The sequence below is a fragment of the Aricia agestis genome, chromosome 16, assembly GCF_905147365.1.
Source record: "Aricia agestis chromosome 16, ilAriAges1.1, whole genome shotgun sequence".
NCBI lineage: Eukaryota > Metazoa > Arthropoda > Insecta > Lepidoptera > Lycaenidae > Aricia > Aricia agestis.
Genome location: NC_056421.1, coordinates 254,620 through 326,708, shown reverse-complemented (window position 1 = coordinate 326,708; position 72,089 = coordinate 254,620). Strand labels below are relative to the sequence as shown.

General features: G+C 37.2%; 4 protein-coding genes across 5 annotated transcripts; all 4 read left to right on the top strand.

Annotated features, from left to right (window-relative positions):
* The first annotated feature begins 6,392 nt into the window (after nt 1-6,392).
* Nucleotides 6,393-6,884, top strand: LOC121734988 (thyrotroph embryonic factor-like). Its single transcript, XM_042125656.1, has one exon. It carries the CDS (start codon nt 6,393-6,395, stop codon nt 6,882-6,884), a length of 492 nt encoding a protein of 163 aa, XP_041981590.1.
* Nucleotides 6,885-29,675: 22,791 nt separating this feature from the next.
* On the top strand, nt 29,676-44,042 carry LOC121734698 (protein Smaug). 2 transcript variants are annotated; one of them, XM_042125298.1, is made up of 7 exons: nt 29,676-30,164; nt 38,161-38,358; nt 38,674-39,317; nt 39,476-39,700; nt 40,105-40,184; nt 41,069-41,199; nt 42,752-44,042. In XM_042125298.1, exons 1-7 carry the CDS (start codon nt 29,917-29,919, stop codon nt 42,942-42,944), a joined length of 1,719 nt encoding a protein of 572 aa, XP_041981232.1. In that variant the 5' UTR covers nt 29,676-29,916; the 3' UTR covers nt 42,945-44,042. The 2 variants fall into 2 exon arrangements, with proteins under 2 accessions (XP_041981232.1, XP_041981231.1); XM_042125297.1 differs by having other exon boundaries at nt 29,676-30,169; nt 38,163-38,358.
* A 2,786-nt stretch (nt 44,043-46,828) lies between these two features.
* Nucleotides 46,829-48,331, top strand: LOC121734708 (zinc finger protein OZF-like). The gene has a single exon (XM_042125307.1). The coding sequence runs from the start codon at nt 46,893-46,895 to the stop codon at nt 48,303-48,305; it is 1,413 nt and encodes a 470-aa protein (XP_041981241.1). The 5' UTR covers nt 46,829-46,892; the 3' UTR covers nt 48,306-48,331.
* Nucleotides 48,332-51,911: 3,580 nt separating this feature from the next.
* LOC121734745 lies at nt 51,912-64,617 on the top strand. The gene is made up of 2 exons (XM_042125350.1): nt 51,912-52,040; nt 62,078-64,617. The coding sequence occupies exons 1-2, from the start codon at nt 52,032-52,034 to the stop codon at nt 62,924-62,926; spliced, it is 858 nt and encodes a 285-aa protein (XP_041981284.1). The 5' UTR covers nt 51,912-52,031; the 3' UTR covers nt 62,927-64,617.
* Nucleotides 64,618-72,089: the final 7,472 nt, after the last annotated feature.

Genomic DNA, 72,089 nt, shown 5'->3' with positions numbered 1-72,089 from the left:
GTTTAGTAGCGACTATAGTGTATGGATAGGTACCTCATACCTTAATATATTTACGAAACTAGGCTAGACGTACGTTTTGTAATATATTATGGACTTGTTTATATCTAAATATTTTTAATTTACCTCGATATCTCGAGGTAAATTAAAAATATTTGTCCCGCTCTATTTTATATATTTCTTTTCTCTGTAATTTAACTTTTTATCTCTATAGAGCTGACGCCGAATAAGCAAAACTTCTTCTTATGTATTTTGTAGCGACTAAATCCGTAAGTGCTCAAAACTATGAACAATTTTCGTGTTAACTTGAAATACTAACCCCCATTATTTAGTAACTAGATGTCGCCCGCAACTCCGTTGCGCCATTCATTTATCGCGCAGAAACCTTATTTAAGGATAAAAAGTATCCTATATCTTTTCCTGGGACTTAAATTGTCTCCATACCAAACAGAAAAATTGGTTCAGCGGTTTGGGCCTGAAGATGTAGGTTTGTCTGTCTGTCTAGACTCTAGAGTCTAGAGTAACAAATAATAGTAGACAAACGAATAGACGCTTTGCTGTAATATTAGTATGGATCTGTGATAACTGATTATATTCCTTCGTGAATGACCATCCATCTATGACTAATTTAATTCGTAAGTTGTTCACATTACGAAGCCAAAATACATAGACCACTATAATAGACATTAGAGACCACTATTATTTCGTAATGATCCGGTTTCTCAAAAAGTTTTGGTATATTGTAAAATTACAATATTTCAAGAGTTTTACAAACAAACAAGGCCCTAAATGTTTTTGGCTAAATTCTTGAGCACTAACCGCGATTAAGTTTCAAGAATTTTTTGAGAAATTATGCGAAGTTGCTTAGCACAGATATTCCTCGGAGTTCGAGCCCATATAATCATTTTCTTCGAATATGTTCAAACTCCAATATCAAATCCTATTTTCATAGTGTCCCCGGGAGGTCACTCCGTATGCAACATTCACGAGAACCAAAACACAGACAATTACAAAAAAAAGGATTAAAATTGACAACTTTCTTGGACCATAACAATACAATATTGTGTGCCACTTATAAACTTTATTGATATGGGAATAAGGTCGAAAATACGCATACTTCTGAGCAGCTTAAAACAGCAGGAGCTTTCAATGAAGGCTTAAATGCTAAGCCTGTTGTAACAATTACGGGATTATAAGCCGTATTATTAATATTTCATATTTTACTGAGAATGTTGTTGATTGTGCATTTCGGACTTCGGAGAATGTCAGCCAAACATGAATATTAAAATGCTTTATTGTTCAAATTTTAATGCTACTTAACAATATTTTAGTACCTAACTACATTAACTGACTACATTGCTACAATTTCCATGACTTCATATTATATTTAAATGCGAAATAAAATCCCGCATCGAATATTTTTCCGCAGTAAAAAGTTATCTACGTCCTAACGTTACTTAGAACAGTAATCGCCAAACCAATTTCAAACCAATTTAACGGAATCAGTTACATCCTCTAATCAAATATAATGAATATCTCGATCGTATTTAAAGAGGATATTATGACAAAGCAAAGTGATACATAGTATTTTAAAAAGATAAAACCGACTTCAAATTTTATACGTGGGAGAGCCATGCTTCGGCACGAATGGGCCGGCTCGACCGGAGAAATACCACGTTCTCACAGAAAACCGGCGTGAAACAGCGCTAGCGCTGTGTTTCGCCGAGTGAGTGAGTTTACCGGAGGCCCAATCCCCTACCCTATTCCCTTCCCTACCCTCCCCTATTCCCTTCCCATCCCTACCCTCCCCTATTACCCTATTCCCTCTTAAAAGGTCGGCAACGCACCTGCAGCTCTTCTGATGCTGCGAGTGTCCATGGGCGACGGAAGTTGCTTTCCATCAGGTGACCCGTTTGCTCGTTTGCCCCCTTATTTCATTAAAAAAAAATCCTCTAATCAAATATAATGAATATCTCGATCGTATTTAAAGAGGATATTATGACAAAGCAAAGTGATAAATAGTATTTTAAAAAGATAAAACCGACTTCAAATTGTACGTAAATGAGAATTAAACTTCCCTATCTCCAAAACTACTGAACCGATTTGATGAAACTTGCACTATTCTCTAAGTTGAATAATACCTACTACAACAAAAAAGAATTTTACTTAAACCGGACTTATAGTTTCGGAGATATGTGAACACAAACATAGAAATATACATACATACATACTTTTGTATGTATGTATTAAAGTATCACCGCTGAAAGAATTAAATTTTGACCATTGTATTGATAAATTCATGACGTTCGCGTTTCTCAAGGCAAGCTGGCAAAAAAGTAAAATATTTCAGAACTTTCAAATCTTTTTCTATTATAGTGAGTGTGGCAAAGAGTTTAAGAGTACTTACATAATTATTAATTAATTGTTTAATACATAATTCCAAAGTATGAAAAAGTTTTACATAATACAGGCGCGGTCGCAGTCTGAAATTTTGGGGCGGGTCACTCACTAGTCACTAGTCACTACACTAATATATTTTTTTTATCTGCGCCCCCGGACGGTTCCGGGTTGACAGCTGTCTAATGGTCGCACGCATTGGTGGTTAGGGGATAGCTAGAAATTTCATTTTATTATTTGGCAAGATTTTGATATTTTCAATTTGACCTTAGATTTGGGGGGGTGGGGTCATGTCCCCTGTGACCCCCACCTTTGGACCGCGCCTGACATAATATCAACCTTTTTTGCCCATAGGGCGTGCCGAGTGCCGACTAAAAGTTGCACAAAAGGCGCGATACCAACCAAAAAAGCTGAAGCTTTATTTACTTTTTACGAGGGCTTTTTTTGTGCCGACAATAGACGGGTTTGTGTAGTATACTGCCCAGCCTCTACAAATAAATTTTTACTGCTATTATGTACAAATCAGTACGATGGAATTAAGCACATATTAAGTTATCTATTCTTGTATTTGATATACTTAATATTATATTTAGTGCCATATCTTAGAGTTCATAAAAAAATATGCGTTTCCGCTGTTTTCATGAGTTTAGATGATTTTTTAACTGTTATCAGGTCCCTGATTCTTGTATTTTAATTGATCTCAATTTTACTGGTATATCTACTATTCTGATTCATTTACCCGTTGTAAATGATTTAATCTCTAGAACAGTTATTAATAGGTATTTCTGAAATAAATAATCCGTATCTGAGCAAAACTATGGGTGGTGGTGCCCCACTGTGTTTTCAATTTGTCCCATATCTTGTCCGGAGTACGCGCCAGGGGATTAAACATTTCGCAAGAAACGCAACAATTAATGAATGCGCTTCTCAACCCTTTCAGAACCTCCCGAGGGAGACGGGAGTTGGAACGTTAAAGTTACATTTAAAAAATGTAGTCTGAGGAGATAATTTTTAACGTTACGCGTTTCACCTTTATAAAATTGATATAAACTATGCATTTACCTAAGTAAATGTTTACGACATACAAAAGATATTTAAAGTACTTATAACGAAACTAGAGGTTGTTTAATAAAACGGATCACCTGATGAGAAGACTGTATATTGCATAACTTTAATTCAAGTTACTATTTAACATTTAGTACTAGGTACAGCTAAATTGTAGTAGATGGTTGCAAACTGTCTTATTATACTTTACTAGGCAAATGAGTATTGAATTCGTACAATTATAGGAGCCAGACTGTCTAAGGCACTCCTTTGATAAGTTGTTTGTATAATTTATCGTGGGTGCCCAGGTACCATGAGTAGATATAGCATTTCAAATCTGCCCACTTTGAAATAAATGTAGTAAAGAATTGTAAATTGTTAAATTTGTTAACTGGAAGACTTCCTATAGTGCTAACTATAGGAAGTCTTCCAGTTAAAACAACTTAAAACATTGATGTACCTATTATAAACTTTTTTTAAATGTTTGTTGATTTTTTATTTTAAGGCAATATTATAAGACCAGAGTCTTACTTCATTAAAGTTACTTTATTCAACCTTTCCTAAAAGTTATCTAATGTATATGTTTCTCTGAAATTTAAAGAATTTTTAAGACTCCATTTCCTTCTGTTTAACTCCCGGTAAACAAGTTAAGCTTCTTCCAACCGAGGCTTATGCTTTTATTTTTGCTTCTAATCTTCTTAACTAAACCTCGTTCAAGCGAAAACTGAGACACCGTTAGTTCTATTGTCGGAAGAACCACCCACCTTACTTTATTCAAATTCTGGGGAAACTGTCGCCATTTTGTGACAATGGTTGCATAATCCCCATCCATCCGCAGTACCTGGAGACCCGCGTGTGCTCGTCGTAAAACAATCAAACACACAATCGCACAATACCCGCCTACTGGGTTTATTTTATGAGTTGTAAAACTTAGATTTTATGGTTCGTTCTAAATATCTAATGAGGTAATTAATTTTAGGCTCCTGGTTCTTGAAATATATTTGGGAAAAGTATGAACATCAAATTCTACAAAAAAATCTACTTTTGATTTTGAGGCTAAATCAGACAAGAATATTTTTATGTTTAGATCGTATTAGCAAAATAAACATTATATTATGTTTGTCTATGGAAAAACATTTGTTTTGGGAGAATCAAACTAAACTTAAATCTGAATTCTAGATTATACAATTATTGCTTACATTAAAAGTTTCATTTTCAATAGCTGCTGGAAACTAGACTAAGCGAGTTTTTGGACGTAAGTATAATGTTGGATGGAGTAGCAGGAGATCGGTTATCTTGGCGTTCATTGAGAGAGGCCTATGTCCAGCAGTGGACGACTATAGGCTGATATGATGATGATGTTGATAAAATGTAAACTACAGACAATTAAAGACTATTTAAAAAATTACTTATAATATACTCTTGATTTCCAATTTTGACAAACTTACTTAACAAGTTATAAGTAAATAATTTAATAATTATAATTTGAAAGTCAACCTGGAGTCGGGTTAGATTGTCCTACCAATATTATAAAGGCGAAAGTTTGTTTGTGGATGTGTGGATGTGTGGATGTATGGATGTTTGTTACTCTTTCACGTAAAAACTACTGAACGGATTTTAATGAAACTTTACAATAATATAGCTTATATATCGGAATAACACATAGGCTACAATTTTAACCGACTTTCAAAATGGGGGAGGTGTTATGTTCGTTTTCTTTTGTTCAACGATTACTCCGCCGTTTGTTAACCGATTTTCAAAATTTTTCCTTTGATATATAGTGTATAATCCCAATTTGGGTATTATATTCACAAAAGTGGTGATCTGGTGAAGGTTGCATAAGTAATCGAGGGAACTCCTCAAAATGTATATGGAAACATGTGGTGACTTCGGTTTCGTGAGAAGTATTCTAAGCATATGTTACCAACAAGTAAGATTTTGCACCGAGCTATACCTGGTATACCGTGGTTCGGAAGGTGCTGAGCGAACTCCTGATTCTTTATAGATACAAGTTTGGGAGTTTCGGCGTTGTTTTAAGAACGGAAAGCATATGCTACTATGCAAATTACATTTATCATCATCATCACTACCATATTATACCATACATCGTCCCATGGTTATGACTTATGAGCCTATAATGACCCTGTTATTGGTACTTTTAATAGTCTTTTAGATCGAGACTCGAGTTTGTCAAACGATAATTGAAAAAAATCTATACTTAATATTATAAACCTGAAGAGTATGTTTGCTTGAACGCGCTAATCTCAGGAACTACTGGTCCAATTACTTATTAATAACTCCGAACTTATTTCAGTGTTAGATAGCTAATTTATCGAGTAAGACTATAGACTATAATATATTATCACGCTAAGACTAGTACGACCGAAGAAACTCATGAAAATGTGGAAAAAACGGGGGAAATATTAGAAATTACGAACTACTGGAGCAATTTTTATGGCAATATTTGGCACAGATATAGAGTAAACTAAGTGTAGGGACATAAGAGCTATTTTTATGGGAAAATGTACAGTTTCCGTAAAATTCCTAATTTACTCGGGCGAAGCCGCGCGGGACATCTAGTATAAGTATAAATTTTCATAAAGTTGATAGAAACAAGAAATGAAATTCTTAAAAATTATTCTAATATACATCGAACAAACAATATTACATTATCCATGATTTATTACCCCGTACCCCGTTATGGCTACCTGCTCCCTGCCCACCCTTCCCGTAAGCCCCGCCCATTTTTAGAAGGGTTGGGGACACTGCCCCGTCTATACTGTACCGTTGTCACCACATTTACAGTTCACCTTGCGAACCGTCAACAAGTTGCTCAACTTTCAAGCATAAAGTATCGAGGTCCGTTTGATTGACTGGCATCATAAGTTATCAACAATCTTTCGCGATTTAAATAGTGTCGAAGTTCAGTGGTTTGAGCTAGTGCAACTAACGAGATGTTTCTGTGGACCCCGTACGCTGAGCAGCCCCTGGACTTGAGCAAGGCGAAGGGTTCCTTCTCCCCGCCGGTCTACCAGCCCTACGAGGAACTCCGAGTCAAGAAGGAGTTCCAACCGGCTTCCCCGCCGCAGCTGTCCCCACCCAGCTCCGTCAACCTCGATACCGGGTTCATCACTGAGGATCCGGAGTATCAGGAGTTCGAGAGAGATGCTCTACAATCTATGGCCCAGAATAACGGCGGATCCCTGGTCAATAACAACCCCAGGATGAGACGAGAGATCCACTCCATGCAGGCGGCGGACGAGGAGTACAGACAGCAGAGACAGAGGAACAATATGGCGGCGAAAAGAAGCCGAGACAGAAGGAAAATCAGGGAGGTGAGACTCGCGATCCAGGTCGCGTATCTCACGAAGAAGATCAGAGAGATCAAAGAGAGACTGGCAGAGAGAAGCGGCCAGGAGCCCTACTGTAGGTACGGATCGATTTGAAAGCCAGGAGTGACGCTTGTGGCAATATCTGGCGCGGAAGGCTGAAGGTGGATTGGGAGAGGAGGAGTCCCGAATGACGTGTGAGAATCTACTGTCAAATCGGAAAGTAGCTTAGTTTTACTTGCAGTGACTGTATAGTTTGGAGAGATAAACTATGTAATAGTTTTTATGTTCTATTAAATTAATAAAAGTAAAAAAATTGTGTATGTTATCATAATATTTTCTTGGCTATTGCATATTTTTTTCCAATTAATTGTAAAGTAATGTAACATGTACTTTACAATTAATTGATATTATGATATTATTAATTTTTGTAAATACATCATATAAATTAAATAATTTATGAGATATTGTATTTTTATTTCACTTGAGTAGTAATAAATCTGTTGCATTTAAATAATGATTGAATTTGATACAGTTTTAATAATATTTTTCCTCATCCCATCATCATTTTCCAGTAGAATTTATGTAGTAAGAACTTAGATAATACAAATTTAAATTCTAATTTCATTATTTTATGTTACTGCTGGTTTTTTATTGTGCACTTTGAGGTCATAAAACTACCCTGTGTCCCTTCGCGGACAAAGCATAACCGTGCCAAAATTTGTCTCAACCGATATAACAGTGAAGTGAAAAGCAGCCAGACGGACAGATAAGCTTTCGCATAAATAGGTTAATATTAATATTAGGTACTCATAAACTGAAATTCCTAATTACTTTATAGTTTATCCTACTGATAAAGTGAAATTCCTAATTCCTTGGTACGGCCGTAGCACGCCGTAGTTTCGTAGCCGGGGCGTAGCGGCGTAGGCCGTAGCAGAGTCTACGTTGTAGCGACTCAATAATGATTATTTACAGTGCTCCCAAAGTGATAATGCGCATAGAAATTTTCGTAATTTTTCGGCAACGGTCGTATTTCCCGAGCGTCGGAAAACGTCGCTGCAAGCGCTGTTTTAAACTTAACTTTAAAAATAACACCGCTTTGCGGCGACGTAGAGGCGCCTGACTTCCCGGTGAGTTAGCGACAGCGGCCAGCCACCGGCTATATGATATTTACTTCTATTTCCTTTGAACAAGGTGCAAAATGCAAGTTTCATAGATTCGGGTGTTTTCGTGATTACGACAATTATTGTTTGTGCGTTTTAAGATGATATCCAGGGTGACACTTCTCATATTCCTTGCTACGGGTTTTTAAAAAAAAAACAAAAAAAATCAAAATGTAATAAATTATATTCCATCTACAAAAACAAATGTTTCCTAAAATTGTAAATGAATAAACATGAAAAGTTGCTAAATGCTCACTTATTAATATAAAATTATAAATTTTAACTGTGAAAATTATTGTTACGAAAATATTTGGCAACTCAAGCCGGGGGTCGCGGGTTCGAATCCCGCCGATGGAACAAAAAGATTTTCAATGTTCCTGGGTCATGGATGTGTATTAAATATGTGTATCTTAAGAGGATTCCACACCGCCCTTTTTTCCATACAAACGTTGTCCCCTGTTTCCTCCCTGGATAATGCTAGTAGAGTTATAATTTTTTTCCTGAATATCTACGGCTACTAATACAATGTCCCTATGTTTTCTTTTTTTTCATAATTTAATTATTAAATAAGATATGAACGTTCAAAAACCCAAAAAAATGGCCAGATTTTCCACTGTGTTCAAACGTCCAGAAAACAGATTTGGCTAGATTATACAAAAAAAAACAAAACATAGGAACACAGCTCAAGCCTTTTTTTAATCTTTAATGAAAAAAATACTTAAATCGGTTAAGTTTTGGAGAAGGAATCAGGGGACAACGAATCGTTGATTTTCTGGATTTTCTGCAGTTGTCTCTATCGCGTTCTGCGGTATAGGCTTGACGTAAGGGAGACAGCTATAGATATTACACGTACTTTTTTTTCATTTCTCTAGCCGCTGTTGTATCCTCTTAATATATATATATTTCTTGTGTGCGTGTGTATGTGACTGAACTCCTCCTAAACGACTGGACCAATTTTGATGAAATTTTTTGTGTGTGTTCGTGGAGATTCGAGAATGGTTTAGATTTACAGTTTGGTCTACTGGAAAATGTTTGTCAATTAATTTCTTATTTATAAGGAGTTGTTGATTTTGGAATGTTTTACATTAGATCCGGCGGACGGCGCTATCATCGCATTCAATATTATTCTATTTCAATTTTAGTTTGTCCTGACAGATGGTGCTACGATTAATTTGAAAAAAATTTTGTTATTCAATTCATGTGCTGATTAAAATATTAAATAAATAACACATAGGCTACAATTTTAACCGACTTTCAAAATGGGGGAGGTGTTATGTTCGTTTTCTTATATTCAACGATTACTCCGCCGTTTTTTAACCGATTTTCAAAATTTTTCTTTTGGTATATAGGGTATCATCCCAATTTGGTATTATATTCAGAAAAGTGGTGATCTGATGAAGGATCCATAAGTAATCGAGGGAACTCCTCAAAACTTATAGGGAAACATATGGTGACTTCGGTTTCGTGAGAAGTATTCTAAGCATATGCTACCAACAAGTAAGATTTTGCACCGAGATATACCTGGTATACCGTGGTTCGGAAGGTGCTGAGAGAATTCCTGATTCTTTATAGATACAAGTTTGGGAGTTTCGGCGTTGTTTTAAGAACAGAAAGCATATGCTACTATGCAAATTACATTCTTCATCATCATCATCATCATCATCACTACCATATTATACCATTTCATAGTCTTTTAGATCGAGACTCGAGTTTGTCAAGCGATAATTAAAAAAAATCTATATCTACCTAATATTATAAACCTGAAGAGTATGTTTGCTTGAACGCGTCAATCTCAGAAACTACAGGTCCGATTTAAAAACTTATCTCAGTGTTAGATAGATCATTTATCGAGGAAGACTCATCATTTATCGAGAAGGTTATATTATATTATATTATTACTCTAAGACTAATAAGTACGACAGAAGAAACTTAGGAAAATGTGGGAAAAACGGGGGAAATATTTTTTATGGGAAAATGTACCTACGGATTCTGTAAAATTCTAATTTACGCGGGCGAAGCCGCGCGGGCCATCTAGTGATACAATAAAAATCTTAAACATATGTATAGTATAAATAAAAGTATTAAATATATTTCCGTTGTCTGGTACCTGTAACACAAGTCCTTCAGGTACTTAAAACGGGGCCAGACTGACGTGGTGTGAAGCGTCCATAGATATTATTATTATTATTATAATATTATAATTTCGATTGCAATTCCTTTAGGAAGTAATTCGATATTTTTAAATTATCGATTAATTTTCTTAGGTAACTTGCCTACTATTGTCAATTATAATGTGTCACCCATATCATCTTTTAACGCACAAACTATAGACAAGATTTCCATGCGCATTAATAATATTTGGGAGTACTGTACGTCATTTTTTCACATAAGTACTTAATTATTTTATTATTTCCGTAGTAAAATGATGTTAATTACTATGAATAATTTAAATACACTAATCAGTAATCACGTTTAATTTTAATCGAATATTAATTATTAATCCTTTTTTCGAGACGCGCGGGAACATCTTTCGACTGATGAGATATTCTACTCTAAATTATTATATAAAGTTTTGTTCTTTAATGAATCAGATCTTATTTCTCACAATTAAATCTTAATCAACAGCTGGTACTTATCAAAGTGGTACTTAATACTTAAATCAACGAAATAAAATGTTTTAGTCAAAACCACTTATATTGTAAGAAAGCTAGAAACTGAAGTCTAAATAACCCTGTCATTGTATTCCATATTCCCATGGGATCAGATGAGGACGAATTGGCATTAGAATGATATTGTATAAGTTGTCAATGTCTGCCGGAACCCTTTGGCCGGACAATTGCGGACCACAGGGCGAGCGGCCAACGTACAATATGGCGGTGGACGAGCCGGCCAACATGCAAGATGGCGCGGACGCTCGCTCGGCCGGGCCGCGACAATCGCGCGTCCGATTATGACGTCTGTGTGAGCACTAATTGTGCTGTCCGCGGCCGCCGTGACATATGCTGCAATGTCCATTAACCATCGCTAAACTCTCAAAAGGATCAGAAAAACAGTTATTATATCCGGGACGGATTACGCCGCCCGTGCGCTTGGGCAGACATTTTTATGACAATTTGAATTTCGAGTTTTACTTTTTTTAAAAGGGCCTTTCCACACGACGTATTTTTTGCGCACTGATGACGCGCGTTTCTGATGCGCTCGTCTTCTGCGTGTTTTCATCGCGTCTTGGCAGATATAAAGCTTAAAAAATATATGTGTCGGCTTCCTTCCGTTTGCTGAGCGTTCAACTTGCGTTTGTATCGATACGAACGCGTAAAAAACGTCCTGTGGACGGGCCCTAAGTGCTCCTACACAAAACTGCGAATTCGCATCGCATCACATCGTAATGTCATTTTTTGTATGAGTTTTGTCGCAGATATTTGCGATGCGATGTGAATTTGCAGTTTTGTCTAGGAACCCTTAGTGTTCTAACGGCAGCAAACTTTAATTAAAGTTCCCTCAGTTGCATTTGCAGCTTCATAGATAGCCCCTCAAATTGAGAAGGGTTGCTGCCTCACTGGCCAACCCTAAAACTTCCTTCTTATAACCTAACTTGCCTACAAACATGCAACATTCTGTAGTTTTTCCCCGAAAATATATTATCATTATTTATAAGACTAGATAGTTGTAATTACCTAATACAAAAGCATTATCATTAATAATAGGTTACAAGGTATTTCGTAACTTAAATTTTTTGTTAGTATTATCTTCGATGTCCGAGTACTACGAAAGAGTCTTGGCACTTATCGGAGATAAGGCAGGTAACAGTAAACAACACTCGGTTTACCGTTAAACACATATTTAAATAGTTTAAATATGAGGAGTTACCTTCCTAATATTTCGCGACAATATTGACTCAAGCGGTTTTACAGTTTTTGTTTAGACTCGTGAACGTGTTATTCAACACTTTATGTGTTAAATAACGGTGTATTTTTATTAAGTTTTTAGTGAAATTGCATTCTTGAATTCGAACAACCAATTATATAAATCTAAAAGTATATAGTATTTGAGAATTACAATTTTTTTAAAGAATTACATTAGAAGATATATGTAATTGATTGTACCGTTGGTTCTTGGTGGAAATGCATGTTGAACACTAATAAAACAATATTTGCGTGCACTTTTTCCACTATATTAAGAAATTATTAACAAATTACTTGATACCTGAAGATGATTAATTTCGAAACCGGTCGTGTAATTTGTTAATAATTTCTTAATATAGTGGAAAAAGTGCACGCAAATATTGTTTTATTAGTGTTTACATTAGAAGAGCCATGTCACGAAGCCACTAAAGGCTCTGTTTCCCGCCGTTTTTTTTAATATGATTGTATTCGTATTTTAAGTAGCTTTTCAATTTCAACAGTTAAGTTGGTAAACGTAGCAGTACAAAACTTTATAGTTTTGCGCATAAAACATATTAAGTATTATTATTTTCCGAACACCATGTATAAGACCAATAAACTCAGTACATACTCGTACGTGTTGAGAGGGTTTCTGCTAGGGCGGCACCCTCGCGCAACCCTCGTGAGTCGTGACGCTCCCTGCAGATGCAACTGACAACTTCAGCACTATCAACCCCTTACTCATTACTCCTTACTCCAATTTAACTCTCTAAATACTAAGCCAATCATAATTTCGAATAAAAACTCAAGAAATTATACTATGTATTAAGTTGCTATAGACTGTACTCACTCTGCGCTGAGTGCTGATTACGACATATTTTACAGAATAGTAAGACTACATACAGATAGTCCAATTTGGTGACGCTTGTAACAAAAATTCATTACCAAAAATTTCAAAACTTTTATGAAAAATTGTTCAACTAATAATGGCTTACCTTGAATAAATTATTATGTTTGCTACAGGTTCATATAGTAAAATCTTTGTTGTTATGTAAGTACATATTATTATGTACGTACATAAGTGGTAAGGGTCCCGTGTATTGTATTGCACAAGGGTGCGACTGGGCGCGGCTTGCGCAAGGGCAGCTGACTACGGAGTACAGACCAATCACAGTACACAATACACTACTTGTTTCAAACCCACTATACCAGAGGTTCCCAATCTTTTTCAGCCTGCGGTGCGGTTACACGTAACAATATTTTGTCACGGCGCCTTACTTTACCTATTACAAAAAGGTACATCAATAAACACATTTAATGATTGTAGTTTGGTTAAACAGGTAGAAAGGAACAAATATTTAATCATCTACATGATTTACATAATGATTTATATTATAATTTTATTTTATAATATTTGTGGTTTGGATTAAATGACCAGGGCGCCGCGGAGCACAGTTTGGGAACCCCTGCACTATACACCTACGTAATGCCATATTATAATTATTGTGCAACGAGTACATTAAACAGTTGATGAAATTGTAAAGCAAGAAACATACTTTATTGGCTCTACATATTATGCGAATATTGCTACAGCTGATAATGTAAAGACGACTCAGAAGGTGTACAATCAATTTCATTACTAAAAGCGAGTGTGTACAAACTTTTCACGGCCGTGTATGTGTAAGAATATAGCAGTTACGTTATTTCCTATAAAAAATGTTCAAGACAAAACAATAATATTGTGGTATTAGGTTTGCGGCTCATTGCGGATTACGTCGTGGTCAACATCTGCCGGGGTAATCTAACAATATAATAATATCTCCAATAACAACATGAGTTTCGTCTTAACGGTCCCGTAATATGAGACCATTGTTTTTTGACAGCATCAATATTCTAGCGATTGATGCAAGAGGCAGCAATCACCATTGAAAGCCCCTGTGCCTTTGCTATCATTGGAGGGCTACGCCATAACGCCCATAACAATATAAAAAAAAGATAAAACTGAAAAGGGTATTGTTTTGGGGGTGGAGTTTGTGGTGGTTTGGTTTGGTTCTTTGGTTGTTCTGATGGTTTAGTTTATGGTTAACACACGCGTGGTTGGTAGATTTAAAAGATGCAAAACGGGTTAAATTATTTATTCACTATTTACTACACGAGTTTCACTGGTCAATTATATTATGGTTTAATTATGGTAAATGGTAATGGTTACGAGCTGTCAAGGCAGCGACTCGGACGGGTGGGCCGATTGGTTGACAACTCGGCAACTACTCGACAACTGCGCTCGCAATATGCGAAAGCGATTATTATAATATAAAAATGCTGATCTGTTCGATGTACCTCGAACATACTCCCGCGCCTGAGATGAAAGGAAAGTAAACGTTAAAGCTTAGACAACTCGTAAACCATAATCTTACATTATAAGCAGTTACATAACAAGGTAACTGCTAACATACAAGAAAAATAAAACAAAAGTTAAAAGTACAATGGTAAAAAATAATAAATTGTAAAAAATATTAGAAATGGTAAAAAATATTTAAAAAAAAAAGGTAAAATAACAGAAGTATTTAAGTAATTTAAAACTAAAACAATGCACAAAGATTATGCAAAAAAGCCTAATGATAAAAACAACAAAAGTTTGAGCATTAATATTATGCACAATGATTATGGAAAAATCTAAACTAAAGAGTCCTCAAAACTAACTCGCTTTTTACGAATTGGTGACGTTTGCATGTCCCTTTTGCCCGCACTAGCACTTGGACACCGTCTAGCAAAATGCTGTAATCGCACTCCAACACTACTATCACTTTCATAAGATTTTAAATCATCAACATTAAGTTGACGGAACACTTCACTGTACACTGGGCCTGGTAGCACTGGTGGTGACGGACTAGTGCCCGTTTGATGACTCGAACCCTCCTCGCGGCGACGGGAAGGCGCGACAGCCGCCTGCGCACAACACCGGCGGCGTCTCCAACACCAGACCACGGTGGCAACTAGTGCTATGGTCAGCAGCACATAGCTGGTAGAGTAGTGATGAATGTCGTGCGACGATATGTCATCGACTTCCGCTTTGCTCATCTTTAAGTCTTTGATTTGGTCTCCGAGAATGGTCAGGGACGTATTGAGTTGCTGGTTATCTGGTGAATCCTGAGCATCCGATACTTTCAAGTTCACGATATGGTTAATTTGGTCCAACTCTGGTATGGTAATAACTGGTGAATATCTCAGCTGATTAGATTGTTGTCGCAGGGAATACAGTGTAAAATCTTTTCCCTTAACGATGCAATTCTGAGCCATGCTAATGACCCCGGAGTGACTCAGCTGTTTGACGGTAACCCGATCGTCACATATGATTTTAATTCTGTTCGAGGTACATCGAACAGATCAGCATTTTTATATTATAATAATCGCTTTCGCATATTGCGAGCGCAGTTGTCGAGTAGTTGCCGAGTTGTCAACCAATCGGCCCACCCGTCCGAGTCGCTGCCTTGACAGCTCGTAACCATTACCATTTACCATAATTAAACCATAATATAATTGACCAGTGAAACTCGTGTAGTAAATAGTGAATAAATAATTTAACCCGTTTTGCATCTTTTAAATCTACCAACCACGCGTGTGTTAACCATAAACTAAACCATCAGAACAACCAAAGAACCAAACCAAACCACCACAAACTCCACCCCCAAAACAATACCCTTTTCATGGTCCTTCGAGTAGAGTTAGGTTCGGGACGCGATTTACTGGACCATTAGGTATTTCGTGTTTTCGGGAACTAATAAAAAACCAGTGACCAGTGACCATAAGTGACCTGTACATCAGATCGGGTGCCGGTGAGAGTACTGCAGTACCTGTGTAAGGAGATACTCAGGTGAGATCGAACCATATTTTATTTTCTATTAGTTTGACTGACCAAAAACAGCTATCGAAATGGAGAAGTTGTACGCTAACCAAATTGAATTAAGTGAATATCTATCTAAATTTTTGACTAACTTTAAGAAAGATGGAGCTGAGCGAAAAACCATTGATTATTGTAAACGAAAGTTGAACACGTTAGAAGAGTATTGGGTGGAGTTTGAGCGTAACCATAGGAAGCTCTCGGAGTATGCTATTCTTGACCATGTGTATTTTACCAGTAATTGTTTCGAAACAACGGAGGAAATTTATTTAACCACCAAGGATTTGATAAACAAAACCCTTGACCAGTTGGTAGGCAGACAGAAAGTAGGTAGGGCGCAACAGCAGGTTCTTCAAGGGGGACGTACTCCAACCGCACCAGAAAGGAGTCAACCAGGCACATCCTCTTCTGAAGTTGCATATCGGTCATCAGGCGGCTTCAGCAAGCTGGATGAATTAATTAAGAAACAAACCATTAATTTTAAGGCGTTTATGCATACAGTTGGGGCGATAGAGGTAGAACGATTAGAGAATAGGTGGGAGTTTGAAGACACTCTAAAGTCTCTTCAGGCTCGGTGGGCTACCATAGACAGTTTACATTGGCAGATCGAGGGAGAATGTGATGAGGAAGACGGGTGGTACCAGACGGAGTTTAGTAGACATGAGAAAATTTATTTAGATTTAAAGAAAACCATAAATACTAAAATGTGGTCGGTATCCCATCGAGAAAAATCGACGCCACAAATGGATATCCCAGTATTCAGTGGCAATTACCACCATTGGGTCTCTTTCAAAGATCTTTTCAGTGAGGCCATCCACAAAAATCCTTCTTTGAGTAGCGCGCAGAAGATGCAGTTTTTAAAGAGTAGGGTGACGGGAGATGCCGAGCGACTCATACACCATCTTCAGATCAGCTCGGATAACTATGAAGTATGTTGGGATATACTAAACCATCGGTACGGCAATACGAGACTAATATTTACGTCTCACATCAACACCTTGCTAGGCTTGCCCAATATACAACACCAATCCTCAGCCATGATTAAAAAATTACATGATGTCACCAAAGAGAGTTTACACGCTATACAAAATTTAGGAGTAGATATCACCACATGGGACCCACTTCTGGTACATCTGTTAGGTCAAAAATTAGATAGTGAGTCTTTTTCCGAATATATAGAGTCCATAAAGAATCCTCGAGAGCTACCGATTTTAAAAGATTTTTTGTCGTTTTTAGAGTGCAAATTTACAGCCTTGGAAGCTTCTCGTCGTAAACAAGAGCCTTTAGGCCAACCAAAATTAAATACTTCATATAATCCTCCGCGTCATAATTTATCATCGAACTATAAAAAACCATTTAACTCAAACAATAACCATAGTTCATTAACCAGATACAATGCAAGTAACATGAAACCGAACCTGAATACTTGCCACGCGTCGCGAACAATAACCTGCATATTGTGTAATGCTGACCACGGATTATGGCAATGCAATAATTTTCTGCAAATGACCAGCGAACAAAAATTGAAAACAATTAACCAGTATAACTTATGTTGCAACTGCCTTACGAACCATAATAATAAAGTCTGTTTTTCGAGTAAACGATGCCGCAAGTGTCTAGGTGCTCATAATACTTTAATGCATGAGGCGTTCGTAAAACCGAAACCTTTTGTCATGTCACCAAGAGGAAATAGGTATGCCAATAAATTACCTTCTACCGAGCACGTTCCAACTTCTAGCCACGTGTCCGGGGATGATATATCAGAGATTTTACTTGCTACAGCCGTCGTCCGTGTCATAGGGGTGGACGGTTCACAACATACCATGAGAGCTTTGATCGATCAAGGCTCTCAAATTTCTTTAGTAAATGAGCATACAGCTCAAACTTTAGGTCTTAAGAGAAATCAATGTAGGGGTAAAATATTTGGAGTAGGAGAAAAGGAAAACCAGTGTAAGGGGACGATGGATATTGAGGTTCAATCTATGTATAGTGACTTTTCCGTGAAAACGAAAGTTTTTATAATGAATAATTTAGTTAAAAGCTTACCAAATAAAACCTTTTCTAAACCATTGTGGTCACACATAAATAATATTAATTTAGCGGATCCTAAGTTTAATGAGAGTCGACCAATAGATTTACTGTTAGGAGCGGATTTATATAGTAGGATTATTTTAGGAGGTATATTGAGAGGGGATAGCGATGACCAGCCTATAGCCCAGCAGACGCAGTTCGGGTGGCTGCTCTGTGGGTCTATGACACCATATTATTCGTGTAATATCGTCATACATGACACTGATGACTTACGTAGGTTTTGGGAGACAGAGGATATTAACCAGCCAGCAGAGATGTCGATTGAAGATAATGAGTGTTTAAAATATTTTTTGTCGACTACCAAAAGACTCGAGGGCGGAAGGTATGAGGTTAGGTTACCATTTAAACCAGAGGCCAAAAACCAGTTGGGTGCTACGAAACCAACAGCTCTGGCGCAATTTTGTGGTTTGGAAAGGAAGCTGGAGAACAATAGTGAGCTTAAAGTTAAATACCAGCAATTTATGAGAGAATATTTAGATTTAAACCATATGATTATTGCCCCCTCCGCTTCCGCACTTGACTGTTATTTACCTCATCATGCCGTCACCAAAGTAGGGACCAAAGCAGATAAGTTTAGGGTTGTTTTTAACGCTTCCGCGAAGTCATCAACGGGTGTAACACTTAACGATATTATGTATACCGGGCCTAAATTGCATCAGGACTTACAACAATTAATTTTAAAATGGAGACAGTATCCGTATGCTTACACAGCGGATATCGAAAAAATGTTCCGACAGATTATAGTACATAAAGATGACCAAGCTTATCAAAAAATTGTATGGCGCGTTTCCCCGGATTTACCAATTCAGTCATTTCAATTAACTACTGTAACTTACGGTACTAAACCAGCTCCGTTTCTCGCTATGATGTGTTTGAAACAGTTAGCAAAGGACGAGCAGCATAATTTTCCCGAAGCAACTAAAGCACTAGAAAATAACTTTTACTGTGACGATTATTGTGGAGGTAGTTTTTCGATAGAGGAGGCGTTGTCACTTAAGTCTAATTTAATTAAGTTACTCAAATCAGGTGGTTTTAATTTGCGTAAATGGATGTCGAATGAACCACGGTTGTTGTTAGATAAGTTAGAGACAGGAGATACCAGTCAACATACGTTTGAATTTAAACAACCAGAATCTGCTAAAACTTTAGGCCTAGGTTGGGACCCTCATAAAGACCATTTTGTATTTTCAAAGTTACAATTTGATTTGGGGCCGAAAACCAAAAGATCATTGTTGTCAGATATATCAAAATTGTTTGATCCCTTAGGGTGGCTTACACCATTAAGTACTAGTTTAAAATTATTATTTAGAGATGTATATTTATCAAAAATCGAGTGGGATGAGCCTTTACCAGAACTAATAAAATCTAAATGGGAAACTCTGAGGGATGATTTAAATACCATTAATACTATTGAGACAAAAAGATGGCTAGGAATAGAAAAAAGGGGTCAGACTATCCAACTGCATGGCTTTTGTGACGCGTCGGATAAGGCCTATGCATGCGTGATATATTGTAGGATTAACCATAATAACCAAAACCATATTACTTTAGTCGCGGCTAAGAGTAGGCTCGCATCCGTATGTAAAACCATATCCACACCCCGGTTAGAGTTAATGGGTGCTGTCTTGTTGTCAAATTTACTTAAAAAGGCCTTAGAATGTTTACCAGATTATAATGTTCAAGTATACTGCTGGATTGACTCTACAGCAGTCCTAGGTTGGTTGCAAGGCGACCCAGCCCGGTGGAAGCCGTTTGTGGCTAATCGTGTTAAATTAATTACAGCTATAGTACCATCGACCAATTGGCATTACGTAAAAACTAAGGAAAATGCAGCAGATTGTGCTAGTCGTGGTTTGACAACAAAACAGCTGATCAATCATGAGCTATGGTGGCGGGGTCCGTCGTGGCTGTCATCATTTAATAAGGATAATACCAATAAAAATATTACTTATGAAACTAACTTAGAATTAAAGACCTCATTTTTAAAGCAAGCTAATGTAGTAATTATAAACCAAAATAATGAAACTATATCTAATATAATAACTTACTTATTAAATAAATTTAGTTCTATAAATAAAATAATACGTATATTATCGTGGATATTAAGAATTCCTACTTACAGGAAATCGGTTCATCAACCCTATCTCACGTTACATGAGTTACGTCGCGCGAAAACGCTGATCGTCAAATGTGTGCAACAATCGGTATTTAGTGACGACATAGAATATTTAAATAAATACAGTAAAGTGCACTGTAAAAGTAAACTTTTAAATTTGAACCCTATTATTGACGAAAATGGTATTTTACGCGTAGGAGGTAGGTTACGTAACGCACAAATCAACCAAAATATGAAGTATCCCATTATTCTTCCCCATAACCATCGTTTAACCACTTTATTAATTCAAGAGGCCCACCAGTTAACTTTTCACGGTGGAGCCAGGCTTACGCTAGCACACTTAAGGCTTAATTACTGGATAATAGGTGGATATAGGGCAACCAAACAGTGTACCAGACAGTGCGTTACATGTAGGAAACGGGAACCATTGAAACAATGTCAACTTATGGGAGATTTACCTGAGGCGAGAGTGAATCCCGAATATGCTTTTTACCATTGTGGCTTAGATTATACGGGGTTCGTAGATGTGAAGGCCAGTAGAGGGCGAGGAATAAAAACCTATAAGGGTTACATAGCTATATTTATTTGTATGGTGACCAAGGCAGTTCATATAGAAATTGTCTCCGACCTGACCAGTTCAGCTTTCTTAGCGGCTCTTCAACGAATGTCGGCCAGAAGAGGTAGCCCACGCCATCTATACAGCGATAACGGAACCAATTTCGTCGGCGCTAATAGGATGTTACAGGAGGAGTTCGAGCATCTTTTACAAATATACAACAGCAGTAACTTCTTGTCTGACATCGCTGAAATGGGCATCGAATGGCATTTTATAGCGCCTTCCTGGCCAAATGCTGGTGGCCTTTGGGAGAGAGCCGTCCGAAGTCTCAAATACCCTTTACAAAAACCGACTTCAAAATTGTACGTAATAATTGAGAATTAAATCACTACTTATCTCACAAACTAATGAACCAATTTCGATGAAACTTGCAAGGTGAACGAGACCTATACTAGTGCAATAAAAAAATAAAATAAGTACTTAAACCTGTAGTTCCAAAGATGTTGTGCAAACACAAACATAAAAAATACATACCTACATAATATTATACACTTTTGAAATTTAGCACATTTGTTCAGACGACTAACAGAAATCAGAGTATATTACGAGGACCGTTCTGCAAATATTACATACATAATATACGGGTCGAAGACTGATGCAAGAGGCACTATGGAGAGCCCCTGCAGCCTTTGCTATCAGCACCAAATCCGTACCATTGGAGGGCTACGCTTCGGGTCGAAAAGGGCTCATGACGTGACATAAGATGATATTAAGACACACAGCGCAGTAATTGGTTACGTTACTGCCTTTGCTTTGTATTTTGCTTTGTATTGTATGTCCTGGGTTCTTTTTATTATATTATTTTCTTTTATTACTAAAACACCATACCTGTGTCCCAGCTTTTATTAACGAAACGAATAAAGTATGCGGTGGGAGTGGTGATTGGTGGGACAACGAGACAACATAGAACGAGAAACTGTGATGGATGGCACAAGGTGTGTGGGATTGCAAAATGAGAATATTGCTGTTGAAATACAGTTAAACTTGTGTATAATACATGCCCAGTTTTTGTTGGTAAATTGGTCCCTTGATTGACTCGCTCACTCACTCACAGGTTTTTCTAATAAAAGCGCTTAGATAGAAAAACGAGAACTTAGAATTACTGACGATCTCTTTTTTCTATATACATGGCTTTACTAAGTACAGAAAGTGTGCTATAGTTTTGCGTCTGCCCATAACTTCCGTTTGAAAAACCGAAAACGTGATGAAATTGTATGAAATCATTGATCACTCACATCTGCAAGACTTATTCGTTTTCAACTAATGTAATGGTTCGACCATTGTATAGCTAATGGTCAGTGACTAACAAGAACCGCTAATAGTGGTCGCGAGTGTTGACTAATATGCTGGATATTATCATTAGTCATAGCTGCATCTTTTCCAGCGGACGACAATGGACATCGGACAGTTTCCCGTGTGCCATTTTGCAATGTGCCATTTTAGTCACTGGACACTCTCAAGGGATTGAATATGCATCTGCGTGTGGTGTGGTCTAAGGCACGAGGGTTTGTGAGTTTAATGCTGGTGCCTGGTAGAACGTGGGAATATAATGTTTTCGTAGGTTCGGGCTTTTTAAGGTTTCCTGTGTAAAGTTATTTCTATAATAACTAATATTTATTATCTTAAATACAAACGGCCTTATGAATATGCTCCAAGACCTAGATTTGATGACAAAATATTATTATTTATTATGTCATAGTTTCCTGAAAGGCAGGGCATTGGTCATCTTGGCGTTCATTGAGAGAGGCTTATGTCCAGCAGTGGACGAATATAAGCTGAGTTTTCTGAAAATTTATTTAATTTCAAAACTGCGGTTTACAATCAAACCCCTATATTTGTATTGAAAGACGGGTTTTCTCTATGGTAGAGTTTTCGTAGCGCCCAAGGTAGGTTTCTGCTAACGCAGGAAAGTCAAGGCGGAAGCAGAGGAAAATGAATGACCATTGACCACTCATTCTCGTAGCTAACTGCTAATCTGTAAGTCGTTATGTTATGTTACTAGCATCTATTTTGCTGAGGCGCTTGTTGTGAGTTGTGACTTGTGACAACGACTTGCAGATGCTGTGATTCTTGTGAATGAACAGTAGGCCAAAATAATTCCCTACTTACTAAATTCACTGTGAGGTCGCTTGGTAGAGAGTAGAGACTTAAGTTGAAACATACAAACTAAGTACATATGTCTTTTATGAAGTCGCTTCTACAGACTACTAAGGAATACAATACGCTTCCGCTTGTATCTAGGACCACAAATATCCCGTGTGTTTTTGTCCAACCTGCCGTTTTTGCGGATTATGCGCGTCTAATGGTGGGCATTGTGGCCGGCATTGTTGCGCAGGCGCACAACGGGCAAGGGTTGGCGGCCATTGTGATGACGTCACGCGCTGTCACTGTCACACGCACATAACTGCACAATATTATTCGCACGTAATCCTACAGAACGTTTAAAGTTTTCTTACCTCTAGCGGGACCCTTAAGCCGAGAATATAAGGTTCGAAATTGGAGGAAAAACTTCGTATGCTGTGTACTTCTTGCAGTGTGCACTTCCCAGAAGATGTAGTTATTATAACTTGTCATTTTTTGTCATAGAATGTATTTCTGTAGCTTATTTGCGGGTTGGGAGCTCATTCAGTGGTCTGTTTGGATGGCTTTTCAATGGAAAAAAATCTTTTCGTATAATCCTAATACAATTCCATTTTTCAAAGATTGTCAATTTCATATCAAGAAAATGATTCTTTTTTCATGTACCAAACCAATCCATACTAATATTATAAATGCGAAAGTGTGTCTGTCTGTCTGTCTGTCTGTTACCTCTTCACGCTCAAACCGATGAACCGATTTTGCTGAAATTTGGCATGGAGATACTTTGATGCTCGGGAAAGGACATAGGATATTTTTATCCCGGAAAACGTACGGTTCCTGCGTGATAAACGAATTTTGGCACAACGGAGTTGCGGGCGTCATCTAGTAAGTATACTAAGACTAGCTTTTGCCCGCGGCTTCGCTCGCGTTAAGGCGAGCACTTACCTCAATTCCAAAACGATAACCTTGCACTGTGCACACAAGAAGTCATGTAAACATCGCAATAAGATTCATTTTAGCTTAGCATAAAATTGCCATGTGTTTTTTAAATATCATTGGAAATAAATATTAATAAACATAATTGTTCGGTTCAGACCTTTTTAATATAGATTCATTAACAATTTATTCAAATAAAATATATGTTATGCTAGTTAATAGGTACTTATATTTCGATGATAAAGATTTTTGTCGGAGGTAAGATTGTAAATTAATGAAAGCTAAATGAAGCCAAAGGATTACGTTTTATTAAAATGCTTATGATTTAAACCCTTTTAGAGTATATTGTGCTTTATATCTCATATGTTTTACATTTCGTTATTATATTATTTCAACTAGGTAAACCGGGGGTCAATAAATAATAAAATGGGGTTTGTCAAGTAGCAGTTTGGAAATTAGCAGCGCTGAAAGACCAATTTTTTTCACTTTTGTATGGGGAAACTCGTGACCCTGGGGCGCTTGCCCATACAATAGTGAAAAAAAATTTGGTCTTTCAGCGCTGCTACTTTCAGAGTGAACTCTCTACAAGGTACACATACGCACCCTAAAGTATTTCACTTAGTTTTGTTACAACCTGTATAACAATTAACACCTAAGTACATATTTTATCCCTGTAAAGTGTATCCTGTTTTATCGCTCTTTTCTATACTTAAATTAGACTAAGTAGGTACGTAGTACGTACATATAACTTATAACATAGAATATTTATATATTGATATTGAATGATGCGTATAGTGAATAGTCTGAACTTTGAAGTGAAAGTGTAATTACTTAAATCATAATCTTGCTCAGATCTATACCTAGTTACTTAAAGTTAGTATATAGGTCATTATTTAGTGATCTGTGGTGGCAGGTCACTTGTAACTTGTAAACTGTACATATTATGTAACCTAGATATTCCATAAGCGATGGCGACGAAAACGGGCAAATAAGCATCTCGTAGACCGTAGGTGAACAGCGTCAACTAATATGTATTCTGTCACAGCGTGCATAATATCTTTACCATTTAAATAATATACAATACAATATGTTAAGAGCCCATATGACCCTAACTTGACTACATACTTTAACCTAGATCTCAAAATCTGTAAGGTCTAGAAAACTGATTTTTTGACACAAGTAACTTCAGTTCATAAAAATTAAATGCTCAAGACGAAAACACGATTACTCAAAAAATGCTCGATAGTTTCTTTTTTACAAAAAACCTTGTTTTAGAAACATTTTTGCTTGGATCTCCGAAGTTTGCTGTCTTTTTTTTAATATTTTTTAATATCTAAAAACCTAAATTTGCTCAAAACACTTTTTTCATAATCATTATAGTTCGTCTTTTATTCAAATAAAACTAACTCGGCGATGATTCCGTGCCGTCCTTTTTCACCTGGCATATGAAAGACGGGCGTGAGTGTGAAGAGAGAAGGACGATGTTTGATTTTTAGAGTCAGGTGAGCTCTTAACAGTTGTATGAATTGCAACAAAGCCGTCAAAAATGTCTCAAATCTAGCGGTATACCTGACCCGGACGCGGGTCCGCGCAAATTACAGGCGTACCTCGCAAATACCAGATAATATTAAAGGGTTCGCAGCTGCTAATGCAGATGTCCGTTCCGGGGACGTCAGTTATGATTACGGGGCTGAAATACTACCGTTAATCGCTGGGATTGTGTTCTATTACAGAATATACTTGGGTGGCACAAGCTTTATTTTCATTACCTATCCGTCTGTTTTAGATATACTTACTACGATCGGAACCTTGGGAATTATTTGGTGGCAATGATATAATATTATGAAAAACTTAAAGCACATATTATTTTACCATAACTGGGCATTAACTCGTTAATCGTTAATTAACGAAGTTAACATTTTGATTAACGGATTAACTTTTAAGTTAACTTTTAAAAATATTAACGGACTCGTTATAAGCAGAAGTCCGTTAATCGTTAATCCAATGCCTACTATTTACCGCACGGCACCGCGGCGCGGCGCGGCGCAAAAACAGGTTCAGACAGTTAGGCCGGCCGCAAATTGTCCGAAATTTCTGATCAGAAACATATGAACTGCCATCCGATCGAGTTCTCTGGTGTTTCGTCCCAACCAAGGTTTTTGGGCCCAGTGGGCCAAATCACCAGATATGAATTTTTAACATTTTTTTCATCTGGCGATTGGTCCCAAGTAATTATTTTTTATGACTTTTGGGCTTATGTCTATGCTAGCATATATGCTAGCAAAAAAGTTGTAGATTTGAATAAAAAACAAAATAATTGCTTTGTATGAAAGCATTTATTACACACTGAATGAATATAATATGATATTTAAAGAAAAATAATACAATGGACATGTATATATTAAAATCTCTTATGACATTTTCTAAATAATCTAAATATATTATTATTGTATAGTTATTTCAGTTTAAAATTTATTTATTATTTTTATATAAAGCTTATATCGACGGGTAAAAGCGGAAGTGGCGTAACTTGAATTTTGGCCAAAATCACTTTTTAATTGATTGTTGTACTTATAATCGAATGGTCCATATCTCGTCTTTCTACGATAAATTCTAGTAAACTCACTCACTCGGCGAAACACAGCGGAAGCGCTGTTTCACGCCAGTTTTCTGTGAGGACGTGGTATTTCTCCGGTCGAGCCGGCCCATTCGTGCCGAAGCATGGCTCTCCCACGACAAAATTTTAAATATTAATTCATTATGTATGACATGTGCCAACAAAAACCTAATTTTCGCACAAAAATTACCCATTTTAAAGCCTTCTGAAATTTCTTAAAAGTCAGTAAGCAACGACAGATATGGTACAAACTACAAGCGCCATTTAATCAATAAGAAAAGTAAATGAAATTATTATCATTTAGTACTACCGACATTTTACCAATTTATAAATCCACATAATAATGTCAGAAGTGGCACTACCGACAATTTAACCATTTATAAAACCGATTAAAAATGTCGTATGTGGTACTACCGACATTTTACACATTTGAAAAACCGGTTAAGAACATTGGATGTGGTACATCCTACAGTTTTAAGTTACCTACGATAAATTAATGTTGATGAAGTTAAGAATTCATTTCATAATCAAATCTAAAGCTATTGCTTCTAAATATTTTTAACAGTATAGCTTATGTTTTATTAAACACTAGCGGCCCGGCCCGGCTTCGCACGGGTGGACATTGGTTTTTAAATTATTTTTTTTAAATAAAGGTAGTCAATCTTTAAGTTAAGCAGAACATAAAAATAGTTTACATTATTTAGCCTGCAACTACTATATTATAATTATTATGTACATATAACACATTTTTATTGTATTTTTTTTTATATTTTTATATTTTAAGTGTTATGTTTGATTATTTTATCCTTACCTGCAGAACTATAAGACTATAGTACATCACTTTGCGATAGGTAAGTATAGTCTATAATTTATAAAGCATAAGCAAGAAGGAATATTTTGGTAGATTTTTCACACAATTATTAACACTTAATACGGTTCCCTTTTTTCTCTCATTAAATATAGCCTATATTCAGCAGAAATAGTGTGGATTAAAAAATATGCATTAATACTTCCATCGTACATCGGCATCGTGGGTATCGCAGACACAATAGATCTTCAATTGTTATGCTGGCAGCCGGCTGCCGCTATTGGAGATTTATAGTTAAAGAAATTAATTAATTATAATAGCAATCAAAAATAATAGTCATTCAAAACTTATTTTAAAAAGTTCTAAAAATATTACTTTCGTAGTCATAACTTTTAAAGCTTTTTTGACATTAGGATTATAATAATGAAGCACGATAGTCTATATCAAATCAATAAAGCAGCACCCGGCTGTCGCATAACTATTGAAAATCTATTGTGTCTGCGATTCCCACGATCGAGGTAATATTTACGTGGACTCTCCGGGCGAGTCTGTGGCACTGATAATTAAATCTCTCCCCTACCGCACGCACACCCGCGCATCGCGCCTTGACGCCCAATTCGCAACGTGCAGCAGAAATCGTAATATTTTAATTTCGCCATAACATTAAAACCAAACGTCCAATTTTAATCATTCAAAGACCAAATATTATCTACATTAACTGTACTTAGTGATGAAATAATTTATTTTGATAAGGGTCAATAGCATGATTTAAATAAACGCATTTAAATATAGTCCAAAAAAAATTCTAGATTTTTTAATAAAAAAATGGTTATTGTGCCTCACTCAACATAGATAGGTATAGTGTGTCGCGGACTTTTTTGTAGATATTTAAAAGATCTATAATTACTTAGAACATTTTATGCCTCTATCTTTTATAGTTTAGGCAGCGTACGCAAAATAAGTAACTTTTCTGGTTGATTTTTTAAACCTTGCGTCCGAAAATCCCAAATATCTTACGGAACCTTATATTTTTCCAAAATAAAAATTAGCCTATGTTCAGCAGAAATAATGCAGGATTCCAATGGTAAAAGAATTTTTCAAATCGGTCCAGTAGTTTCGGAGCCTATTCGACTCAAACAAACAAACAAACAAACAAAAAATCAAATCTTTCCTCTTTATAATAGTAGTGTAGATAAGCTATACTGTTAAAAATATTTAGAAAGATTATAAAGAATAGTAAATACCATTTTCCGCACTAGCGTTAGCTTTGGACATAATATTACCATCAGCATTTTTTGCCTTTTAGTATATTTTTCTTAATTTCGTTGAGAACCAAGTTTTAATTGGCCATGCTGGACTTGTAGACATTGAAAATGGCGTCGAAAAGTAAAAAAATATAACTACGGTAGCAAAAAATCAAGTGACAGCGCGACGTCCATTCCCTCCGTTAACATAGTCGGATGTGGCACTTCGTGCGCTCTTACTCGCTTCCGCGTTCCGTTAATAACGTAGGTAGTGACTATCCGACATTGTTAGCGGGCTATCTTAATAATATACGACATTTTTAATGTGGCTATTTCAGAAACTACGAATAATATAGATTTTTTCTTTTCAACTCACGGTAGCCTTGGTTATATGGACATATTTTATGAAATAAAACAAAAATGACGATTGTGCAGATCCGACATTGTTAATAGTCATGAGCGATTTATTTATTTATTTATTTATATAATATGCTTTATTGTGCTCAAAATGTACAAACATAATAAAGGAGTTACATGAACTCAGCATGAGCACAAAGGCATATATATATATATACAAGAATTGCCCGTTTAAATATATAAGATTTCTTACATATTAATACTTTTTTATCAAGTGTCCACTCTACGGCTATTTAGGTTACTCCGTTACTCTCCACGCACAAAAAACTCTCGACTCTCTCGACTCTCGACTCGACGTTAAAAAATAGAACTATGTGCAATTTTGAATTTGAAAATTGTTCGGAAGAGATTGCCGGAAAACAATATAAGGGAACATACCCATACTACGTGACCCATTTAGGGGGAGGAGGGGGGTCTTCAAAATACCACGCTTGGTCACAAGAGGGGGGAGGGGGTCTAGACTTTTGTCACGTAGTCAATTTCGCCGAGAGAAACGTCATACGAAAATTTTTTTATTCGACATTTAAAACTTGACACTGGCATTTATTATGGTTATTAATAGCCAAAAATTATTTTTGTCAATACCACGTGAACAATTGAAGGGGGGGGGGGGTCTTGGCATATACTACGCGTGGTCACCAGGGGAGGGGGGGGGGGGGGGGGGGGTCAAAAAATCTTAAAAAGTAGGTCACGTAGTATGGGTATGCTCCCTAAGGACGCTCAACGACATATATCTGCCATGCATAGAATTATTATAAAGTCACATAATATTATAATTATAATACAAACTTGCTCTGTTTGTTGTAAATTTTATTTTATTTCATGGATTAACAAAATAATTATATAAAATTAACAATAAAAAATGGCTACAAACTAATTTTTAATGACACAAGTCACAACACAATCATGAATGATGATGATGAATTATGAATCAGGGACAGACTTGAAAGTTGAAGCATTTGTATTCTGTGCAGACAAGTGACAAGTTGACAACTGACAAAAATTGACAAAATAATAATATTTTTTAGTCTGTGAGCGGCCATTTTGGAAATCTGAGTTTGATAATTTTAGGTGTTTGTCGAATCAGAATAAATGTTATGTTTTTATTCTACCTACATACTTTCCACAAAAATTAGGCCGTTTAATATCATACATGCGTGGACGTTTCACCATCGCCGCCGCCACAAGCGCTACATCCGCCAGCTAGAGGCCCCGCGATCAGCTGTCACGTACACTTGACGTGAACACAAACAAATCAAAGGGGGTGCTATGCCCTTATCGTCATGAACGGGACGTTCTATGAGCAGCTGGGGTGCGTGGCCGGGATGTTCGAGCAGTGGGGCACCTGCGAGCGGACCGTGGTCGCCTGCGCTCTGGCCAAGCGCGTGCCCTGGCCGGGTCTGCGGCTGGTGCAGAGGACTGTGGAGGCGGCGCTGCAGAGCCGCGTCGAGGACGAGCGGTTGGAGCGGGACGCTAACGATGATACGCATGTGGCCAGCCTCCTTGCCGCCAGAGCTGACGACGATGACGAAGAAGGTACTTATCCAATATGTTACAACTTACATCAGTGGGCGTCATGTTCAACTACCTTAATTTCGTTAACAGTTTGTGAGTTAATACTTTAGTTGTAGTTAACTTGTTACTTATTTTGAGAATGTTGTAATTTAACTCCATTTTTGCTTGTTACTCTACCTATATGACTATACACATTATTGAACTTTCCAATCTATGCATTTTCTAACATGATTTAACCCGTCAATTGTGGGAAAACGAAACAATAGATATTCTATATATATACTACAATAACTGTTGGAGTCTGTTTACAGTAGATCTTGCTTACAACTTTATTTATGTACAGAAATTTTTACAACCCATGCAATTTAACTGTGCACCTTGCCCTGTGACGTTATTACGTGGTGGTACTAAATCCCAACTAAGTGCACAGTTAACTTACAAAGGTTCCGTATCTAGATGAATACATTGCTGCAATAAAGACTATCCTATAATACTCCCCAGGATACAAATGATATAATGTATATTGATTTCATCTAAATGGTTAGTTTTCAATGGTTTGAGCATAAAGAAGAGACAGAAAAACTTACATTCATAAACATCTCTTTAGAGAAGGTGTAATTTCGTATGTTCTTAGTAATATTTTAGCAGTAGTATTTTCTGATGGTGATGGCATATTTTAAGGAACATAAATATTAAATATACTTGTTTTATGTTTTTCAAAGGATTTCTATGGTCTTCACTCTTCACTCATAGTTGTTAAACCAAAATGGAAGATGTAATAAAAAATAAAATATTCTTGGGAGTTAAATGATATTGTATAACATTGATCAATGTTCCCATGTTTAATTTTTACATGAGCAATCATACATAATTTAGAAACTAGCTTATGTAGTGTTAATTATTATATTTTGCTTAACCCATTGATTGTGGGAAAATAAGACACAATAGATATTCTATTGTGTCTCGTTCACCTGTGAGCGTATGAGGCTTGATGCCTTCTTCACTTATAATCCATAATGTTTCAGCAAGTGCAACAATTGTAATTACCGTAGGGCTAAAATAATGAATCATAAGTATTATTTGATCGCTCAGAGAAACAATCAGTCAGTGGAGTAATAAAAAGTGATCAACAATGACATTTGAAGGAGACCAGACACTAATTACCGACATTAACATCACACCAAGGCTTCATTTTGTATTGTTTGCAAATGTTAATATTTATGATTATATTTGTATACAGTTTATCTATAAAAACGCTGAATGGAGTTAACTTAATATAACTTTTATGCCAACAATACCTTACTGTATTGCTATTTGCCTTTCTTTACTTTGCAAATTGTTTAATGTTTAATTTCTTTATTCATCAACATATTATAATATTATAATAATAACAAATTATATATTGGAATTAATTAGGAATGGTGCATTAAATTTTGAAAGTAAACATAGTGACTTATTTCAATGTTGCAGTGAAATTATGAAACTTTTCTAGACATTATGTTTTCACAAGGATTTTAAATTACTATGTATTTCACACTGCAGATATTTCTTTGCAAGTTATACTGGTAGATCATTTATTCACACCCAAACACTTGGTGAGAATTTCTAAGCTAATATAAATGAAGAGCACAGGGAAAGATCAAAGTCACCCTAAAACTGCTTTGAGGTTAATAACGCCATCTAGTTCGTAAGACGCTAAGCTTGCCTGTCACTATTATTTTTTTACATAAAAGTTATTAGTGATCATAGTCTAAGCAGTAAAAGTTAAAAACGATCAGAGTCCGAGGACTTTCATCATTCTTACAAGTTTTCGAACAAAAAGTCAAACGTCAGTTGACATTCTCATGCTCTGTGACATTTATATGAATTATAGGATTTAGGTTTGGCCCTGAACTGGAAAAATCTATTCATATAAATAAAATTGGAGTGTCTGTTTGTAATATTGAAATAACCGTTTTTTACTACATGCATATGAATATTTAGACGGTACATACACCAAAATAACAATTTTTAGAATTTTTGTCTGTCTGTATGTCTGTCTGTTTGTTCCTGCTAATCTCCGAAATGGCTGGACCGATTTAAACGGGACTTTTATTGGCAGATAGCTGATGTAACAAGGAGTAACTTAGGCTACTTTTTAACCGACTTCCAAAAAGGAGGAGAATATTTTTTTCTTTTTTTATGTTTTACCTATTTATTTTACTCCGCCGTTTGTGGACCGATTTTCAAAATTATTCTGTTGTTGCATAAGATATGGTCCAAATTAGATACCATGTTCATAAAAGTGGTGATCTGATGATGTAATCCATGAGAAATCGAGGGGACTCCTTGAAATTTATATGGAAACATAGCGTGATTCGAATTTTTTCAGAAGGACTTCAAGCATACACTACCAAAAAATAGGAATTTGCACTGAAGTATACCCTGGTTCCGAAGGTGCTGTTTAAAACTATTGAATACTTTTTTTTTATTATTTCTCCAAAATCATGCGATCAGTCTTTCAGACTATGAGCAGATGAGTTTAACGAATTGTGGCAGGCGGAGATTGTTCCCCATTGGGCACATCTCTATATTGATTATTTTGGATCTTAATCCAGTGTGTCTAAGTCCAGGATATTTCGCCTTTTAAGGCGATTAGTAGTGTCTCTGTGTAAGAGCATTTGGGCCAGCTGATTTGGGTGGTTTTTTAGCCGAAATTTGTACTTTGTGCTGAGCATTTAAATTTCCTCTTTCACTGTCTGAAGGCCCAAAAATTCGTGTACTTCTGAGTTTTTAATGAACCATGGGGTGTTGTACATCTGTTTAAGAGATCTCTTGAGCGGATGTTCAGCTCTTTTCTTTTGGTTTCAATGTGCTTCTTCCAGGTTAGTCGGCTATCAAGATGCATACCCAGGTACTTAACGGTATCACTTTGGGGAAGCTCTCTTTCTCCGAGTTTTACTGATGGACATTTGTCCCGACACAAGGTAAATGTTACTTGGATGGATTTGCTAGCACTAGCATTTATCCTCCATTTTTTGAGCCATGAGTCAATTTTTGAAAGACTATTCTGCAATTCTAGCGAGGCTATTGTTGGGGATTTATTTGATGCTAGAATGGCTGTATCATCAGCATATGTTGCGGTTGTAACTCCTTGGGTCTGAGGCATGTCAGATGTAAAGACGGTATAAAGTACTGGAACGAGGACCGAACCCTGTGGTACTCCTGCTAGTATATTATAGAAGCCAGATGTGCTGTTACCTTCTTTTACTTGAAAAATTCTGTCAATGAGGTAAGAGTTAAGCAGATGGTAAAAAGAGTGCGATATGTGTCGTTTGATTTTGCACAGCAGACCTTTGTGCCACACTCTATCAAAGGCTTGTTGAACGTCTAAAAAGATCCCAGCACAATACTCTTTTCGTTCCAGGGCCGCTCTTATGGTGTGACAGACTCTATGTACCTGCTCTACTGTAGCGTGTTCAGCTCTAAATCCAAACTGATGGTCTGGTATAAGGCTTTGACACGAGTCCAGGAGTCTTTCCAAGATTATCTTTTCTAGCAGTTTCGAGAGAATTGGCAGTAAGCTGATAGGTCTGTAGGAAGTTACGTCATGCTGTGGTTTGCCATTAGGGTAGTTTTGTCATTGGGATGTCTGCTGTGGTGCCATATCCTACTTAGTCTTCTTTTTTCTAGAATTTTTTGTCTAATTTCAAGGGAGACCACGTTTTGTCTTAGCTTATTATTTGTAACAGGGGGGGGGGGGGGGGGGGGGTGAGTATTTTAGCTGCGTCTTCTATATCTTCTTCGGTTTTTAAAGATACTTTTAATCTTAAGTGATCGTCTACAATTCGTCTAAAGTTGTCCCAGTCAGTCATCTTACTGTATAATTTTGACGACTTTTGTGTGTATAGCACAGACGAGCTCACTGTAAGGATTACAGGTATGTGGTTAGAAGAACCGTCAAGGCATGTCTCTACTTTATGAAATAATCGAGCTAGTCCTTTCATCACAAAAAAAGTCTATAATGTCTGGAAGCCTATTAGGGTCAGTAGGCCAGTGCGTCGGTTCGGCTGGAGTAATCGCGTTTATTTTGTGTATCTCCAAGCACTTCTTGAGCTCCCTACCTCTTGTGGTAATTAATCTGGAACCCCAGTGTACATGTTTGGAGTTCCAGTCACATCCAACTATAAATCGAGTCTCTAGTTTTTTAAAGAACTCTGTAAATTGCCTTTCAGTAATTTTATGTTTAGGTGGGCAATAAATTGAAGCCACATTAAAGTTTCCATTTTTTGTGTACATTTTTACCGTGGTTGCTTGTATGTGTTCTGTTTGAAATGGCGGCATTTCATGGTGTTCTAGTGAAGATCTTACTAATGCAGCTGTTCCTCCATGTGCCGTGCCGTCCGGATGATTTGTGGTATATATGTTGTAATTTTTTATTTTTATATTGTTATTAGATGTGAAATGAGTCTCAGATACTAATAATATGTCTAGGTCATGATATTTGATAAAGATTTCAACTTCTTCTTTGTTTGGGGATCGACCATTGGTGTTCCAAGTTGCTATCTTGAGTGTGTCAATCATTTTGTCAAGGTGTTGACAAGTGTTGTGAGAAGCCCCATTAAGGCGCTCATTTGCTGCAGTATGAGATCCATTTTTTCCGCTTGTTTTAGGTATAGTTGTTCTAGTTGGTTAGTTGGTAAGGTTTTTGCATTAGGTAAGTCATTGGTCCCGGGGACGTCAGTCACTTTGTTTTTTGTTACATTTGCATAGGATTTTGATGCATCACTTATTTTATTCACGTCCTCTTTAGGTATGGTATGCATTTGTTTAGTGGGGTTTTTCTCGGATTCGTTTCGATTGTTAACAGGCCTACCTTTATTTGTTCTTCTGGCCATTATTTCCTTATACACCTCACAGCCTTTGTAATTGGCCGGGTGTGGACCAAGACACAAGGCACATGTTGCTGTAGTGTTTTTATCTTTCTTTGGGCACTACCGAGTAGCATGTGAATGTGCACATTTAAGACAGCGATATGGCCGCATGCAATAATTTTTTGAATGCCCAAGTTGTTGACATCTCTGGCACTGAATTACGGTTGTCCTTTTTTTGGGATCTTCTATGGTAACAACTTGGTGATAGATAATTCTTATTTCTCTCGCAGCATTATTGTTGGGTCCATTTACTAGATTTACAAAGAAGGTAGAGGTTGGTTTTTTATTTGGTCCATATCTACAGTTTATTATTTCACCACAGATTGTATTGCCTGTTTTCTCGAATGCACTTTTAATTTCGTCATGAGGGGTTGTATGGTGTAAATTTTTTATTTACACCATACAACCCCCCCCATATTATTAACGACCCACAACCACAAAAATGTCAGGTTGTGGATATAAATAACTTAAGTTTTAAATTAAGTAACATGTACTTGGATAAGTATTTATTATCCAATTTCTGCAAGCGACATGTAGCTGGTATGCTATTTAATATTTTTACTTTTTCACAAGCCAAGAATTTGGCTTCTACGACTACTGGTTTTATTGAGCAGGATACTTACCATAGTATTAACGAATTGGAACATGTTCCAAATAACCATTTAAATTAGAGAATAAGACAATAGAGACTGCCTCTGGCAGTTATAATAACTCAAGTTTGAATAAAAATTTTAAAAACTTCAAAGATTTAAGTAATAATAATTGTAATGTTGATTACATTACACTCTGGTGCATCAAAACCTACAAGGAATGGTAGGTAAGGAACTTGAAACTGAGTTATTTTTAAAGGAATTGGACGTTGATATTTTGTGTATTTCTGAACATTGGTTCAAAAAATATGAACTCATTTTCAATTTCAGTGACCACCAGATTGCCAGTTCGTTCAGTAGAGAGGAGGCCATAAGAGGTGGCTCTTTAATATTAATCAATAAAAAAATTAAACTCAAGGAACGTAAAGACATTATTAGTCTCTCCACTGAACGAATTATTGAGGTAGGCTGTATAGAGTTTAGTTATCTTATTATTGTGAGCGTATACAGGCCTCCATCAGGATTATATGATTCATTCGAACAAGTCATGGAACAAATTCTATACAAAATATGTGCATCTAATAAAAAAGTTATAGTCTGTGGTGACTTCAATATAAATTTATTAGATTCGACCCCCACCACTATTAGATTCACATCTTTGTTTAAATCATATAATCTTCTTAATCTATTTTATGAGCCAACTAGAGTATGTGATACAACGACCACTTGTATTGATAATATTTTTACTGACATTACTCCACAAAAAAAAGAAATAATAAATAAGCTTAGCTCTGATCACTGTGGACAGTTAGCTTCTTTTAATATAAATTGTGATAATAACTTAGAGGAAAAGCTTGTATTTATTCCTGTGAATACTAAACGCATTGAGAAGTTTAGAAATAATCTAAGTTCAAGTATTCAATTATTGAATGGGTCGAATAGCTCAGATGAAGCTTTTAATAAATTATTTAAGATAATCATCATCATCATCATCATCATTGGCCTCTTCATCAATTACTGATGATTTAGGTAGGGGTCATATTATGGGTGCAAACTGCAAGCTTCTGTTTCAGACACTTCTTTTGATGACTATAGAGTCCAATTCTCGATCGACAAGACCGTCCGCAATTTATGCACAAGAGAGCATTGTTTGATGGATGAGGTTGTGAATTATCGCTAGCTTTGACACGCCTTTCAGCCAACCTGTCGAACCATTTTCGATCATGGTACCGGACTCCCTGAGCTATACTTTGCCTCCACCTGTTTCTGTCTTCGGCGAGCTCGTCCCATGCATTCTGCTTGATGTTGAAGGAGGCAAGGTCACGTTTAATACAATCTTTGAAACGTAGCTTCGGACGCCCAATGCCCCTCTTTGCATCCGCTACCACCGCCAACATAAAGATAATAAGAACCCAATTTAACAGTGTGTTTACTTCAGTAACGGTTAGAAACAATAAAAAAATGAAAAATAATTTTACTAAATGGGCGACTGCAGGAATTAAAATAAGCAGGCAAAGATTGTATAGTCTGTACGAAGAAAAATGTTTTAATAATAGTGTAGCATTTAAAGAATACGTTAAAAACTATTCTAAAACTTTTAGAAAAGTTTGCAAATCTGCTAATGTATGTATGTATGTACATAAAGAAAAAGATTAAAAATTCCAAAAATAAAATTAAAACTACTTGGAAGGTTATAATAGCTGGTGAGACTGGAAACGTCACCTGTCGTAGCTCGGATTTTCAACTGTATTTTGAAAATAAAGAAATTACCAATGATCTAGAAGCTGCGACGGCCTTTGAATGTAATCAAACACCAGAAATAAGTACAAGCTAGATTTGCCAGTGATCAGACTTAGTAAAGTCAGTAAATCTTTTAAAGGTCAATGTATACGCCTTTTCAATAAAATCCCAGAAAACGTTCAAAATCTTTCCATTAATAAATTTAAGAAAGTAGTCAAAGAGCGTTTGTGTGCCAAAGCCTATTATAAGGTCAATGATTTCATAAACGATGGCACATCTTGGGAGTAGGATGGCTGCTTACAAGGCTACTTCTACATTATTGTACATGACTTACTATGTATGTTTACATTGTATAATTTTAAGTTACAGCATTGTAAATTTTATTTTAAAAGATTAATTTTTTTACCTCACTTTTTTTTTGGTAAAAAAGTGGGCCCCGTGCGAGTTTCTTACGCCGGTTCTTCTCGCCGGGATAGTTCCCGAACCGGTGGTAGGCACCGTAGCTAATATTAACATTCTAAAAGTATTTTCTTAAAATCTACTCAGAAATAAAAAAAAAAAATTTTTTATTTATTTAGTTAGTACTTAGTAAGTTAATAATACATTAGTGAATTCATTAATCTAAATATTGTACACAGCATTGTTAGTAGAAAAGAAATACAATGTCAATATCACATTACTCATTCCTCACTGAATAAATCATGCAATATGTTTTAGTCAGTGAGAACTAAGTAATGAGAATGCATGCTAAAATGTCCTCATATGTTTCAGAGCGTCTCCGTCAACTGCTAACCCTGCTACCTCTCCTGCGGACGGACAACGAGCGCACCAAGTGCGTGTACGTGAGCGCGGTGCCGGCGCTGGTGCAGCGCTGCGTGGACGCGCCGCGGCGGTGCGCGCCCGACCTGTGCCGCCAGCTGCTGTCCTACATGCTGGTGCACCCCGCTCTCACCGTGCACGACCACACGTGAGTACACAGCTGCTACTGCGGATGATAATGGTGATGATATATCATATGAAATGGTTTTGAAAAAAGTAACAAAGGTTTGTCTTTGGTGTGTCCCTATTACTCTAAAGTCGGTATTTCTTGTGTAGATACAACCTGGCAGGGTGGCCATGTTAAATGTCCAAGTCGGTTTATGAGCTGCTGAGTATGACACCATTAACATAAAATAATATGTTTAGAATTATTCTGACCCTGGGTATTGTTTTTTTTGGGAATCATAACAATTATAATATAACATAATATGTAATTGTTTTTTTATTATTTATTAAATTTCAGTACCCTCACACAATGGCTGCGGTTTTTGGAGAATCACATGTCCGGAAACCGAACAACGGAGGCAGTGTGGCAGCAGAAGATAGAACCGTGTCTATTCTCTCACAGCAATATATGGGGCGAGAACAACAGCTTCCGAAGAACTATTGGCAAGAACATAGAGTTCAAAGGCCTTCTAGATTCTATAGAGCAATCCATATACTCAGATATCCTGCAAGAGTCATTCTCCAAGAACGGCAGAGATGTAGACTTGAGCCTGGAGGGGGACATGCTAAGCTTTGACCCAGCAATCATACAACCCAAGTCACAGAGATCTAACAGTCTTACTCCCCCATCTACGAATATGATGCACATGTCTTCATCAGCTGAGAATTTAAATGATGAGTCCTTCGTTCAGAAGCCTAGAAGTTTTTCCCTGTCGAGTGAGCATAGCCTTGGACAGCTCAGACCAATGATCATGTATGGGACGACTGGCAGTGAAACTCGATTGGATGATCTAAGACTGAACAACTTCACGGAGCACCCGGGAATGTCGACTGTGGGTCAATGGCTCAAAAGTCTCCGTCTACATAAATATGTGTGGTTGTTTACCAACATCAGCTACGAGCAAATGATGGCGATTGATGAGGAGTATTTGGAGAAACTAGGTACGCTTCTTACTATTATAGTAGATCACAATTAAAACTAATGTTTAAATTCATTCTCCCTTACTCATAAAATGATGCGCACAGTTATAGCGTAATCATGCCTGCTCTGTTCCAGGTTTTATGTTGTAGTATAATATTTATTCTATAAACTGTTTTAGGTGTAACAAAAGGCGCGCGGCACAAGATCCTCCTCTCCATACGCAAGCTGCACGAGCGCGGGGCTGTCCTCGACGCGGTGCGGGCGGAGCTGCGCGCGGCGGGCGGGGCGGCGGGCGCGGCGGGGGGCGTGACCCGCGCGCTGGAGCGACTACGCGGCGTGCTGCTGTCGCCTATGCCGCCTGCATCCGACCTGCCCGCTGCCGTAGTTGAGGCACTCGAACTGGGTGAGACAGAGAGTATATGTATTGCGGACACACATGAGCATTATACAAATTTTAAATTTGGCGTTGGAGGCATCCTGTGAAAGGATGTATTATTTAAAATATTTTATTAAAATGCGAGTTACTTACGTTCATGTCCCTGATGTACGCGACATTGTAAGCGAATCTGGTCCGCAAGCAAGTTTCCCGCATCCTATCATATTTTGATGGATGCTTTTTCTGTCACGTGGGCAACTCGCAAGCATGTTGGCACCCGCATGTGGACCACCACCCTTATTAGGTTACTTGATGAACATGAACTTATTTGCTTGTAAGGTCACTTTTGATGTTAGATTTTTTTAAAACAGCATTTAAAAAGTATAAACGTCAAAATAATGACATTACAACTTTTTAAATTGTGTTTTCAGCGTCGGCGTGTCTCGGCGGCGCCGGCGCGGAGGAGCCCGAGGTGGATCCCATGTCGCTGCACTGCTGGCTCGTTGAGAAGGTATTAGTTATATTAATATTATCTTTTAAACGAGCAATTCTTGTATATATATAATTGAAATCTCGGAATCGGCTCCAACAATTTTCATAAAATTTAGTATATAGGGAGGGGGTTTCGGGGGTGATAAATCGATCTAGCTAGAAATCATTTTTAGTCATCAAATCAATGTCATTTTATTCGAATACCGAGCGAAGCTCGGTCAAACAGCTAGTAAATTATTATGTTCGCTGGGCTTGAAATGCTCCAACCGAATTATAAATATTATATTGGATATGATTTTTTGCTGGAATTACTTGGAGTAGAGTGGCCAGAGACAGATGAGAATCATGGAAGAGGCCAGGAGGCCTTTGCCAAATAACAATCAGAAATTGGTAAACTTAGATACTGAAATAAAGGCTATAATATATTTAACGGAGTTTACTATTATCTTCCCTACCCTCCCCTATTACCCTATTCCCTCAACGGCAACGCACCTGCAGCTCTTCTGATGCTGCGAGTGTCCATGGGCGACGGAAGTTGCTTTTCATCAGGTGACTCGTTTGCTCGTTTGCCCCCTTATTTCATAAAAAAAATATTTATTATTATATTGGATACACCACCAGCTGTATATGGGTCATTTGTTTTAATTATTTTTTTTATTTCTAAAATATGTTAGAGAAAATACAAGTATTAAAAATGAACACTTATATTTTCTCTAATACCCTGATTTGGTTGAAAAGGAAAATTATCGATATATTTTCCTTTTTGTGTTTTCCCACCGTGTTAGTTTCAATCTACAGGACCGGTGGTAGATCAACACACTGACTTGCTGATTTATTTTTTTTCAAATTAATTCACATTTAAAATAAGAATAATAATACAATATAATACATTTTATTTTTAAGGCACTGCACCACTCGTCGTTCCGCGGCGCGGAGACGCAGGCGGCGCTGCGGCGGCTGCGGCACCGCCTGCCGCCGCGACAATTCTTCAGCCACGTCAGCGACATGCCGCTGCGACGACACACCAAGCCCAGGTCAGACACACTACGAGTATAGCCATGTAGTGGGGAAAATCCCTGCGAAAGACGTTAACAACACTATTACGTATGATATTGAATAAGTTACTCATTAGGGATGATTCATGAGTTACTCATTGATTCATGAGTTGGTCATTAGAGTTACTCATTAGCTATGTCCACACTGAAACGGGTTTTTTTTTTAAATGAAATGAGGGGGCAAAGCAAACGGGTGGTCCTGATGGAAAGCAACTTCCGTCGCCCATGGACACTCGCAGCATCAGAAGAGCTGCAGGTGCGTTGCCGGCCTTTTAAGGTAATAGGGGAGGGTAGGGAAGGGAAGGGAATAGTGGAGGGTAGGGAAGGGAATAGATTAGGGGATTGGGCCTCCGGTAAACTCACTCACTCGGCGAAACACAGCGCAAGCGCTGTTTCACGCCGGTTTTCTGTGAAAACGTGGTATTTCTCCGGTCGAGCCGGCCCATTCGTGCAGAAGCATGGCTCTCCCACGTATATATCTGACATTGACCAAAAGGTAGCTATAATGACTGGTTTAATCACTAATATTTTCGATACACATGCTCCGGTCAAAAGAATTAAAATTAAACATGTACCGGCACCTTGGATGTCACAGGATCTAATTAACATTATGGCTAAGCGTAACCGTGCAATGTGTCGTTACAGAAAGAGACCGACAGACGAGAATTTTGCCAAATACAAGTACCTGCGAAATCGTTGCAGTCGTTTGTGTAGGGATGCCAAACGACGCCACATACACTCCTCAATAGATCAAGGCAAACCCCTCTCAATTATGGAAATTTTTATCAACCCTCGGCATTGGCAAAACTGCTAGTCAATTGGACAATTCTTTAAATTTAAATGATCTCAATGTTCATTTCTCTACTTCACTGTTTTCGTTGACCAGTCTACAAAAACACATACAATTTCCCACCTCGATTTGGGAATCGTATCAGGCTTACTATCCGTCTCCGTCGCAACTCCCATATCCTCTGTTTACTTTATAATATTTTGCATAATCCTCTCTCTCCATCCTATCTGCTCGATAGATTTAATTTTTCCCACCCTCCTGAAATCCCGTGCAGATCCAATGTCAGAACTAACCTCTCCGTCCCATCCCATTGTACCAATTTCTACTCCTATTCCTTTACCGTGCACGCAGTCAGATTATGGAACTCGCTTCCCCACACTGTTTGTGACAGTCCGACTATCGCTGTGTTTAAGAGACGATTGAAAGAGCATTATCTTAATTCTCAATCACCGTAATTTGTATTATTATGTATACGTATAGTATTTATTTATTATTTTCATGTTATTATTTATTGATTTCAAATATAGGTTTTATATTATAGTCTTAGTATAATATATCGAAAAAATTAGCTCTCAAATTTTTTTGAGCTGTTGTGTTTCTTTTTTGCATTGCAAGTACAGTGGCATTAGATATTATAATAAATAGCTATTCCGTCTTTATTTTTAACCATAAACATGGAAAGATTCAAACACAATTAATGTCCCTTTTTGCTTCCATTATATCTATTTTTAAACATTTCAGGTGGCGCGGCCCGCAGTACCCTACACGCCATGTTAAGCGGTGGGTGGGGCGGGGCAAGTCGCACTCGTACCCGCCCTTCCCGCCCGTGCCGCCGGGCGCCGTGCTGCCGGGCGGCGCTCCGCCCCCCGGACCCGTCGACTACTCCGGCCTCGACGCGCTCTGCCTGCAGATGACCGAGCAGGCTATCAATTAACCCGCCGAGTGAAAGACCTGTGAGGGTCGAAGAGACCCCGTTGAGGGTTGATAAGACCCTAAGTGATGTGTAGTTTTCAAAATTATGGATGACTGACGTCACCAAAAAACTCACAAAAGGCTCTACACGACCCCATGTATCGGTAATCCGCCGACTTGGACCCCACGAAGTCGAAAGATCCTTTAATAGGGTCGATATAACCCCATAAACTATGGGGTCAAATAAGTGACGTGAAATCGAGTCGAAAAGGTCTCGCAATGAATGACGTCGTAAGACGTACGAGTGACTTGTATTATACTAAAAAATAGTAGTTGGCAGCGTGTGTTGCGGGTTCCAAAAGCCGGGTCTATATGACCCCATTGACGTGAAACGAAATTGGGTGTGGGTCCCAAATGAACTATTAGCTTCCTTCTGGATGGATGCTAGGGACTAGACGCCCAACGACGTTATATTGAAGGCCGCTCCAAATTTTGGTTCCGGTAAACGATAGTTTGAGTAAACGGATTGTATTGTCAGTCAACATCGGCGTCGTAGCTTTTTCTTCGTTTCGGTTAGCGCACTTTGCATACTCTCTATATGTTATTTAGTTTGTCAAATGACGAATTTTAAAGCTGTTTTACTGTATTGTATGACTTAGCGACTATTTGATATAGTTGTATATTCTTTACAGAAAACTTTAACTAGCCTAAATAGTTTGTTCTTTCTTAATGAAATTTGTCATTTGACTGGTCTAGCATTCCACACTTTTGGACGCTGATGTTGATTGGCAAACATTGGCGAATTCTGCCAGCAGCCAGGCAATTATGTGGCTTAAATCTGCTACATACGTAATGATAAAATTGTACAGTTTGGTCACCTAGACAAAATATGTGAAAGCTTTCTATGTGCTCTATCCGTCTAGTATAAATATGAAGTCTACTCCAAGTGACCGAACTGTAAAGTTCAATTGTTACCGTCTGTGGCGGCATAGTAAAAAGAGGGGAAGTAAGTTATATTCATACATAGGCACCGCGCGCGGCTTGTATGTGTGCGCTATAGTATCAATGCGTCGCCACACGGTACACAACAAAATCTAGGCCAGTTTTTGAGGCTGGTACCGCCGAGATTTTGTTGTGTGCCGTACGTGGCGACGCATTGTGACGCACACATACAAGCCGCGCGCGGTGCCTTTGTATGAAGATAACTTACTTCCCCTCCTTTTACTATGGTGGCGGGCATTACAAGTTTTGTAATCTCTTATTTATGCTACTAGGTGATGATAATAATTTATATAACAGAGCTATTCCATTTATTTATTACAAATCTTATATTTTATCTTGTATTGGGTAGTGCACCATTTTAATTATTGTATTTGACGTTTTATTTATGTAAGAAACTGTGACATCGATTGTATCTGCCTCCGTGGGATAGTTTACAAGCAGCGCCTTGTTCATTAGCGAGAAGCTACATTGCTCCGATGTTTTATTTATGTGCTATCATAGAAATTGATTTAAAAGCAGAAGTTGACCTACTGTCGGGACTCGGGTTATATCGAGCGAGCCTAGCCGTCAGATTACGACCTACTTAAAGTAGCCCAACCAAATAGCATAGGTCATCCATCCGCCTATTATTCAATTTCTCTGACGGTATTATGCTACATTAATGGTTTGTGTGATCGGACGCGGCATTTCGACGGAACGACGGACAGGAGATGAAGTGGGATGAGTGACGCGTTATCATCGTCTTGTATAATGTATTGTTTTGTCGCGCGTCACCGCAACACATATACCAGCTATCAGAGTGATATATTCATAGGTAGCTAGCAGTCCTACGTATTTTGGTCGAGTTATATCAAATTCAGCTGACGAGTGATGGATCATGGATAACATTGACTTGATATTACCCAACCAAATAATCTTGGTCTGTCTGAATTTCTTTGGTGGCACATGCATTACTTCGTTTCGACTACAGCATGCATGGAGTAGTGTGGCCTCAAGCTAAGATGACGCTGTCCTAATTTGTTTGGTGCTATACTTGCAACATTTATTTAATACTATATTTTAGTTGTAGCGAATAGGTTTGTACTGTGTACTATGATCACATGCGTTAAGACTGCAGTGAGTCAGAATGATTTCCAAATTTATTGCTAATGTTAAAATTCACCAATTACTTTCATTAATTAGTAATGATTGCCTTTTATTGGTGAATGTAAACACGGCATAAACATCACTGGTCAGCTTAGGCGTTGGGCTTCGGTGACTCGCTGCATTCTTGACGTGATTATACTATAGTTAAGACCGAACCCCGGGTAAAATAGTTGAGCTTACGGTAGGTTAAGTTGGCACGGCCTAGCGCAGTCATGCGGGCGTTATTTTGGCACGACTCGCAATTTTATTAGTTTTAATTGTTGACTGATTGCATAATTTATAATGTTGCAGTTGCTAGTAATTCTCGGATACCATAGATGTTTTTTTATTGGGAATGTTTCGCAATCTCCTGTGCTGGTTTTGACTGGATCAAAAGTTTGATTGTATCATGTGCAATGTTTTATTTTACATAGATTACCTACGTTTTGTACATAACCAATATATTTAAGCGATGTGTTTAATGTTATGATAAATTGTTTTATACAAAAATGTGGATATATATTGTGTTGACAAATCTAATTATTACATTAGTAAACGGAATACAGTTACGCTAACATTGTTTTATTTTATTTCATGCCTGTACCTTTACCCACTTTTTAATAATTATTATTATTTGGAACCACTTTGGAACTATGCAGCCTGAAGGGGCATATTACACTATCATCACAAACTATACAGGGGTCAGGTGTAATGTCGGCTGTACACTCTCGCCGAGAGCTCTCGGGCGAGAGACTCGTGTGAGAGCCTCACACGAGACTTGCCCGAGTGCGATCATGTACATTCTCGCTTAGTTCAATCGCAATCATTGTAATCCAAAGACCTATAATCATATTTTAATTTTATTTCTCACAGACACAGATAATGACGTTTATTATTGTTATTTTTCTGTTCTGCACTGTCTAGCGGCGGCGCGACTAGTAGTGAAAAATGCGAGAGTGTCGGGTGCAAAATACTAACACCGGACTGAGAGGGTCCACACTCTGTAGAGAGTTTACTGTGAAAGTAGCAGCACTGAAAGACCAACATTTTTTTTCACTTCTGTATGGTGAAACTCGTGACGCTCGGGCCATTGCCCAATGCCCATACAAAAGTGAAAAAAAAATTTCAGCGCTGCACTTTCACAGTGAACTCTCTACAAGGAACGCGTACACACCCCAAAGTATTATCTTATTTTTGTTACACACGGTATAGAATACTAACGCATACTATCATTATCTTGGATCATTTATATTCTTTATGATCAATGATCATATAACATATCCAATATACAGTCGGGTCATTTTTAACCGACTTCCAAAAAGGAGGAGGTTCTATGTTCGGCTGTGAATTTTTTTAATGTATGTTCAACGATAACTTCGCCATTTGTGGACCAATTTTCAAAATTTTTGTTTTGTTGTATAGGGTATAATCGTGGATTGGTACCATGTTCATAAAAGTGGTGACCTGATGATGGGATCCAGGAGTAATCGAGGGAACTCCTCAAAATTTAAATAGAAATATATGATGATTTTGGTTTAATATGAAGCATTTCGGGCAAATGTTAGCAGAAAGTAAGATTTTGCACCAAGATATGCCATGGTTCGAAGGTGCTGAACAGAACTCCAACAACCAACGGTTATATAGCCGAAGTGCCATACTAAGAAAAAAAAGACGAAAAAAATTTGACTGACAACCGTGAGCCGATGTCACAACAAACAAAAAGTTTCTCAAATCTCAAAAAAATTGTGTTTAGGTACATATTTCTAATAAATACTATACCGTACTTTAATTCTTACTGTTTCTATTGAAAGTGCTAGTCCAGAATACACCAGAACAGACGACAATGGACGGACTAATATGTAGAATTTGCCTGGATAACGAGGGAACTGTGTCTCTCTTCGACAAAGAGAATGATAACGTTCAATACTCTACAAAGCTCATGCGTTTTGTTAATACTGTTGTCGCCGAGGATGACGGCTTGCCGGGAATGCTCTGCGGGGGCTGCATCGGTGAGCTGAGCCTGTCCTATCAGTTCGTCCAGAAATGCGAGGCGTCGGACCGGGTGCTTCGCTGTATTAGCTCGCCCATCGACTTGTACACCGACATCGAAACTAAAGACGAACTAGGAATCAAGCTCGAGCACGTGAAACAGGAGATCGACGCCATAAACAGGCAGGACAGCCTGGACGGGGACGAATTCTTTGAGAACTCGGAACAGACGTGCGAGCGAGAAAAGAGTGAAGATACCAAAGGTAAGCCTCGTAAGAGAAGAACTCACACAAAGTTGGGCAAAGTTCAGTGCGGCGTGTGCGGCCTGGTGGTCCCGAGCCGGTCCGCCATGGAAGCGCACGTCCGCGTCCACACCGGGGAGAAGCCTTTCGCCTGCAGTGTCTGCGGCAAGCGGTACCCCACCCGGGGCGGCCTGAAGCGCCACCACGAGACCTCCCACCAGGAGAGGGAGAGGAAGTTCACGTGCGAGCTGTGCGGCAAGAGTTTCTACAGGAAGCATGACATCAGAACTCACATGAGAGTGCACACGGACGAGAAGCCGTATGCTTGCATGTACTGCCCGAGGCAGTTCACACAGATATCCTCCCGGAATCGCCATCAGAGGACTCACACAGGCGAGAAGCCCTATGCCTGCCCTATATGTGATATGCGGTTCAGTGACAAGGTTCAGGAGCGGAGACACCAGGCTACCCACAGTGACGAGAGGAAGTTTGGCTGCCACCTGTGCAGCAAGACCATGAAAACACGGTACGCCCTCGTCAATCACTTGAAGCTTCATAGAAACGAGAAGCAAAACATATGCAACTTCTGCGGTAAGGCATTCGCCGTGAGAGGTAATTTGCAGCTTCACATCCGTAGAGTGCACTCCGAGACCTCAGGCCAGTGTTCCGTGTGCCAGAAAACCTTCCCTAACCTCGAGACTCATATGAGGAAACATACGGGGGAAAAGCCCTACGAGTGTCATAAATGTACTGCAGCTTTTGCTATGAAACGGAGTCTGACACATCATGTGATATTCAAACATGAAAACCCGCACAAGTACAAGTGCTCGGTGGGAGATTGTACCAAGACATTCCCGAGAAGCAGGATGCTGGAGTTCCATCTACTGAAACACACAAACCACACACCCTACATCTGTCCGCACTGCTCCAGGGGTTTCTTTAGAACGAGTGATCTGTCTCGCCATTTGAGAGTCAGTCACATGGATGTACAAGTTAGAGGTACCATTAAAACTGTAATTGTATGAGACCTATAATTAGAATTAAAATGTTCTAGTCATTACATAATATTACAAAGTTTTAAATTTCATAAAACATTTAATTAACATTCTTATAGGATTTTATATTTCTAAACAATATATATTAAGGACAGTTGTGACTTAAGATGACCTCAGTATTATTTTCGATTACTCTAGCTTTAATAATAATATAGTTACTTTTTAAGGTGTATTTTCACTGAAACTAATTTGCAATACATACCTATTTTGTAATATTGCATAGTGTAAATTATTGTGATTATACTGTTGTGAGCAAGTTTTATTTTAAGGACATCCAGGACAAGCAACTCTACTGTATTTTAACCCTCAGATAGTGTAGCGCAAAAAACAAATTATATTATTTAAACATTATTATATTATTTATAGTTTTAAGAAATACTTACTTTGAGAAAAAAATATTAATCAAGTGAAGAAAACATTTTTTTTTTCTATTTTTGTTTTGGAAATTGAAATATATCTCATATTTAACCGATTTAACAAATAAAAGTTATTTATGTTACATAATTACGCACTTTTTACAAAAATTATGTTTGTGCCAGTCTACAGCATTTTTTTTTTTTTTGTAATTAACTGTAATAGTGCTATACTTACTAGATTGTTGACCAAGCATAATATTATTATATGTAAATATTGTAAAGACCTAAGGTATAGAATATAGATGATCTGAGTGCAACTGTTATTTAAGTATTTATTTATTTATTTACTAGCTGTCCCGGTGAACTTCGTGTCACTTTAAAACCTTCCCTGGACTTCTAAGAATATTTTGAGACTAAAATTAGCCCAATCCGTTCAGCCGTTTTCGAGTTTTAGCGCGACTAACACATTTGAAAATCCATTTTTATATATCTTATATCTTTAAACGAGTATATATAATTGGAATCTCGGAATCGGCTCCAACGATTTTTATGAAATTCAGTATATAGGGGGTTTAGGGGGCGATAAATCGATCTAGCTAGGAATCATTTTTAGAAAATGCCATTTTATTCGTGTTTTATCGAATATCGAGCAAAGCTCGGTCAAATAGCTAGTATAGATTTAATTAGGACACCAAACAGTACATACATCTAAACATTATTAAAACAAGCACATTAATTATTAATTTTTCTGATGCATGTACCCTTAGCAGGTGACACGACATTCGTAATAAAAGCTCCACAAACTACAATACCAAATTAATTAAATACTAAACTAAAAGAACATTAATTACAGGTAGGTAAGTATAATATAAAGTATAATGGGGATTGTCCATTTTTTTTAAATTTTGCTCATTACAAAAACATTTCGAGGAATAAGGTCAGTGATCGTTTTTCTGTATATAAACGAAAAAAATACCCATTAGTTACTTATATTTTTGAACAAATATGTTTAACCTTAGTTTGAACTTCAATGGCATTAAATTAGCAATAAATTCGACCAACATTACGTTTCGAACTTTTGGTAAGCTTCTCGTATCAGCTTTCACATAATGAGAACTTGACGAACCAGCCATTATAAATAAAATTGAAAGGAAATTTAAAACATACTGCAGAGGTCAATTGGCCGCCGGTGATGACGTCAGAGCGAAACTTTAAAAATTTATTGAGAAAAAACTAGCCAATGAATTTCAAAATTATTTAATTTATATTCTTAAAATACCCTATTTTAACGAAAAAAAAATATAAAAAGTACATGTGATTTTTTTTGGACAATGCCCATTGTAAGAGTAAATATCATTTCAAGCAAAGTTAATTAAGTATTAAATTTTAAACATAATTACTGATTAACAATAAAAGAAGACTTAAAACAATGATATTACATAACATTTTTTTTTTCATATTTTCATTACAAATTAATAATTAAGTACCTATATAACTATTGTACTTTCAAGTAAATTTCATTGTTTGGTTATTAGTGTCTAAAATTGTAAATTATAAGATTATAAGTACATGTCAATAAAATATAATAAAAAATTAAGTAATAATATAGCAAAAATTAAATATTAATTATATTGCAGTAAGTCATTCAGAACAGAACAAAATGTGTACGGCAATGATATTCTATGTTACTAACGTAACTGGATTGGAAGTTTACGGTAGCAACGCGTTGCCACTTCGAAGATGCCTGCAGGCATATCTCACATACATAATGACATAACGAATATATGACTTGACATTGTCTTTTGAACAAAAAAGTGGTTACGCATTTCTGAGAATCTTTTGTAAGACATTGCTACTCTAGTATTTTAGAAACTCATTGGTGTACGGTACATAAAGCCATAATATTATAGATGTCAAAATTATTATAATTAATATGAATTGTATTATTATTATTGTCATAGACGTCACTGTATGCTGATTTAGATTTTAAGTTATTTATTAAGTATGTCTTTTTATATGAATACAAATTACTATGGAATATGTCAAAATCTGAGCAAATACTATTGTAAAGAGAGCACATTCTTTGAACAGGATTATTCTTAGCTACATTGTTTTTATACTTAGGGATGTTAAATAGTTGAGGTATACGCACGGATCGGGTAGGAACTTTAATAGATATCTGATTCAAAATCTCTATGTCTATGGTTCCGTTAATTATTTTGTGCAGATTACATAGGTCCAACATCTGTCTGCGGTATTCAAGACTCATTTAAGAGGTTATTTAAGTATTTAAGAGGAGGAGAAAATAAAAAGTTACTTTATGTATAAAAAACTCTTTATATTATTAAATAAGTTATTTCGTTCTTTTTTGATAAGAAACAACGAGCACACGAATCACCTGATCAAATATGCGTCGCCTGTAGCAACACTAGAGTGACAAGTGCCTTGGCCTTTTATACTGTTTTTTTTGGTAAGGATTTGTGGATGCACGCACGGCTAGTCATGGCTCGTCTTTCCCACAACTGTCCTTCCTTCCTGCGGGAGTCGGGACCCTCCGAATCCACCAGCGCGTGAATCCGCTCTCAAATTTCATTGGGTAAAACAGCACGCGCGGGTAAAGTTCTTAATTTAAATATCTGTACTATCTATGGGTAACAGATTACAGAGTTACCAATTCCTAAGAATTTTTAACCCTAAATATAGGTAAAAAAACCTTTAAATTCATCACAATAATAATACAAAAAATCTTCTAAAAACGTAATACACACCATGATAACAAACACACCTGAAAAAGTCCATTCGGTGGTAGGCACTAATACATCCGACGTTTAAAAAGTGCATCATGATTCTTGACAAGTTGACACCCATCCATGCTAATATTATAAGTGTGCCTGTCTGTCTGTTGACAGTTACCTCTTCACGACCAAACCGCTGAACCGATTTTGTTGTGGTATGATGACACTTTGAGTCCCAGGAAAGGACATAGGATACTTTTCATCCCGGTAAAATGTATGGTTACCGCGTAATAAACGAATTTTAACGCAACGGAGTTGCAGGCATGGTCTCGTTTTAAATAAAACATGATTTTATTCATCGATTAATTAGATCTTTTAAACCATTGTGGGGGGAAAACCTCAAAGCTGGTAACCCTGATGGGTAAAGTCGCACAGGTGAGAAAGTGGTCTCTTTCGCGGGTGTCGCTATCTCACTCGCACCGTGAGGGCCGGCGCGCCTCAGCGAGGACAGAGGACGTTAGCCCGCGCGGCACGACGCGCGACTCGTGGCAGTGCAGTTATGTGTATGTGATGTGAACAAGTTTTTATCGGATTATACGAGCACTATGAGCGAAGTGAGTATCCTACGTGGGACAACTGTACTACTTAACTCGCTTGCCACTTTAAAGTGCATCATCTCGTTTAATTACTTTTAAACGCGGTTTTTTGTGAGCGGCCAAGATTACGGTACACTCGATAAGCTATCTCCGATATTTCGTTCGCAATAATTGATTGTGTTCGGCTTATGAAACAATACGCTTATGGTGGAGTGGTTTGGCCGCATACCGGACCACGGACCACGGAGTTTCATCACCTAGCCACTTGAAACACAGATATAGTTGTACCTAGGAAGTTGTAAACACTGCCCTGATTTGCCTGGAAACTTCTATAGCAGAGATCCTTTGATATAAAGCTACTGTCTAGATTCTAGAAGGTACTTACTTTCAGAACTGAAATAACTTTACAGAAATCTCAAATCAGAGTAACGAACTCAATGTGGTCCTTGCGGGTGTAGAGGTTCTATAAGGAGTAAAATAATTTTGAATGCAACATCATTGTTTTATTCACAATCGGGTAAAAGTAAATAAGATAGATGGGGTAGTATGATTATGTTGTTATACGGCGGGCGCTCGCACGCGACAATTATCGCGCACATTATTAACAATCGTTCCGTTACTTTTACTCGGATGAGTTCTGTGCACACAATATTATGGTAACATACAGTAGAATATATTCATAGTAGACCCTTCTTTCATAGAGAAATGCGCAGTTTCCTTAACGGATTATATGGGACTCCCAGGCGTGAGATCTAACCACTAGAACGTCTAGAACCCCATGATAGTGGTTCATGTACAGCCGTAGCTGCGGAAACGATGGAATCCGCAACCCTGTCAGGTCTATTAAAGTCAGACCGAAATGGGCGTAGGTACGTGATTTCAAATGATTCGAGCGGAAAAAGAGTGTAGCTGGTAGCATCACATTAAACACAAATTGAACTTTACCTAGATTATAATATTTTGTGGAACTTTAATGCAGCATAATATGTTGCTACTTGCTAGTTTGATCCCTGTGAAACAGCAAAAAAGTATTCTCAATATAACTGAAACGAATGTTATACCTACCTACTGCACATATTTGAAAAATGGATCAAACGAGGAACAAAATTGCCATAGTAGAATTGTGATATTGACCTGTTTTGAGCGCTTTCAAGGCCACACAAGTATTCTACTGTATGCTATACATACTGTGGATGAGCTGTGTGCAGTGTGAGTGCCTGTGTTGGCGAAATGTATGCGATGCTCCCGTTCGATAAAGTCCGCATAATGCCCGTAATCGGTATGCATGCATCATGGTCAAACTACACATTCAATGGAAATTCCTTTTAAAAACGTAGGTTATCATTGAAAGCCATAATAATTTTATCATATTTTCTACATATTAATTGCTATCTAGTTTACCTACGACGTGAAAAGGTCAAATCAAAATAGTTTTTATTCAGAGTAATTATATAGTTATAGTAGATTTTTAGAACATAAAATCGGTTGGACTTGAAATCTAAACTGCAAACTATGAAAATCAAAAGACATACATGCACTTAACATAATATTTGGAGCCCTATAACTATTAAAGCTAGAGACAAGTAAATTATTAGGTTTAAAATCTATTGTATTTCATTTTCCATTAATCACTTACTTTAATATATAAAATCATAGCTGTGATAACAAGTAGGTAAGTAATCATGAAAATTTTCTTATTAGAATACCCAAGGGCGTCGCCAGCCGATGGCGCAGGGGGGGGCAAGTTGACTTTACCTACTACAATTCATACTTTTCTCATTCTCTATGAATGAGAAAAGTAGGTATGAATTGTAGGTAAAGTCGACAGCACATGCATGTGCTGTCGAAAAGCTTCATGAAGCTTTGCACTTGTACTACGAGCCTTACATCTACAGCGATTGTAAAAAAAGTATCTTAGTACTATATACATAATATATATTCTGTGATAGTACAGAGTCCAATGTGTAAAGCTAATAGCTACACGAGCACGAGCTCTTGACTATGCAATAAAAAACTTGTAAATAAGTTATAATAACATTGTATATTTTTTTAATCTGTAGGGTGGGGGGGGGGGGGCAGCTGCCCCTCTTTGCCCCCCCTTGGCGACGCCCTTGAGAATACCTAATAATATATGAACGAAAGTTGTGTGTCTCATAATCTGGATGAGATCTAACATAGCTTGTTAAAAATAACTTCTGTCACTTCTTATATAAAGTGACCCTCCTTAACCTGAGAGAACTCACGTAGATCATCACTCACTAGTCACTACTCACGTGTTATCACGTACCAAGTTAGCGAAGTAACGAAGTAAGAGTAAACAAAACTGGTTGGTACCCAATACTCCTGGGTATCCAATATCCAGATTCCACTTTAATGTTGAATTTAAACAAAAATACTAGACAGGAGACACGCCTTAAATTACTTTGCGGTATATTTCTATTTATTTTACGTCACTATCTATACTATATAATTATTTGATATTATGTATTTTTTATGTCTACAATTTCAACGAAATAGTGATATTATCATGCAAGTTTCAACTAAGCAAGTACCTCTAATCCTCAGAAAAAGTTGTGCTTTAAGTTGCGTGTAACTGTATTGCGGATATAGAAATAACTAAGACCGCTGAGAAAACAATTTCAACTGGAATCGCCCACTAAATATCTCGGAAGTCTAGAAATTACAGTCTTCGTGGAATCTAGAAAACGATGAGACCTTACATGAAAACTATTATCAAAAAAATATCATAAGTCATAACACAGTAGTTAGTACAGTATAGTAGGTCAGGGGTCACCATTAATTTCGCTCGGGGTCCGTTTTAAGACATGAAATGACCTTCGCGGTCCACACATTTTATATAAAAAAAATATTAAACAAAGGTAATTACGAAAATTACAAAGGTATTTTTAGATATCAATGAAAAGTTACCATTTTTTGTAGCTAGCAGTGTTTTGTTCCTGCCACACAAGTGACATTTTTAATTGGATTGAAGAAGACAAAACACTGTATAACTATTCAAAGCTTATACAGCGTTTATTAGTAAGGGGACATCAAATCCTGGAGATGTTCAAGTACTTAGATGAACGAAGATCATCTCCGAACATGCTTGGTCCGCACACAATAGGGCGGCGGTCCGGATGCGGTCGGCGGTCCGGATGCGGACCGCGGTCCGCCATTTGGTGACCCCTGCAGTAGGTCATCTTCATACTAAACTACTTGATTGGGGTTCACACACATAACCGTCTTTTCCAATCCCTCAATGTAGCATAACAAATTAACAATGCAGTATCACGTGTTTAAAACTTGCACAAGTTTGAAATTTAAATTAAAGGAAGGGCTGAGTGAATCTACTATGTGATATTTATACTGTGCTAATATTGTCCTCCGTGTCGCAATAGTTCATTCACAGTTGTTTTACGTTTCACTATCTATGAGAGTGACCCTTATGGCGTTAATCATAAGGGTCATATCAGACGTAGGTATTAATCATGCTGTACCGTAGCGGCAAGGAATGGCTTTTCACTTTTGTTATTACGTTAACGTATGTTAATATTTTTCGAAACTTGATTATTTATTGTACATTAATATTAAAATTAACATGAATATAACCCATCTCATTCACAAGTTTTTACTCATTTTCATTGCGCCCAATGTAACCCAGTGATTAAATAAAGTGTTTTAATGTTGTAGCAGCATTTGCTAGCTTATTTTTACAGTTCTTTTCAAGTTACAAATTACAATAAATCATTTTTTTTTCCAAAAAATATCGTACAATATGGTGTTAGTATTTTACATCCCCGCACATGTATTTGTGCAAATAAATTATAAGTACAATATCAAAGAAAGGAAAAGAAATGAAATAAACAATAATTAATTACTACTGGCAAAATGTAATACAGCAGCTTCGGCGCGCGTTTATGTCTTTTGTATTGACCTAATTATTTGGTGGGAGATAAAGGTGAAATGGGGAGATAAATATCATTACACTTGTAATAACGGGTGATCATAATATATTTGACATGTCATGTACACATGTATGTCTGTCCTTATTGTAGCTACAAAATTAATAAACTTATTTCCATTTTTTCTCCGAAATCTGAAGTGTTCGTTAGTTTTCAGTTTCAGTATAAAGTTTTACTACAAGAGAATGGAGGATTATTATAACTTTTACTAAAAACAAGATGACGCCCGCAACTCGTTTATCGCGCAGGAACCGTACATTTTTCCGAGATAAAAAGTATCCTGTCATTCCCCGGAAAAAATTCTTCACACAAAATTTCAGCAAAATCGGTTCAGCGGCTTGGACGTGTAGTGGTAACATACAGACACACTTTCGCATTTATAATGTTAGTATGGATAAATATATCTCTGTAAATACAGAATAAAAATAACAAATAAAAATTGTTTTATTTCTGAGTAGATTTTAGGAAATTCTTTCAGATAAGTTATTAATATGACTATGACATACATTTATTCTAATTAGTTCGTATGAACTTGATGTCTTCTCTGTTTTTCTTTCCTATTATAATGTAAACGTGATAATTAATTTAAACAATAATTGTACTGACATGTCATCTACGATTTATTACTCTAGCAATTTGATATTTTAATTATTACTTGGACGAATGTTGACTTCCAATAATATCTAATGATTAATGTTAAAATTGGACAATTAAGAGTTTAAATTTAAATTTTTATAATAATTATGTATATTTGCATGCTATTTTATAATATAGCTAAAAGTGTTAGACTATAAGAACATCATTACCACCTACTGTATTACACTTTTAGAGCAAATAAATAAATTGAAATTGAAATTGAAATAATTAAGAGTGAATTTCTTCTAACCTAAATATACTCTTTCGAGTAAAATTGGATTAATATGCGGGGGACTTTGCCGCCGGCCCCCACTTGGGTTTTAACTTAACTTGGTGGTGCCTACCACCGGTTCGGCAACTATCCCGGCGAGAAGAACCGGCGTAAGAAACTCGCAGGGGGCTCACTTTTTTACCAAAAAAAAATGTGAGATAAAAAATTCATCTTTCAAAATAAAATTTACAATGCTGTAACTTAAAATTATACAACGTCAACATACATATATACAGAGGTATAATATTAAAATATTTAAAGAGGTATATAAGTAAATATTCGCCTTGTGGGAATGACTATTATAGTAAAGCTTAAGTTCTAATGGCAGTCCTTGAACTTGTCGCAAACTTTTAACCAATCAGATATACAGCTACTCGCGTCGTGCGTACAGCTGATAGTAATCTACAAACACAGTTATTTCACGTCAGTCAAGATTATAGTTCTTATTGTCAGCAACATAGAGGTCCTGTGAAGGTAATATAATCTGAGACGTGAGCTAATGTCGGTTCACAAACCGACATTAGCTCACGTCTCAGAGTAATCTAGATATTATGTCCTTACTTTTTCCCAGGCTGAGTGTATAAATAAAAAATTATATCCAATTAGTTTAATTAATATTTTCCACTTAGACCTATGATTGTGTGTGGTTTACAAAACTGAGTATGTTTCGCCGGTTCTCGGTGGGCTGTGGGTGAAACGTAGCTAGCTTCTTTTACTTTTCGAAAAAGCTTATATATTAAACTTTAATAAAAAAAAACTTATTTACTTTTAATTTTTTTTTTATTTCTGGAGTAGACTTGTGATTTATCTAAGTTGTTTTAACGTTCTATTATATTATTATTATATATATAGGTATTATATTATATACGTTTTAGTACTGAACATAAGCGTAGTAGTATTAACTATCTACTATTGTGCATGATAATTATTATTAGTACCCATTATTTAAATTTTGTATTTTGAAAATTTTAACTTCTTTTGTTTTTGACATAACGCACTATGTTTATAGTTGAAGCAACTACATAATTAAACTTTACAGGAATTTCTTATATCAATAGAAATATAGTCTCGCCTCGCGGCTTTATCTACAGCTGTTATAGCACTTGTCACTTGTATGTATGTCTAATTCGGTTCTGCAGCCACACACCACATTCCACACCAAATACGAGAACTCGTCTCGACTCGACCCACATACTGCCAATACTAATTAAGGTATTTAAAGCACACAAAAATACCCACCCACCTACTCAAAGAAATAACATATATTATTATAGCCTAAAGTTTTGCGTGAAGAAGTAACAAATATATAACCACTTTCGCCTTTATAGCATTAGTGTGATATGCATATTTGACAAACGACGTATAAAAATAATTCCCGAAACATAGTAACAACTTCTCGCAGATTACTATAATAGCACTGAACAACGAGTAAGTCTGCTTCCGTCAAATTTCTCCTGCAATTTAGTTCTTAAACAATCGCGAATGTCGTGATCTTTCGAGCAATGAAAGTAAAATTCTTCACCTTCATGAATCATGAATCATGCTGCCATTTTTACACTTGTACATGACCTACATTGTGCCTGCCTATAGAAAAGGCTTTAAAATCCATATCTCTTTAACACAATTCAATGTGAGTAACAAAATATTACCCGCGACTCTGTGCGCTTGAAATCATAACATTGTAAAAGGTAGTTTATGTCAGTTCTTGCAGTCTAAAAGATTCTAAGCTTTATTCGAGATCGGTCCGGTCACTTACAAGTGGGAGTATATTATGTGTATATTATGAGTATCATGGTATTTCGAGTAGAGTACCTAATTTTTAATACGCTTATATCAGCTTCACTTGTAACTATATAAGAAAATCTTGGAATCTTAATTTGACTTCCTGGTCTTCGATTAGGATGAAATTTTGCTCTGAGTTCTGATGATAATATATTACACGATTAGCTAAGAAATTAGAAACGTCATTACAAATCCAATATGTCGGCCTCCCCAAGATGGCGGACAGGCTATTTGAAGTGCACCCTCATGATATGGGTATGAAATAAAAGGGTTTGCTGTCAGGAATACAAAAAAAAAAAGTCACGTGACTTAAAACTAACATGGCAGACATCCAAGATGGCGGATTGGCTTAGTACGTGCTAAAAGCGTTTTTTTTTTTAGTTTTTTTATTAAAATCCGTAGATCCATTGGTCATAGTTCAATAACTCAAGTCTCATCTTATCATATTATACTCCGTGTACCTAAGCAATTGATAAGATGAAACTATTTTTTGGTAGAAATATGACTTAAGGGGTTGTTTCACTACTTCCTGATAAGTGCCGGATAAGCTATTCACAACACGTGGATAGCTTATCAGGAAGTGGTGAAACAGGCCCTTACTATAATATTTTTACGTAAGATTGACGTAGGTCATAGGCAAAGATTTATTGCTCCATATCCACATATCACCGCAGCATGTAATATGTGTATATAATATCGATATGGTTACATCAATGTTAGAGAAAAAACCAGTCCGTATGTGTGTCACGCTGGCAGGGTCGGCGCTGCGCCCGCGCAAGGTCCGTTACTCTTACGTCGACGATTACGACTTAATAACCCGGTACAGTTAACTTGATAAAGGTACTGATGCTGCAGGAGATAAGTGCTTAGAGTAAACTAACATCGCATTCGAGAGGATTAGCACCAGGGGCGTAGCTACCGCCGTATATGCCGTATATGCCATATGAATTATTCGGGGCCCCTGGCCGGGCCACAAGGGCCCAAACGTGCGATAGTAAAAAAAAAATTTTGCTAGGAGCAACAATGAACACAAAGCGACATAATATATCTTATTACGGTACAAAATATTTTTGTCTCCGCCGCAGGCAAAATCGAGATTTTTAATTATGAAACGGGAACACTATAGTTAGTTTTAGGGTTAAAAATTAAAAGTACTCCGTGGTACCGAAACCAGAAAGTGTCAATAAGCAGCCCAAGTTTCCCAGGTCACACTTGGCCACTCTTGTCGATATCATCCGAGTTTGTGTAATTTTAATCGACAACTGTATAAAAACCACGCTCTGCAAGGTGTTACGAAACTAAGTGATAACACTTCAGAGTTTAGGGTGTGTATAAGTCCCTTGTATAGAGTTCACCGTGAACGTAGCAGCGCTGAAAGATAATTTTTTGTGATTTGTAGTTTGGGCAAGAGTCGTGATTTTTTCCATACAAAGGTGATAAGAAACTTACTCTTTCAGCGCTGCTACTTTCACAGCGAACTCAATATAGGTAACCTATACACACCATAAAGTATTACAGGGTGTAACAAATCCCTTTTGTTACACCCTGTATATCAATGTCATACAAGAGTCAACAGATGTTTGTAGGTCTATGTTCTGATAATCCATGTAGACGTACGAGTCGGTACGAGTCATCATGTCATTAACATTTAGCAATAGTAATTAATGTACCTATCTATTGTCGTCTTAGTCAATATTAATCTTACCGTAAACTTGCAGCACGGCCTTCGTTATAATCGGCCATTGTAAATCGCGTAAAAAGTTATTGCGATCTGTGCATAATTGATTAGCGAGCTGCGAGCAGTGTTGCCAGCTTCTAGCTAGATATAGGAACGCTGATAAATTACATTTTACCCGTAGCTTCGTATCGCCATCGTAAGCGCAAAACGAAAATTCACCGACTCCAATGACTGTAGCAGATTTTTTGATAACAAGCTAGTTAAGCCAAAAGTCATTTTTATAGTGCTAAATAATATACTATAAATATGGCAGCTGAAGAAAGGTGACATAGAGTATGTTAAAGTTAACAAAGTCTATGTAACTTTAACATATAGTATGTTTACTTATACATATATCTGTAATGTATATATTTAAATATCTATTCAGCTGCCATGATTGACGGTCAGACAGACAATGAGACACAATCGTCAAAGAAATATTCCTGCATTGCCCTTACCAAAAATTCTTGTCCCAACGCAGAAATTGAACTATGAATTAAAAGCCAAGCTCTAAACCACAACGCTACGAAGGCATGAGTCCATGACATACACACACAGCGAGCTTTAAAATAGACTATCCAACGAATAAAAGTAAGAGAGATAGTTAAGAGGAAACACCAGGGGCTAGAGAAATGAAAAAAAAGTACGTGAAATATTTATAGCTGTCTCCCTTACCTCAAGCCTATACCGCAGAACGCGATAGAGACAACTGCAGAAAATCCAGAAAATCAACGATTCCTTGTCCCCTGATTCCTTCTCCAAAACTTAACCGATTTAAGTACTTTTTTCATTAAAGATTAAAAAAAGGCTTGAGCTGTGTTCCTATGTTTTGCTTTTTTTGTATAATCTAGCCAAATCTGTTTTCTGGACGTTTGAACACAGCGGAAAATCTGGCAATTTTTTTGGGTTTTTGAACGTTTATATCTTTTTCAATAATTAAATTATGAAAAAAAAGAAAACATAGGGACATTGTATTACTGGCCGTAGATATTCAGGAAAAAAATTATAACTCTACTAGCATTATCCAGGGAGGAAACAGGGGACAACGTTTGTATGGGAAAAAGGGCGGTGTGGACTCCTCTTAAGTGTGTTCACACAAACAGCATGTTACATGCTTTATTATAATACTAGATGACGCCCGCAACTCCGTTGCGCCAAAACTCGTTTATCGCGGGAACCGTGCATTTTTGTAGGACAAAAAGTATCCTATGTCCTTTCCCGGCACTCAAAGTATCTCCATGCAAATTTTTAGCTAAATCGGTTTAGCGGTTTGAGCGTGTAGAGGGAACAGACAGACAGACAGACAGACGAACAGATAGACATACACACTTTCGCATTTATAATATAAGTATGGATTAGAGACCATACGGTATACTCGTTGCACCTGTAAACTGAACCCAGCACATCCGGTTATTCTTCTACCGTGGAATAAATTATACTAATTAGTTTTTTGTTTACGTAAGGCTGGTGTTTCCAAGCAATTTCTTTTGGAATATTATTCAAATTTCGGTGTTAGTGTACGCTTAAAAAGTCATAACATTTTAATTTGCTGTCTGGTTTTTGTAGTTTTTGTGAGTGTGGCCAATGAAAACCCGCAAAATTAATTCGGATTATAATCAAAATATTACGTGCATACCGATTGAGAAACTGAATATTTAAAACTAAAATTCTGTTTATATCTTTGCAGACGGCGCTAAAGGAGGATCCCCTCACGAGGATCCAGAGGGAGATAATAGAAGTCACGGAGAGGGAGAGGGAGTTCAAGGAGGGACACTTCCGGGTGAACCGGCTCATGTCGGAGTCCACCATCGAGGTCAGCAAACAGAACGGACACGTTAATGGAACCGACAAGCAGAAGCTGAACCGGGCCGTGTCCACCTCCCACCTGCTGGGCCCCTCGCCCCCCGCACCTCCCGCGACCAACGGCTACACGCGCCGCTTCACCCCGCAGAACGGCACCAAGGGCATCATGCAGCGGTTCATCGCCAACAAGGGCAGGCTGCCCGCCGCCCCCACGCCGCCCACGCCGCCCGCGGCCATCGCGCCGCCTCTGGTCTTCCCACCCGTCATCTCGCCCATCGTGATCGCGCCCGCCGAGATCACCCGGACGCCCGATGGCAAGCCGGTTCGGAAGGGCTATGTCCCCGTCGAAGAGAAGATCCAGCGGGAGCTCCAGGAGATGAAAAACCGCGAGCACGAGCTCCGGCGGATGAGGCGGCAGCAGCGGCCCTTCGACATCGACTTGACGGACAGCGACAGCGGCGCGGAGTCCGAGGAGGACATCCCGCCGCCGGGCCGGCTCAAGGCCACCAAGTCCATCGGCGAGCTGTACGAGGCGCTCGGCGAGGAGCTGCGGTCGCCGTCGCCGCGGAACAGCTCCGGCCACGAGTCGCTCGGCAGCCTCAAGCCGGCCAAGTCGCTGGCCGAGCTGTGCGAGCTGGCGCCGGGCCAGGAGTTCCTCGCGCCCAGCTCCACGCGCCTCATCGCGCAGTGGGAATCCATGATCCAGCAGAAGCAGGAGGCCGGCGCGGCCTAGCGCGGGCCGCGGTCGCGTTGGGAGTGCGAGTCGTCGCGTGTGAGTAGTCGGTGCGGACGCGTCGATCCTCGCGTGTGTCCGCGGCGAGCTCGGCGGGCCGCGCGGGCCGCCGGCGATAATTAAATTTGAGCGGGAGCCGTTTTCTCGGCCGATCGAATGTGGAGCGATAAATTTTCTCCCGATCGCGAACAATGCAAATGATGGTTATCGGCGCAATTACGTTTAGAAAGCCGATACCGCGCGATAAGGTTTCTTCCTATTGTTCGTTCCGAAGAAAAACCGGCGCGTTTTTGCCGGCGCTTTCCACGTTGTCACATGTAGTGGGTTCCCGCCGCACTCGCCAACGGCGCGCCCCGCGGCTGTGGGAACCGCGTCGTTTACTGTTGCGTTAATTGCTCCGCGCGTTTCCCCCGGCCCCCGCTCGCCGCGGTATGTTTTCGACTGAAATTCGTTAAGCAGCACGACCAGGAAAATGTGAACTTGTCTGCAAAATTTATTGAACACTGAACAGTCTTAAAATATTCATTTTAGAACTTCAACTTTGAGATTCAACCGACGACGAGCTAAACAGTTTATCTCGTGTTCCCAAAATGTTCATCCCTAATACGTTACATTGTTTTAAGAATGAGGGTTGAAAACCCAAGTGCGTAACAGAAAATAACTATTCGTTCGTGTAAAAAAATGAATCATCCTCAGGTATTTTCCTGGTCAGGCTTTAGTGTGTAAGTGTGAGCGCGGCCCCGCGATACAAACGACAGTACAATTCGTCCGTTCACTATTGTAGCATAATATTATAATAATTTCCCGGTAATGAGCCTGTGTCGCCTGACGCCTCGTACCGCCAGTCGCAGATTAGCACTTTCACAACGAGAATGTTAGGTGGAAGCCGACGTACGACTGGACAATTTGCAGCATGGTTTGAACACTACAATTATTGCGGTTTCACCCCCTAAAATTTCAACTCACGTCCGAAAATGTTTGTAAAAAATAAGGCGTCCATGTCGGTTAAAAATATAAAGACTAGACAGTAGACAATGATAAGTGATAAGCAAATTAAATATTTTTGAGTAGGACCTAAAAATCTGCCCTGCGCACCGCCGCTATTATAGTCGATGGTTGAAAATTGAGGGGTTGAAACTTCGGTTGAAATCGGAATAATCTATGTGATGGCTTACGTGAGTTGCGTATCAGGGGACCATGCTGAAAATTAATCAGTTTTTATCTAATTTGGGCTTCTACTAGTTGTTAGAAGCTGGCCTTCGTCTGTTGTATATATTTCGGCAAAGTTTAACTTGTAAGTAGGAGATGCTATTAGTCAGTCCGCTCCCGGGGTGGAAGTTTCTACAGAATTATGTACTTAAAGAAAATGGATTTATAAATTATTAGTATTTGTAAGTATGTGCCTTATAATGAATACAAAATATTTATATTCTGCACAACGGATAGAGTAATTGCATAATACCTAATGTTAAGATAGAACCGATGATTTTTAACTTTTTGTACCGATTGTCATTTTGTATTTTGATGATTTGTTTTCATATGTTTTGTAATAATAGTGTTATGCCAAAATTATTTAAGTAACTTGCCTCGCTATGTATAATTATTTTTGTATTTTATCATGATGTTTTCGAAAGATTGTTCTAATATTTTATATTTACGTCTAGGATATTAAAATTTGATGAGAAAATATTATATATTTATATAATTTTTATGTCTACGTATCAATTAAGTATTAAAATTTTGTTTTAGGAGCAGGTATAAAATGGATTTTATATTATTGTTAATATCCATGCGATGTTATCGGAGTGCTATCGGCGTTTATCGCGGTTTTGTTTTGAAGCACGCCTCATTGCAATTTCTTTGCGTAAATCCTTGACTTAGCTTGATAAAAAAATATTACAGCCGTGCAATATAAAACCTCCTCTTTTTGGAATTCGGTTAAAAAGTACACTGGCTCTCATCTTAATATATATATTTCTTGTGTGCGTGTGTATGTGACTGAACTCCTCCTAAACGACTGGACCAATTTTGATGAAATTTTTTGTGTGTGTTCGTGGAGATTCGAGAATGGTTTAGATTTACAGTTTGGTCTACTGGAAAATGTTTTTTCAATTAATTTCTTATTTATAAGGAGTTGTTGATTTTGGAATGTTTTACATTAGATCCGGCGGACGGCGCTATCATCGCATTCAATATTATTCTATTTCAATTTTAGTTTGTCCTGACAGATGGTGCTACGATTAATTTGAAAAAAATTTTGTTATTCAATTCATGTGCTGATTAAAATATTAAATAAATAACACATAGGCTATAATTTTAACCGACTTTCAAAATTGGGGAGGTGTTATGTTCGTTTTCTTATATTCAACGATTACTCCGCCGTTTGTTAACCGATTTTCAAAATTTTTCTTTTGGTATATAGGGTATCATCCCAATTTGGTATTATATTCAGAAAAGTGGTGATCTGATGAAGGATCCATAAGTAATCGAGGGAACTCCTCAAAACTTATAGGGAAACATATGGTGACTTCAGTTTCGTGAGAAGTATTCTAAGCATATGCTACCAACAAGTAAGATTTTGCACCGAGATATACCTGGTATACCGTGGTTCGGAAGGTGCTGAGAGAATTCCTGATTCTTTATAGATACAAGTTTGGGAGTTTCGGCGTTGTTTTAAGAACAGAAAGCATATGCTACTATGCAAATTACATTGTTCATCATCATCATCATCATCATCACTACCATATTATACCATTTCATAGTCTTTTAGATCGAGACTCGAGTTTGTCAAGCGATAATTAAAAAAAATCTATATCTACCTAATATTATAAACCTGAAGAGTATGTTTGCTTGAACGCGTCAATCTCAGAAACTACAGGTCCGATTTAAAAACTTATCTCAGTGTTAGATAGATCATTTATCGAGTAAGACTCATCATTTATCGAGAAGGTTATATTATATTATTACTCTAAGACTAATACGACAGAAGAAACTCAGGAAAATGTGGGAAAAACGGGGGAAATATTTTTTATGGGAAAATGTACCTACGGATTCTGTAAAATTTCTAATTTACGCGGGCGAAGCCGCGCGGGACATCTAGTAATTATATATATTTTTATTAACATAATCTTAACTGCAAACTATTGGAGTTTCTTAATTTTTGTGTTGTTTCATAGGCATATAATTTTCTGATTGCATTTGCCCCTATTATTCAACCCCAAAATGTCAAATTAACATCGCAACAGGGAAGATTGAAAATCTAACATAAGATACAAAAACACAAAATACACAATCATTACTTCAAATATTCTTGTGAGCAGTCGATTAAAACTTATAAAATTCATAATGTGAGAATTATTTCAAAATAAAATTTTGGAACTTTCTTGCAACATTGAAAACTTGTAATGTGACTGCAGCAATACTTATAATTGAAATTTTAAACACGTACAGACATTTCTTCCGAGAAATGTAGGTCACACTGACACAAATATTGACTTGTAAATATTTTCGTAACAAGTTTAATGCACGTTCCTTGAAGAATCTATTTAATTAAATATTAACAAAAATATTTTTACTTAATTAGTTTAGCTTCTGTCTTGGTTATTACATTTTGTCAATTTCCTTTGTTTTATTAAAGTTGCAAGAAATAAAAAAAATATTCTGTAAAAAATAACACAATATAAAGTATTCTTATAACTTAGCGATTTTATAATACGGTACATTATATTCAAATACTAATATTGTGTTTAAATGATAGACGTTTTTATAGCTACTACGAGGATTGACGTGTATTCTAAATTGTATTGTTGTAAAAATAACCTACAAAGTTTAAACATAGAAATTGTTTACGTAGCTATTATGTACGTATTGTTATACAGTTTTAGATTAATTTTGTATGATTGTCAATTTTGTATTTAAAATATTATATTGTTAAACATATTGTGATATAATTGCGTTACGGTCCTTAAGTGCTGCTTAAATTAGGAAACGTTGTCATTACAAGGATATTGACAACTTCTTATAATGCGGCCTCTCCACGTTGGCCAACACAAACTATTACGAACATTTAATCTCGTCCATGATTGCCACGTTTGACGTCGATTGTGCATGCTATAGGTAAACAGCTACGCAATCATGGTATTTCATAACGATCCAAGAATATTGCTGTGGGTGCCAATATTCTTTACTCAGGGTGTCCCTAGCTTAAGCAGCGTTTGAGAGGCCCCTGTATACTGTATTTATGAAGTTTCGCAGAAGGGTATAGATATAATATGTTGTCAAAAGATTTTCGTAATAAATATTATGATCAAAGTAAGTTGTGTTATTGCCAATCGTCTCACGTTACGGTAACCCGACCAGTAGCCAGCAGTCGGCACTGGGTCAATCGATACACTGCCCCGTTCACATTATTCGTAATGTATACTGTCATTGATGATTAAAACTATATGCCTTCTAAAAACAAATATACTTGCGACTCCTCTGGTATTTTGAATAGCCATGGGCGACGCATTCTTTCCCTGAAGCCCTATTTTTGTACAAAAATCACCCCTTTTTTGGAACAAAAGACATGCTGCATGTTGTAATTTAAAGATATTGCAAAATAAAAAGTAAAAACCAAATCCATACTAATATGATACTAATAATTATAACAAATGTGAAAGTGAGCATGTCTGTTATTATTAACATTTTGGTCGGGGTTTCAACCCCCGAGCACCACTTTCAATGGATATAGACTGAGATAAAAGGGATATCAATTATCATATTATATTTATTTTATACACTACTTACTATTAGAGAATAATAAGTAGGTATATTAATAGAACCAAGCTTATGAAGTCTACTGGCGCCCGCAACTACTAGTGTTTCTATACCCGAGGACTATCAATTAGATTTTATTATGTAGTAATGAGTGCCCCGTGGACTGAACTCGGTTGTGATGATGCAAACAGAATAATAAAATTATTTATCGTAGGTATATAATAAAATTTAGCTCGTCTTGGCCCCAGTTCCCCTGAACTACCGTGACCTCAGGTAGTATAATTCATATGAAGTGCAAACTAATATACTTATTAATAAAGTTAAGAGATTTAATTCTTTAATGAGACGGCAAGGCTCTATCCATCCTTAATATTAGAAATATGAAAGTGTGTCTGTCTGTCTATCTGTTACCTCTTCACGCCTAAACCGCCGAACTGATTTCGCTGAGATTTGGTATACTTTGAGTCCCGGGAAAGGATAATTTTTATCCCGGAAAAGTTTACGGTTTCCGCGCGATAAACGAATTTTAACGCAACGGATTTGCAGGCATCATCTAGTTAACTAATAACTATGTTATAACAGCAAAATATGCACGGAGTGGCGGAAAACGTCTAGTTGGTAATCAAGATATTATTTATTGTACTATAATTATAATCAATACCAAGAAACACTTGAAGAAGTAAAGACGCACGTGGCCAGCACTTAACACAGATATTCTTTAGCGTCAGTTATTGCTTAGTGCTTATCATCAGGCGGTATGTTCGCTCATTCCTTCCATTACCATATAACGGTCTAGACTCTAGACGAAATGTATTAAACCTGAGATTGCCACAACTGGCAAGAATGTCTCTAAGTTATTTTCAATGACTACGGATACTTTGTTGTAAGATTATTGGGAGATCCTCTCGTCATCTCATTTTTTCTGTTTTCACTTTAAACTATATAACTAAAATCTATAATATAACTTGACTTAACGGAAGCGCCCAGTAGACGTGGGAACCGGACTTTTTTAACGAGGTGAGCGTATCTACTATCTCACTGTATAACATTAAAGTGAATCCGCAGGATACTGTCCGGTGAAATGTAACAAACAGGAGGAAACAGGAAACATTAAAATTCGCAATTCGTATTGCTAGTTGACATATTTGGGCCTTTTGGGCTATAATTTTTGTGATTTACCTGTCTTTTTTCAATTATTGCACTTAATAATAATAATTATTATTTATATTATAGATGTGATAATTATCGCATCTATAATACAGATTCATTAAAATCAGTTTAGTGATTCAAATCGCTAAACTGATTTTGATAAAATTAATTGGTGTTGTGACACTTTGAGTCCCAGAAAACGACATGGGTGATTAAGGCTGCGTTCTCCCTCCACTCAGGATTATAATTTTGGATAACATATAGCCAACGTCAATAGCTCATAATTAGTATAGTATATCTCGTGTTATCGACATATTGCTATCGATCGCAACGATACGCTATCTCGACCTTGTCGGCCAGCTGTTAGCGGACACAATGTCAAAATATCTGACGTGGTCGAGAGGGCCGGGAGCAGTCAATTATCAAATAAAAGCTCCTATTATATAACTTTACGAGCTTTTGCCCGCGGTTTCGCTCGCGTTAAGAAGTATTATTATATACAAACTTTCATCCCCTATTTGAACCCCTTGGGGTTGGAATTTATCAAAATCCTTTCTTAGCGGATGCCTACGTCACAACATCTACCTGCATGCCAAATTTCAGCCCGATCCGTCCAGTGGTTTGGGCTGTGCGTTGATAGATCACTATGTCAATCAGTCAGTCACCTTTGAGTTTTATATATATAGATTTCTATAGTCATCTCTTACCTTCTATATATTTTAAGAATTAAGAGCCTATTATACTAGTCCACTGCTTAGCAAAGGCCTCTCCCAAGGCCTTCCATATATCTCGTTTGCCAACGCTGGACAGCCTGGCTAGTGGCTTGTAGGCGTCCAGTTCAAGTCGCATCTTCTTTGAGGCCTTCCACCGCAGGCCAGCCTGGCTTGTAGGCGTCCAGTTCAAGTCGCATCTTCTTTGAGGCCTTCCACCGCAGGCCAGCCTGGCTTGTAGGCGTCCAGTTCAAGTCGCATCTTCTTTGAGGCCTTCTACCGCAAGCCAGCCTGGCTTGTAGGCGTCCAGTTCAAGTCGTATTTTCTTTGAGGCCTTCCACGGGGGCCTCGTCCGTCATCTGAAGGTGACCTTTGCCCAAAGGTCGGCTGGTGTGACCCGCCCAGTCCCACGTCGTAACTGGCATAGGAACAGTCCAAAGATAAAATTTCCGTGCTCCTAAATATCCCTATCCTCAAATGTTTTTCTTTTAGATATCCCTATGTTTAAAATATCTATTCCTAAATAGACTTAATTTCAAATACATCTACTCCTTGATATTTATTGTTATCAAACAATTCCACTCTGGATATTACTATTTTCAAAAGTATTTACTTTGATATGTATACACTCCAAAACATTTCTACTCCTAAATACTACAACTCCTAAAAATTTGTATTGTAATTATTTGTACTGCGATTAAATCTACTCCGAAATAGATTTATTCTAGAAAAAAACTTTCTTCTAAGAAATTTCTACTCTTGTGTTTGGTGGGTAATAGTTGATTTTTTTCTTGATCTAAAAAAATTTTCTTTCTCTTTATAAAGTTTATATTTTTTTATGTAATTTGCACAATATTAACAAAAAACAACCTCTACCTATCTAAATTTAAAAATCATATTATATTTTAAACATCTATTCTCCTTTACCACCTGTAGCCTCCGATTCCAAAACCTATCTTACCAATTACAGAATGTTACCCCTCTTGTGTTTGGTGGGTAACATTCTGTAATTGGTAAGAGTAGAAATGTTTTGGAGTGTATACATATCAAAGTAAATGCTTTTGAAAATAGTAATATACAGAGTGGAATTGTTTGATAACAATAAATATCAAGGAGTAGATGTATTTGAAATTAAGTCTATTTAGGAATAGATATTTTAAACATAAGGATATCTAAAAGAAAAACATTTGAAGATAGGGATATTTAGGAGCACGGAAATTTTATCATTGGGCTGTTCCTATGCCGTCGTAACTTGGTCTATATATTGCACAATTTTTTTTCATCGTTTAAGTTTCGATAGCTGGGATTTCCCCTAAGTTTATTAAAAATCAGCCTTCGCCTCATATGGCCTTTTAAATAAAGAAAAGACTACATTTTGTGGATTGCCAAGGCCTAGTAAGGTGGAGGAAAGTTCTGATTAATTTTGAATCCTAATGAACACATGAATAATATTATGTTTACAAAGGTAAGCAAAAGATGATCCAACCGAAAAATAATTGCCAAAATTATCTCTTACATTTTAATTCCTCTGTTGATAACAAAATATCTTATTACACAGTAATCTCAGATAAAAAGTATTTTTGTATAAACTACGTAATGCTTGTAAAAAGTTCCGTTTTGGTATCGACGGGTGATCGGGAAAAAAGAGATTTCTTGCGGCGATTTCTGCTTAGTCAGGTGTCATTACCACCAAAATACCCAGTATTACGATCGAAGTTATTAGCACTTGGGTTTGGGGAATTTTATGCATTTTATTTACCAATTAAGTAAAAAGTAAGTTTAAAAAAATACAGAAAAAAAAACACCTTGGTCATGGTTATGTTTTTATGACTAAAGTTTTTATTTCAGTTTATATTTCCATGACTCATGTTATGACGCTATTTTACGAATTTCAGTACCTGTTTAGTGTTTATTTTGTTTATTGTACGGTTTATAATTTCAGCTGTTGTTGGGTTATTGTCAGGTCAATGGTCATGATCAATTCCGCTACTTTGAAGTTATATAAAACTCTGTGTACAATTTTGATCTTCAAGTTGTTACTTAACCACATTACTCTTTTGTTAGAATTCCTAAAATGTTAAATAGCATAACCTGCACATGAACAGATTAGTAGTAGTGAAATATACAAATGAAATTTTCTATTATAATAATTTGTACTTGAATGGAAGATTTTTCATTCTAATCCTTATTTACGAGTACAAATTGTTTTAAGCCAAGTCAGGTATTTTAGATACTTTTCCTCGTATGTCGCTTACTATGTATATTACATTATGTAACATTACCCATCTGGGTACTGAGTGGTAAGTGAGGTAAGGTAATTGTGAGTACACACACGTCTGTCTGCGCAGGCGCACGCTGAATACAGAACACAACCTTCGGGTTATTCCATAATTATTATTTCAACTTACAACAAAGTACAAGTTAAAGCTTTAAATTCTTATTCAAATGAAAGGTGTTTTTTAATTTTTAGGTTGTTTACAACAAATAACAGTTTGTCTGTCAGTCTGTAGTAGTATCTCCTTAGCCGTGATAAGTAAAATTCAAAC

Bases quoted from the DNA above. Each gene is read 5' to 3' on its own strand.
- LOC121734988 (XM_042125656.1), top strand. From the start codon at position 6,393: ATGTTTCTGTGGACCCCGTACGCTGAGCAGCCCCTGGACTTGAGCAAG.
- LOC121734698 (XM_042125297.1), top strand. From the start codon at position 29,917: ATGAACGGGACGTTCTATGAGCAGCTGGGGTGCGTGGCCGGGATGTTC. The intron at 39,701-40,104 runs GTGAGACAGAGA...TTGTGTTTTCAG, and splicing joins AGTTGAGGCACTCGAACTGG to CGTCGGCGTGTCTCGGCGGC. The intron at 40,185-41,068 runs GTATTAGTTATA...TTTATTTTTAAG, and splicing joins ACTGCTGGCTCGTTGAGAAG to GCACTGCACCACTCGTCGTT.
- LOC121734708 (XM_042125307.1), top strand. From the start codon at position 46,893: ATGGACGGACTAATATGTAGAATTTGCCTGGATAACGAGGGAACTGTG.